We start from the raw sequence: 72089 nt of genomic DNA, 5'->3' as shown, positions 1-72089 counted from the left end.
AACATTTATTGCACATTCATAGTGTCCTCGAAAGGTTGAGGGAAGAGAAAATGTTGATTAATTTGAAGAAATGTAACTTTGTAAAAAAAGAGTTAGTCTACTTGGGGTTTGTTGTATCATCTCAAGGTCTCAAAATGGATCCAACGAAGGTAAAGGCCATCTTGGAATGGCCTACTCCAAGGTCTACTCCTGAGGTGAGATCATTTCATGGTCTGGTTAGTTTTTATGAGAAGTTCATTAAGAATTTCAGTGGCATATGTGCACCCCTAACTGAAACAATAAGGGGGGATAGGAAAGAGTTCAAGTGGACTATAGTAGCTGCAAGGAGTTTTGAAATTTTGAAGAAGAAGTTGATAGAACAACCTGTGTTGGCACTTTCTAATTTTAGTAAAGTGTTCCAAGTAGATTGTGATGCTAGTGGTAGTGTTATTGGGGCTGTATTGAGCCAAGAAGGTAAGCCTATTGCATATTTTAGTGAAAAATTGAATGATGCAAAGAAGAAGTATTATGTTTATGATCAGGTGTTCTATGCAATCATTCAGGCCTTAAAGAAATGGAGGCATTATTTATTGCCAAAATAATTTCTCTTGTAAACTAATCACCAGGCATTACAGTACCTAAATAGCTAAGGTAAATTGAACCAGAGACATATGAAGTGGGTAGAGTTCTTGCAGAGCTATACATTTGTGTTGAAACATAGAAGTGGAAGGTCTAATAGGGTTGCAGATGCATTGAGTAGGAGACAGTTGTTGCTTACAATAATGCAGGTTGAAATGGTTGGGTTTGATGAACTCAAGAGTCTGTACCCAAAGGATCTTGATTTTGTTGAAGTGTGGAAGGCTTGTAAAGAACCTGTTACTATAGATAGAACCAGGTGGCTAGATTATTTGATTCAGGATGGTATGTTGTTCAAGGGAAGTCAATTGTGCATTCCAAGGAGTTCCATGAGGGAAAACTTGATCAAAGAGAAACAAAGTGGGGGAATGGCAGGACACTTTGGTTGAGATAAGACCATTTCCATTCTTATAGAACATTATTTTTGGCCTCAAATGTCACAAGATGTGAAGAATTTTTTGCAGAGTTGACAAGTATGTCAAGCAGCCAAAGGATTTAGTCACAATATTGGACTTTATCAGCCATTGCCTATTCCATCAAAGCCTTGGGAGGACATAAGTATGGATTTTTTTCTTGGATTACCGAGGACACAAAGGGGTAATGACTTAGTGCCTATGGTGGTTGATAGGTTCTTCGAGATGGCATATTTCATCCCATGCCACAAGACTCATGACGTTGTACATAGTGTAAATTTGTTTTTTCAAAGAGGTGGTGAGACTACATGGTCTCCCAAAGAGTATTGTTTCTGATAGAGATACTAAATTTGTGGGGTATTTTTGGAGGACTTTATGGAAGAAGTTGAGGATAGAATTGAGGTTCATTTCTACACATCATCCATAGTCTAACAAATAGATCGAAGTGGTAAATAGAAGTCTAGGAAATTTGCTCAAGTGTTTAGTGAGAGATAAGCCCAAGGGATGGAATTTGATTCTGCCACAAGTAGAATTTGCTTACAATAATTCTGTAACTAGGAGTACTAGTAGATCACCATTCCAAATTGTGTATGGAAGTAATCCAAGGACTGCACTAGAATTGAGGAAGATGGAGCAAGGGGAGAGGACAAGTGTCAAGGTAGAAGAATTTGTTGAACATATCAAGAGCCTACATGAGGAGGTCCATGCACACATCACCAAGATGAATCAACAGTATAAAGCCAGGATAGATCAGAGGAGGAGACATAAGGAGTTTCGAGTAGGGGATCTGGTTATGGTACACTTACAAAAGGAACGGTTTCTAGTGGGTACTTACAATAAGCTGAAGATGAAGAAGTTTGGCCCCTGCAAAATTTTGGAGAAACATGACTCAGGAAATGCATATGAGGTGGAGTTACCAGATGGGATTAACATTTCTCCTATCTTTAGCATTGCAGACTTAACAGAATATCATGATGATAGTGCAAATGAGGGGTTGATGCTGGAGCCATGTCCAATTCCTACTTCTAAGGAGGAGATAGAAGAGATTATGGATAGTTGTGTGGTTAGGAGTACCAGAAATAGGCAGTATGAAGAGTACCTAGTGAAGTGGAAAGAATGACCAATAGAGGACTCAACTTGGATATCAGCACTGGAGGTTGTCCATTTGGGTTTTCCTCTACCATAAAGTGACAAAGTCACTTTTCAATCTACCCTGAGTGTATGATGCAGGAGCATCCAGTGGTGTAAGAGCAATCCTATATCACCCAAAAATATGCTTTGAGACAATTTTTGTTTAATGTGTTTTTATTTCTGGATACCCATTTGGGTCAAATAAAGGTTCCAACTCTCACAGTTCCACTATTAGTTTTTTGGGTTAGAGTTTTTAAGCACCTTGGGATATGTGTAAATGTAAAAAATGGGTTATTTTGTAATAGAGCCAAAATTATCATAAGTTAGAGGGTGTAATTTGGAGAGATGATTATACTTGTAATTTAAAGCACTCCAGAAAAAGAATCAGGTAAAAAGACTTTACGATTAGAAAGTTATTGCAGTTTTAAGTTTCCTGGAGACCTCTTGAGAGTGCTTCAAAATCAGATTTGGGGCACTAAACGGCATCATAAGAGGCCAAAAAATGGAGGACAAGAAAATTTGGTCCATAAGGTTGTAAAGCGCTTTGAGAGCTTTTTGAAAATGTTAACGGTTCGTCAATCGAAGTCCCGATTCAAAAGTTATGCCTCCTAGAAGTTGTACTACCTATTTTGGATTCTTCTAATTTTACACCGACTTCTAAAGTGACTTCTGGAACGTTTTGTTTTGGCACTAGATGCCAACTGGTGTATTCTAAAATGTAATCCTAACCCTAAATGAATTGGGGTCTATTTAAGAACATTTATGGCATTGTAAAGGCAATTCTTAGTGAAGTTAGAGAGAAGGTACTGTGTGGGGGATTTCTTTCTCCAAAATCATACTATTGTAAGCCCATAGGGCATCTTTCATTGATAATAATATTTCCCTTTTCCTATGTGTTCATTCTAGTCTTTGGTTGTGTCTCCATCACTGATATCCAATTTTAGGCTAAAATTTGTAAAATATTGATTCACCCCCCAACCCCCAACCCCCCCGCTCCCCCCCCCCAACTCCATCCTCTTAGAATTTCCTATTTCTAAAAGAACCACACTAAATCTTTGTGTCTTGTGTTCTCTTTTGTGTGATTTATTACTTTTTGAATATTGGATATATTTGCATGTAATTTTTATTTTTGTCTTGTTAATCCTAACAAACATAACAACTAATATGACTCTCTCACATACATTAACTACATTATCAGTTGGAGCTAACAATATATATAGATATATATTTTTATTTTTATATATTTATTTATTGAGCGATTGGTATTAAGTGACCTAATTTCTTTTGTTTCCCATGTCATTTTTCTAGATGCATGTTGGTATACTCAAGTAGGATATTTTTGAGGGGTCTTGGAGTATTATTCTCCATTGATTTTTTTCCATGATACAAGTGCAATTTGAATTTCAAGAATTTTGAAGGAATTTTAGGATCTGTGGTTGGTTATAATTTAGTTATTTAATATTCAAACATAATAGGCTCTAAAAGTTTAGCAAAATTAAGATGGAGATTATGTATCAAGTTTTACTTAAACTGGATTATGATTCGTGACCTTTTCAAGAATGGTACATTAAACTAGTAATATGAGGCACTTTAGGTTTTTATCAATTTCTTCATGTTTAATTCATACCCTTCAATAAAGTTATACATCTATTTACATGTGAGAGTAATCCTTGTTGCTCAAAAATCACTCTATTCCCTCAGCTCTTTCCATGAGATTTACTTACTTTGGGATGATGGTTTATTTTTAGAGTGTTATGAAGTTATTACTATGCTTTATGTATCAGTTGTCGTTATTGTTCTCTCTAATTATATTTATATGTAATGATGGATATATTTGTATATATTTATTCATATGTATCTATATATAAATAGGTATCTATTTTCTTTATATATTTTCATGTATATATGTTTTGGTATTTATATATAGAGATACTTATATTTACATTTAAAGATTATATATTTTATTTTTTTACAATTACTATTATTCCTATGTTTCCTATCGTTAATTTAGACTGGGTATACTAGCTAGTTTTATCTTTGTATCTAGATCTTCTCTACACCTTTCCTTTATTCAAGCTTATTACTGAGATTATCTCATACTTTGCTAGAGATTAGTAGCTGACATAACGATTATATAGTAGTATGAATTTATTTATGGTAACAAGATAACCTTGACCTTGGTCAAGTCTTCGTATGCAGGGTAGGAATCTCAAAAAAAAAAATGGTAATCAACTACAAATCCATTAAAAATGACTAGAACTCGCATTAGTCCTCAAACCCTCTTTCTCATAAGTACATATGGGTCCCCAAACTACAAATAACAAATTCAAGACTCGTCCTCAAACTATCACATAATGCACTCTCAAGGGGTACAAAATAAATGAGCTTAGAACATTGTTTGGGAAGGAATAATTGTGACTAAAACATCAGCATAAAGCACTTTAACATAATACATCACATAAACCACACTCCTCAAGCCTTTGTGTACAAACCCTATAACCAACATAAATCTCAGAAGAATCCAACATCTAAAATAATAATAAACATATATGCAATCACTAAAAATTTTGATGAATAAAAGTCTAATTAATTTTCTAAGATTTAGTTTGGCTATAAAATACTCATCTAAAATCTCATGCATATATATACTTTTAAATAAATAAGTATTTAAATATTAAAAATCATGCATTTCAAAATACTATGACTTAAATAAAATAACAGTTTTCTCAAATATAAATATAAATAAAACATTAATATTAAAACCTACACGCATTTAGAGATGCAAATGGGGACCTTATAGCACTGGGGGTTGAAAGTCTACATGATGGCACCAATAATGTTGCAGAAGCAGAGTCCACTTTGTTGGCAATTGAAGCCTCCAAGAAACTAGAGGTGTTGAAATTGCATGTATAAGAGGACTCACTAATTATTATTAAGATTGTAGTCAAAGGTTCTTTAGAAGCATGACACCTTCAAAACTACATCACCAACTTTATCTAGGAGTTGATGTCTTTGGATGATCTCAAAATTGTAGCATTAAAAGAATGGGTAATAGTGAAGCAAACCAAATGACCAATTAGGCTTTAAGCTTGAAAGTGGGGGAAATAGTAATTCATAATTTCCAAGATTTGATCCCACTGGAATTTGAGGAAACAAATATAGGGACTCAAATTGGGAAATAATGGATAGTTAAAAGGGTTGCAATTTACTCTCATGTTGTGATGTGTGTCACATGCAACATTAAATGATGGATGAGAAAGGTCATCATCAATATTGCTCAAGATTCCTTTTAATATAATTTTAGCTACTCCTTTAAATGAAACTCTTCTCACAATTGAACTTCATTTTGTGAAAGCTTTAAAGAATGGAGTCATCCTTTATCCATACCTATGATAGACAACAACACCCATTTCATGGCATAGTCAAGAAAGCGAGAATGGACCAGATGTTTGTGTATCAACATGAGCGACTCATAGAAGTAGTAGAACTTTTATTGGGTGAGATGTTATTAAGACAAAGAATAGGCATAGAACCAATGCAGACAATTTTGCAATGATAAAGGCATGGGCATTGCAGTTGGGTGAGAAGAAAGAAAGGGTTAGGTTCATCATAGAGAAGATTATGTTGGCCATGGAAGAAATACTACGAATATCAATCCCAAAATGGGGTTTTCTATTGGAGGAGAGAGAAACGTGAATAGGAAAAAATTGAAGGGACAAACATTACATCATTTGTGTGGTGTTTCATTTAGAACCAAAGGCATGCCAAATTTAAACAAGCTCGCTAGGGGTGGTATGCCCTCAAGTTGTTGGTAATGCAGCACATTTTGGATGAAGATATAAAAGCAATGAAGGAATTGGTGAAGTAGTGTCTGGAGGATGAAGTAGTTGTTAATATTATAGCTACAAAGGGATTGATTTCATCTTAACATACAATTTTGATATAATATATTATATATATAATAATATAATTGTACTATATATAATCTTATAAATATATATATATATATATATATATATATATATATATATATATATATATATATATATATATATATATATATATATATATATATATATATATATATATATATATATATATATATATATATATATATATATATATATATATATATATATATATATATATATAATACACATGTTATATTGTGACTTATATTGTTAATATATTAACTAATAATAATTAATCATAGAGACATGTCTCCTACTCATATTTATAAGAGATTGAGATCTGCATTTGGAACACATCTATAACAATGGTAGTGTAATTACATTTGCAGAATTCGATCCATCGTTATCAACATGGTATCAGAGCCAAACTACAAATGTAAGAAAAAGATTAAGGAGATGGAGAAAGGAAAAGGTATGGAAGGGAGATTCACATCTTTGCATACTCCTAACTGACATATGCTAAATCATGCCTCACAAACAAGATCTCTAACCAAATGCATATTGGAGGTGCAGAGAAAAGTCCATCGTCCACACTCATGTACTGACACACGATGGAATTATTTATTAATAGTAGAGGGATAATAATATCACAACACCATACTTATATTCATAGCCACAGAGAAATTAAATAGGGTTTCTTGGACAAATAATCACGGAAAGACTAACTCGTCGCAAGGGAAGAAGACATAGGAAGCAACACGATATCATTTATCATAGATAGAATAAGAAGTTGAAGGAACGGTAGGAAGGAATGAAGAAAACCTTGTAGACAAGGAGGAAGACAAGTATTATTAAGCACAATACATAGATAAAGATAAAAAGATCACCAAAATTATGAGATAGGAAAGAGAACTTACATGAAAGAGGACAATGTAATAGACACTTTTACTATTCAATGTGATATGACTAATTAGCTTTAGCAAGATGTTAATATCTGGAAGAGAATAATAGGAGTCAGAGGAAAAGACTCAAACATAGGATAGATCATTAACAAAAATAGACAATCAAATTTTAAAATAAAATAAAATAAAAAATGAATTGCACAATCGGTGAATGATCAAATAGCAAGTCTTGGCCTACACACACTCAACAATCCCATCGATGATGGTGTATGCAAGGAATAGATATTGGAATCTACAATCCATAAGGTATCATCCAATTCACCAAGAGTATGATACAGTTAGGAGTCATCTTAAGTCTTTTAGGGGGGTTTATTCTTCTTTACACATTTTCAATATTGGATCTTCTTTGTTGGAAATTAAACATCAACGCCTGCAGGTTGTCCTCGAGCCCCACGCCCATCTACCCTGTCAGGTCTCGGCAGGCATTCATGTTTGGTAGGTAAAAGATTGAAATTTGAACGTTGAGAGGGAAAGGAAGAATATGACAAAAGGAATGTTTTTACATTCATTCATTCATTCAGGCAGATCAAGCAGATCAGAGAGAAGTTGCAAAGCTGAGCAGAGAAGGAAGAAGGAAGGAAGTTTGTACCTGCAGTTGCACGTGGTTCTTCCTTGTTCACTCTGTAAGTTTTTCATTGTTAGATTCATCCTGTTGAAGCAGTGATTGCTCCAGGCACCATTGTATGCAGCCATTAGAGCTGCAAGTTTAAGGTTCAAAGTTTAAAGTTTATTGAAAGTTTTGAAGTTTTAACATTTTTAGGGTTTTCTGGTTGAAGCCGAATGCTCCTAGATTTTGTAATAGTTTAGTGAAAGATTGAATAGAAAGCAAGCAAGCATACTTGAATCTATTGATCTTCCCTTGTATGTTGCATTTGAGAAATTTGTTTGAAAGCTTAAAGCTTTGCCTCTCTAGTTTTAATGGTGAAAGCATTCACGTTGAAATATTTCCTAAGTTATAATTTTTAAGTTTAAACAGAACACTCGCCATCTTATTTCTCTGTTGGAGCCGAGTTCACTCGGCATCCATTGGTGCCAAGCATTTCCTCTGTGTGTGTGTGTGTCGAGCTCTTCTTGTGCTGAGCTTTTTTCTTCAAGTGTCGAGCTCCTCTTTGTGCCAAGCTCACTCAGCACCTGCTGCCTATTACTCAGCACCTATATTCTTCCTGTCACTCAGCATCTGTTGGTGCCGAGAAAATTGCCACTTGGCACATTCACGTACCGAGCAAAACTGGCACTTGGCAATTGTGAGTGCCGAGTAAAATTTTAGGTTTAGGGTTGAGTTGTGAGTATTAAATTGAATTTTATATTTCTCACATTCTTAAGAGAAAATCTCATCATGGCATACCAAGAGCATCTGCTTATTAGGTTGTTACCGATTGAAAGCACCCTTAATATTGATAGCAGCTAATTATTGTAGAACATCGATTTAAGAGTTGACAAGTTGGTGATAACGGGATATACAAAAAATTATGTTTTTGATTAGCTTTATGAATATTATCGGATGTGGAACAATGTATCAATGAACAGTAGGGAAATTACATGACCAACCATCCTTGAAATGGACAGAAATAATCCAATGGGCGTCCAAGCCATGGAATAATAATAAGGGGAAATTTATCACACAAGATTATGAGAACAATTACCTTAATGAATAATCATTACACTGATCAACTACTAGGGAAGAAAAAGTAAGGAGAAGATGTTATCAAACATAACATATGGAAGTAACTAATTGCTTGTGTAATTAGATTAATTTACTCATAAAAGATGTGGCGATACTAATTATCACTGGTCAAAGAAATCGATATTCTTATGAAAGAGTAATGTGAGTTAATTAATAAGAAACAATGTCAGTGGAATAACTAATAGAATATTAGTTCATTGATTAGATTATTCATCAAATGGAGTGAACTCCTCAAGACATAAGACCAATCTCATGTAAGAAAACACGTCACCCATGGAAGAAGATATATAATGATACCATATCCATGTCTGTAAACAAATTCTTTGATATGTAAAGAAACTTTTCTAAGTCAAAGCCTCAGTCAAACTTCAACAATTCACTAAATTAAGTGAAAACCAATTGCCACTGAGAGGATACATCTGATATATATATATATATATATATATATATATATATATATATATATATATATATATATATATATATATATATATATATATATATATATATATATATAGGGCCAATGAATGTTGAGGCCAACAAGTAGTTTTGGAGGAATATTGTACTTGTTGGAAACAATAGATAAAGAAAACTAAGCCTTCACTTGTGACAACATCAAACAACGAGAGATAATTTAATCAAAGACTAAGGGTGGCCAATAGAAGTATAAGTCCAGTGAAAGGAATATACACCAAATGATAACAATAATAGATGCACCAGTCACCAAGTCGGATAAACATCCATAATGGGTTACTCTGCAAATGATTCCAGTATTGATGACATCATTATCTAAGAACTAATTTATAGGAGATAATCACATCTTCTCAATGCAGAGGCTTGGAGGTTTCGACATCAAATTTTCTTCTATCAATTTTGTTGTTTGGTCATAGATCAATTTGGAGGAAAGTAAGAATAAACTTACTAGTCATAATTTGATATTCAACCTACAAGTTTTATTGTATGAGATTCATCACTAAGAAAGTTGAATTGAAATTACATTTATTGTATTCTCTATCTTATTTGTAATTCTACACATACTATAAGAGCTATTTTGCCTTGATCATTTCCTTTGTATTTGAAGTTGATCTTGCAGGAAACAAAGAATAGCACATTAGGCAGCTTATGACAATAGCTTAAAAGAAGTTGTGATAAAGCGGGATAAAGAGAAGCTCTTCAAGTAAATATCCTTGATGATTGAGATTATGATATCCTTCTACATTAAGAGGGAGTATGACACTTCTTCTAAAGCAAGGCATGAGCTTAGAAGATTGATACTCAAAGGGAGTATAGAAATACATGTGTGTGACTGCATGATTTTGGTGGGCCTACTTCTATGTATATCATGAGGAAGTAATGACATATCACTAGAAAGTTGGAAGATTGCTATCAGATTTAAAGAGAGTTCGAAAGGCATCCTTGGGCGAAGAGAGCTTATGAGGAAGTAACCAGAGGACTTGACTTCCCAAGATCAATGTTCAGAGGGAGAATTTTGAGGTGCAATCCTTTGAAAATGATATCTTCTATATGAGGAGAAATTTTTAAGTGAAATTCATTATAACGCAGTCTTCTCTATGAGAGAGAATTGAGATGAAAGCCCTTGTACCACCCTCTGACTTGGTTCATGGTGGTTACTATTTCGCATATTTTGTGTTATGAAAGGTGATGATCTTTCATGTGTGAGGTCACTATTGTAAGGTGATGACCTTATTAATAATTGATATATCTCCTAACACCAAATGTGTTGGAGCAAGCGTTATCATGGTTCTTTGGGCCGGATTTTGCCAAACACCTTGATAGCCAACTCATTATGGTTATTTGGGCCGAATTTTGCCAAACACCATAAAAATAAATTTGTTATGGTTCTTTGGGTCGAATCTTGTCAGACACCATGACATAAATCTATTATAGACCACACTTAAGGTGGTGTTTAATCTTGTATTATATTTGGTTAAATTCTCTCCTTGTTAAAGAGGGAGTGTTGAGAAATTTAGCCTCACATTGAATTGAAGGAAATTCCATATGTAATATATGTTAATGTGTGTGTGTGTGTGTGTGTGTGTGTTGATGGATGTGTGTTTCCATACTGAGATGATATCGCTTCATATACTTAAGAGTATAGTGTGTTCTATATCAATCCTCCCTAACTAAGAGGGAGTGTTAATATTATAGCTACAGTCGGATTGATTTAGTCTTAACATACAATGTTGATATAATATATTATATATTATATTATAATTATACTATATATATATATATATATATATATATATATATATATATATATATATATATATATATATATATATATATATATATATATATAGTGATTTATATTGTTATAGTATTAACTAATAATGATTATTCATAGAGACGTGTCTCTTATTCTTATATTTATAAGGGGTTGGGATTTGCATTTGGAACACCCATAACAATGGCAATGTAATTACATTTGCAAAAACCGATCCATGTTTATCAATAGTGGCAATGTTGTTCAAGTTACAGGCTTGTGCGCAAGACCCACAAACAAGTAGAGAGGATCAATCTTGGCCAAAGTAGAAACTAACTGTACTCCTAGATGAAAGGATTGGGGGTTTTGTTCCATCGGCCCTAAGGTAAACCACTAGCTGTTAAGTGGTTTTTGATTGTGTAGTGTTATCATTCTAGTTTTGTTCTGTTATTTTTTGGGGAAAGGAAATGAAAACAACTTTTGTTTCTAGGGTTGTTGGTGGTGGGGCGACGAGTTGTTTTTCATTTTTAGTGGGTAGTGTGGTTGACAAGGGAATTCAAGACCCAATTTTCATTAGCACTAGAGGATGATGGTTTTTGTGTAGTGGGGTAGGGATCACCGAAGAGGATGTATAAGCATGTAAATCTTAAAGTATGAATTCTATTTTTGGAAATATACCCACTGAGGCTAATTTTGATCAACAAGATTAATAACATAATCAAGGGTTGTTAAGTAGAGATAAGCTCCAATGCAGAGCTTGATGCTTTTGTGTTTGATGATGACAAGCCCAACCAAGAGATGGAAAGAATTTTCACAACAAACATTGAGCAAGCATACCATTAATGCAAAAGGGCTTTTAATGTAAGGATGGTATTATAATGTCTTTTGTTAGGTCCTAAATTGATTGTAAAAATATGTAACCACAAACCCTTGCGATGATCAATTTGAGATGGTAGCCATGTAATCTTTATCATTATTTACATTAATAAAATTAAATACTATTACTAAGAAAAAACTATTTAAATATATTTTTATTATTCTTTTAAACTAAATATTCTATAGAGAAATATACTCCCAACACAAGATCTAAGATTTAACAATTATTCACATAAATAAATATTTCTCCACACTATAATCCAAAATAATATATATCAAATTGAAACCCTCGAAAAATGAAAAATAAAAACTTCGAAAGTTTGGCAAACACAAATTAAACAATATTTTCCAAAGATAATTACAAAAAGATTTCAAGACCCTTCCTTAATCACCTTCCTTAATCAACCAAAATTTATTTGCAATCATGAACAACAATTTCAAAAGTTTTAAAATTTACAAAACTTTGAATAACTTCTTTTAAACTCTCAAAATTCAGATAAGCTAATATTTGTCATAATGAAAATAATAACCCAAAAACTCTCATATAGAAGAAGTCAGCCTTCAAAAAGAAAAAATTAATATTTGAATAATATAATTATTAAGTTATATACTTGACTTCTTCACTTGGAATTAATTTAATTATTATGCATTTAACAAGCATAATTATAATTTAATTTATAAATAATATTTTTAGTACAATATTATAGAAGAATTATAATTAATATTTTTAACCAAATAACTTTTAAAATCAATTAATATTATTTGTACAACTTCAATTTGAATTTTTTGATTTAATAATTGGTTAAATCTTTTAATTTTACAACTTTAAACTATTAAGTCTTTTAAATCAAATAATACTATTTAAATTAATTTATCACACTTGAATATTCTAAAATTTTATAAAAAGATTTATAAGAATTAATTATACATAAGTCATTATTAATATTACTAAATGCATTTCACCCAATAAATATATGATAAAACTTATATAATTGAACCAGAATGAAAACAACTTAGACGACTATTACACTCAAAGTTAGGTTCACGAATTCACATCACTTTTGACGAATTTGAATAGGTGGTCAGTTTGATACTTGTCCATATTTCAAGACAATGATGACTTACGATGAGATTAAGTCTGTATATTATCTTCCCCGTTACCATTGAGATACTACATTACAGCACACTCATCCTGATAATTCGGGGAACTCTACGTATAAGACAATGCATTTTCATACATGTATACAAATATAAACATACAATGACGGGGATCAGTACATTGTGTAGACCTCACAAACTACAACTATGTCCCTCAACTATATTAAACACATCAATCAAAAAATAATAAATATACGCCAACCATACACATGCAAGTATAGGGTGAGTAAAACCATAAAAATAAATAACCTCGTTACATATATATAATCATCATCATGAAAATACCCAATGCACATATGAGAAGGGTATTACAACTACTCACGCTCAAAAAAGTTGTTCATAGCTTACCATTGTAATTCATCGCCAAAAATATAGTCAAGCTAATAACACACCAAAATTAAAATGGTAAATTACACAAGTCATCCCCTTCCGTGTGAACATGTACATTACATAAATAATGTGGAAAGCTTGGGCTCACCACGTCGATTCCCATTGCAACCTGTGGAAAATTGACAAGTAAACCATGGCCCAAAATGATTAAATATCTAGCCATTTTTCATTGATTGTACATTATGTTCAGGAGGTACGCCAAGCAAGTTATATGGACACTGATACAGATATAGATAGATAGGATACAGCATCAGATACGGATAGTCTTATATTTACATATAAACTTCAATTATGTACTTCGATACAAAAATACCAAGTTCATGTTTGGGATTAGACTTGGTACCTCTTTTTGAATTCAATATCTTTGGCATCTGAATTGTATTTTACAGGCAAAGCCCAAGTAATCTCACTTAAAAACCCTTTAAAAGTAATCGCTTTACATGGACTAGTTAGGGTCTTTCAAAAATAAAACTTCAGAATCAAGCTTGAGTACAGAATTTTGGGAAGTCAATTCTGCTTTGTAACAAACCGACCTGTCAATATGACTTCAGAATTTGAGAAAGCTGGATGCACCTAATAAGAATGTAGTATGAATGCTACACTTCCAATTTGTTCCACTTCCAAAATACCACTTGATCGCTGCCAGAACAGAATACCACCACAAAATAGAAACAAGAATCCACTCAAGTTGCTGCAACCAAAAGCATCTTTTCATATGGATTATTAATGATCATAATGCAGTTTCCTTGTTTGCTAGCTCTCGGTGTAATCGCTTTAGATCTTCCCACCACTCCAAAAAATTGCCTTTTAATCTCTTTGCACTCTCATACTCAGGGGTACCTCTCCAACAAATCTTGAGCTTATTAGATGAAATTTCACAGCACTGTTACACAGCCAGATACAACAATTGTGAGGTTTGAGTTCCACATATTGATCAGCACTGTAAAGATTGATAGTCATCATATGTAATTCATGAAATCTAAGTATTAATAATAACGTATTCAAAAGAAATAACTGCTCAAATTTGAGAAAATACAGAATAAAAAGCATTATATCATTAACCACGTATTGTACCTTGTACAAATCTGCATGCTGTAAATCAACAATCCACTTGGATACAGAAACTGAGTGACTATTACCTACCAAGACAGATATCATCGAAGGCTTTCTTTGTAAATGATTTAAATTTTAAACTTTGAAATGGCTGCAGAACTGGACAAAAATTGGGGCGACAAAATAAGGGTTCGGCAATAAAATCAACTGAGAGTTGTGCAGCATACACAAGATATGGCTGGAAGTAAGCGTTCATGTATTTTGTGCAGCTGGATAGTCTACAAATGTCCCAAAAGGGATCAGACATATGTCATAAACACAAACATCAACATGAATTAATTCAAATATTGAAATATTGAAAAACAGGACCCAAATTGAAGAACATAAAAGACGGTCAAAATATAGGTAAAGGAAAGAACTTAAAAAACCTTATTAAAAATTGATCTCGTCTTTGGGGAAGAAATTTTTATAAAGGGACTGGTGCTTATTGATACTGATCTCATTCATTAGACAATCTCACACTTGAATATTGAAACAACTGATGTTTTAAAAGATAAAGGCTACTCTGGAACGGTTCACCTCACAGCAGAATGAACTAAATAAAGACTGGATTTTAATGCATGACGTTTGAGCAGAGCTAAAATGATAAAGATCCATACTCCAGTAGCAATGGATAGAAGCGGGTCCCATATCAGCAAAGCCTAAACAAGATTAGCGAAGAAGTGAAAGTTATTTCAAATAAATATCCATACTTCTGGTACTATACTTAAAATGTACTTGTGACTTATGCTTATCTCCATTGTCAGTAATTAAAAAGTTGTGGTTGACGCTGTGGACACTGATGAGATAAAGATTAAACTAGACCTGTCAGCATATGGATAAAACTATGCCCAAAAAGTATCACATATGAGGTAATTGAAAAGGGCACTTGTCATTCTTGAACGTGATACAGACTCCAGAGTTAAACTCTTAGGCTTAAAAGTATCCAGGCTTCAGCGGCATGTCCTAAATTACTGTGGATGAGCTGCTTTTAAAGAAAATTACAGAGAAACATCAACATTGAAATGGTCTTGTTTTGCTTTTATAATGTTCAACAACTGGCCACATGATGTGACTTCCAAAGTTGGAGCTTGAACAAAAAGTAGCGCTCATGTCTAAAATTATTATATCATGTCACGACAAATAGGCATTCTTTATGGACCAACCTTATTTTCTTTACATCTAGAACTCTTTTGTGAATGCCTTGAAATTTGGTTTGTCAAATCATTTGAGCACATACTAATATAATTTGTATAAAAATGATTGCACTCTGAGTAGGCATGCAAACCCCCTAAAAAGGATTCAAAACTACTTGCATCCTCGCCTAGCAGAATTACTCAGAACCATTATATTTGAGTATCTCAAGCTCGTCAGTCTCTCAATTTAAAAAATTAATTGTAATTTGTAGAACTGAATCAGTAAAAATAACCAAGATGATGAACACTTATCTGCTTCAAGCATCATGCATAAAACTCCATTTTGTCAGCTAACTGGCAAATACTATATTAACAGGGAATAAATGATATATATTATTTAGCATTGGTTTATATGTACTAATTGAACTTGAGACACCCCATATGCCTTGAGGGCTAAAACTCATGCAAGAGAACTAACCTTAGGCCCTGCAGAGAACCCTCCGAATGAACCTTCAGATAACCCATTCTCTGCATCAATGATCACCCATGGTCTACAAATGCAATAAAACATGGTAAGATTAAACATAACTGCTAAAATGATACCCATTTTTAACATGTACACATAAATATTAAAGAAATGATCCATGCCAGAAAAAAATCAATCAACATAGTTTCAGCTTTCTTTTCCCCAAGGTTAAATCATTTGGCTTTAAGCTATTTGCTATATACAAATACATAGATCTGCATTATTTATAATTGCAGGATGAAGTCATTGACAAATTCAAATATTTAGGCTGTGCACATTTGGAGGGAAGAGGGCAAAGTGAGGTCAAACATCCACTGAATTCAAATGCACTCCATCCATATGCAAGGCTTGAATAGCTGAAGCACATATAAGCCATAGTCCACATAGAACCATCTGTGAGAATATACTATTTCACAGCATGCCATATAACACAATCAATTCATTCAGTGTCAATAAATTTTATCATATTCCTTGTGTTTAACAGACTCATTCGGTTCACTTGTCCATCTGTTTCATAAGGTTCATTTGGTTCTTTAACATATAATTGAAGTTCACACTGCTTGGCCACCAGGCCCAAAATACCCATAGCTTGTACATTTAAGCTTTGGGTCCCATTCTGGACTTAATTCCATTCGGGATGTTGTTTTACCAATCATGATACTTCTTTCATTTTCAACTTTGGTTTTATTCATAGGTTCAAATTTCATTTTCAGATAGAATTTTAAAAAATAACAAGTTACTCTGGTCCAATTCCATCATCCTTCCTTGAGTTTATTATCCATCCTTCAATATTCCACATCTGGCCTCCTAGCCTAATCTTAAAGCTATTGTTCAGCTGATTTTTCACTATGACCAAACAATAGGTTAGAGATGACGGCTTCACCTAGCTACAGCAATCTCACCTACAGATCAGCTGCACGGTAAGCTCCATTGTCATTACAATCAACCAAATGGCAGAAAACCCTGTTAATGTTCCCCAACTGATTTTCTAACACTGATTTAGCTTCTTTGATTGTTGATTCAACTCTTATCATGACTTTAATATTCAACACAATTAGAGTTTCCATATGGTTCAATAATTTCATATAGTACCATTAAATAATAAATTCTTAGATCACATCTGGTTTGTTAAGTTCCTATTACTCAAGTAGTGTGACAGGTACACTTGGGTTCACTATGTTCAACTTGTTCACTCTGCTTCAAGGTTCAAACATCCAGCCACCAGGCTTGAGTGATCTATATATATGATATAACTAATGCATTTTTCCCTAGCAGCTACATGGTGGGTTGCCTTGTCAGCACCATCAACAATTTGGTATGTGAGGATGCTAAAATTCCAACAACAGCAAAGCCAGGTTTGCACTGCAATTGCAACTAACACAAACCACAGAGAATCCTTTCCACAGCACCTGCTGCCAGTGTGGTCCCTAGGATGCACCCCTGTCTAGTTGGGTCATAGGCTTTATAATATTTATTATTCAATGAACACCTAGGATAAGGCAAGCGAGTGTACATAGTAAGATCACATTCCTAGCATATGCCTTTTCTACTCCTTACCATTATCCCATGATGTAATGAGCTCAAGGGTCACGTGGACTATGCCAAGTGCTCCAGTGTCAGGTTTCTATCCCAGCAAACCAATGTCTTCCAACCATAAGGGTTGTTTGGCTCTTACAACAGGCAGACACTTCCCTAACCTTAGGATAGTTCAATCACAGATACATACTTTCATTCAGCTACAACATGTCTTACTAAACGCTATATGTTCAACTATCCATTTTGTCATTAACAATATGCTGATTACCTGCTTGAATTCCAATCTTCTAACCAAGACCGCAAGGGTCATTTGGATTCATTTTCTAAATAGCTTCTTTACCCTTACTGTTTTTTTAGGTCATTAGACAATTTTTTGGTCCAACTGAAATTTTCTGATACAGTGTTTGTCATGAACATGGAAGGCATTCCGGGAAGGCTCTTGTTGTTAAACGCATTCAGTCTCATGCCCAAGTTAACCTCAGTGATTCACATGGCTCCCTTCTCTATCTCCTAGGATACTTGTACCATGATTCTAGGGGCTAACTCAGGCAAATGGTTCTAACAAACTCATCATAAACTACCATGTCAGTCAAATGACAATCCAGTAGCTGCCCCACCATATTTCTGACCATGCCTAGCCAAGATCCTAAAAAGCACATTAGGATTCATGTTCTTTACATATGTTCATTGTTATCTCATCAGGTTTTTTAATTAGACAGCTTGTTGAGCTCAACATTCCATCCTAAGCAAGAGAAGGATTACTAGTTTACTAACTATCACAAGCTCAGATTTGATAGCATAATGCCAACAGACTGTAAAGCGTGACTTTTTGACAGAGAACAGAACCACAAAAACTGAGACAAAACTGTAAACAAGGTTGCATCATATTCTGTGCAGTATCATCTTTATGGTGTGGTCAATTGTAACGGACATGATAGTGTCCTAATGGGATAAGTAGTGTCCATCCTAGTGCAGTAGCATTCTATGAGCTAGGTTATACACAAATTCTGACAAATTATAAATCCCTCTAAATAAAATTATACTGGAATGATGGAATCTTGTAACCAAAAATAATACAATCGAGGAAAAGAAACTGATATTTCTTATGCAACGCACTGAAAATAAGACAAGCATCATAGACAGAGCTGTTCTTACCCTAGACTTGCCAACCATATAAATTTCCCAGAATTAAAATTACAAGAATGCCCCATTTCCAGATTTCTATGACCATTACTTAGGTTAGTTCCAACTGCAAACTTTTAAAACCATTGCTTAAACCAATTTATCTGCAAATGTTTACAAGCATAGTTAAAACTCTAAACTGAATTTTAGGTTTTACGGCATTAGCTTAAACTGTAAACTAATTTAATTTACACATTTTTACAACCATGGATTTAAATTATTCTAAAACATGACTAGCTCCAATAAAAAACATCATCTATCTATATCTTACTAACACAAAATAAGAAACAAACCAGTCACTCCTTTCAAAATGAAATCTCCAATAATAGTAGCCTTTTACTAAACAGATTGATTATTCTACGGATACTGAATTACAAAAAGAATTAAAATTACAAATAAAAGAAAAAAATATACAATACATACCAACAACCTGAAAGAGGCTCTACCAAGCCAAAGAGCCTGAAAGAAATAACCCAGGTTGAAAATAGAGCAGTATATCGAGCTGCAAATCAGTGAAAGCTAAAGGTTTTGTGCAGGAAACAATTACAATTAAGAGAAAACTTTACATTTTGCCAAAAGTACAAAGTACATGGTCATCTGTAATGGTATTGAACATTGCAAGAAGAGACCCATTATGGTCTCTAGCAATATCTCCAGCTGGGACTGCTCTATATATAGCCGTGAATGTAACTCTGTATTGTGGTCGCAATTACTCTTCAAAGCATTAGCAAGGGTAGCCAGATACAAGATAATATTAGAAAATAAACCATCCACAATCACTTTTGTTGGAGGAAAAGCACTTGCAAAGATGGCTTTACATCTGAGCAACCAAATATATAACAGGATACATTGCCAAAAAGACTCAAAAATTATATTAAGAGAATAGTGCAGGCTAAGAAGAGATGATTGCCAAAAAAAAAAATCGCTAAACATGGCTGGAATAAAAGTCATTGCTTGCCAATTTTAATGAGTATGCTTTTTAAGTCCAGATGGCATGTTCAATAGTTTCTATTTTGAGACAAAAGGGACATTTGGGAGAGAATTTTGGAAGAAAGGTGAGACATTTTCCTACGGCAAGTTTGTAATGAATAATCTTTCATGCTAAAACATTGAACTTTGGCCTCAGCTTTAGATTTCCACACAGCATTGCCCAAGCTGCACCCACTTTGATACTGACCAATTCAAACTCCATTTTAGATTTAGTCTTGAGTGAATTTGGCTTGAGGGCGGATTTTAAAATAAATCAGTTGAGAGGGGAATTTTTTATATTATAACGTGGACACCACCTCCAATGAGTAGAAAGTTTTAACTGAAGCTCCAAAGGAACAAAATTGTGAATCTTGTGAATTTCATTGATAAGAATTTGTGACACTTAGAAGTCATTCTTGAGTTTCCAGTCGTTTTCCCAAGTCAAGGAAGTAAACTCCCATATATCCCTGAATTCCACTATGCCTTTTTTGAAAAGGATTTTTCTATGTAATTGAGAAAGAGGTTGTTCTTGGAAATTAATAAATCTATTCCACCAAATGGAAGAAGTAGAGAAACTCCTGCCATGGTTGGCATCTTGACCTTTCTGTTCAAGAAGAGGAGAAACTAGTTGCAAAACTTTCCATATGCTTAAAAATTGTCTAGAGGCTTGGCGATTGAAATATTTAGCCATAAGAATTTTATATTTCCATCCAAACTCTTTCCAAGCATTATTACCTTTGGCAGTAGCAATTCTATGCCTTATAAGGGATTTCCTTGGCACTTCTTTGTGAAGAGATCTAGTAATCCAATTAGTAATTAGGCAGATCCCTTGTGAGTAAGGATCCGTCACTCCTTAACCTCCTTTGGTTTTTGGTTGAATACAATAGATCCATGAAGAAATTGGTTTTCCTTTCTTTTTGATCCATTTTCCTAAAAGGAAACCTCTAATTAATTGAGTAAGCTGATTATAAAAGCTTTTAGAAGAATGCCAACAAGATGAAATGTACATGACTTGCAACGAGGATTTTGTACACGATGTCGATGCATTCATCCATAGAAAGAAATTTGTTTGATCATCATTGCAACTTGTTTTTAATTTACTAATAAACTACTACCACATTTCAAATAGCGACACTCCAGTTCCAAAAGGGATACCAAGATATCTGGAAATTACGCCATGAGAATTGATTTTACTCTTTTAAAATAAAAAACCTCAATAACATTAAGCTACTCGTTACTTTTACTATATCGATTAACTTTTCTATCAATGCTAAACAAAATAGTTAACAAACAACAAAAAGAATCCCTGACATTATCCAAAAAAAATCCTCTGGCTTCTGCTTGATTCATTTTCCCAAAATCTAAAAACAAACCCTTTAGCCCTTCAAAAATAAAACCAACAGTAACATTAAGTAACCCATTCATTTCACTATATGGAGTAATTATTATGCTAATCTTAACTCTCCAAAAATGTTACAAACAACAAAAGGAATCCCCAATCACAACCAAGCAAATTTCTCTGGCCTCTGTCTTCTACTTTCTTCCTTTTCCCAATACCATGAATGATCAAATAAAATCCTCTCCAAATTTTAAAGCTGCCCTTTTCCTGTCTATGTTCTTTTATAATCCTTCTTGTTCCTGGAACTGCAAATTTCCTGAATCTGCTCTTTTAAAAACTATGCCTATCCCTTCTCCAAACAGAATAATTCCTTCATTCCAATTAAAATATACTAAACAAATTCAGTTGATCATTCAGGAATGTCCATTTCTTTACAATTCTAATTTTATCTCCTTTGCTTATCCACATAAATTTCTTTAATTCATTTGATTTATTTTTCAAAAACCAAATTATATTTAAGTCTTAAATTTAATTAAACCTCTTAACTCAATTTTATTGCTTATTTCATTTAATTGTCCTCTTGTAATAAATTTATTCATTCATTTCAATAATTAATTAAAATAAACATAATGGACCAGCACAAACAAACTCTGAGCATGACCACTAAGGTCGACAACTTTCACAACCACACTATGCATACAAACATAAAATCCAATATGAAACTTTGAATCTGTAGGCGAGGGTTATGATTTTTCTTAATTCACAATTGATGTCAACTTTACTACCTTTACCCCATATGCCTATCATCACACATCTAGACGTGACACTAGAGTTATTGATTATAATTTATAATCACATTATCCATATATAACAGTTAAAACAGCGGTCCATAAGATTTTCTTTCGACACATCATTATACAAAAAGTAATAATCAAAATTCAACTAATTTCTGACTAAAAGATTCCAAATAAGAATCATGATACCAAATAATTCCATCAATCCCCATGCCCAAATTACATCGAAACAGGATTTAAACTATTCTCAATGTTTTTAGGGGCTTAGTCTAGGATGTTAAATAAATAGATTATTTATGAAAGATGCCAAAAGGATCCTTTCACTGAACTTCTGTAAATTTTAATTAAAATAATAGATTTTTCTGTGCTTTCCTTGTGGTCTTAGAGAATTAGACAGAAGTTGCAGAAAAATTGTTTTTTTTCTTTTTTTTCGTATTTTCCAGATAAGTAAAACAATAATTAAAAACAGCAGCAAATAATATAATATTCAGTCAACCAGAATAGCTACAAATCATACCGGGCAAGATATGTAATCAGTATGCCAGCAAAGGTGTTTACAAATAAAGAAATGATGACACCATCTGCAAGAATGGACCAGCCACGCCCCAAAAGGGCAGAGATGGCTGACGTAATCCAACCAACAAACCATGTGCCAGCAGAAAGACAGTCATACGGCTGCTATAGTCATGCCAAGGCAGCAAGAAGATCCCAACGTGCCAAACAAGAACCCCAATGTGCAATACACAAGCACCCTCAATGTTGAACTTAAGAATCTTTGTCAACTACTGAAACAATACTGTAGAATGTTGCTGAAACCACCTATTGGGGTTTGTGTCCCAATACCCAAGCTCTAGGGTTTGCGTCCCAAACCTCTAGAATTGCTCCTCAGAACAAAATTGCAAATACCAAGAATGAAGATGTACAAGATAATTAAAGAATGAACCAACATCTCCTTTTATCTTCCTCAAAGCCAATCGAACCCTAAACGGAGAATATGCCTTTCCCTTTATTATAAAATGGCATCTTCTCAATGAAAAGGTCTTTATGTATAGGAAAAACACCCTTTCCTTAAATAATATAACTCTAGGTGCCCAAAGGTCTCCGAATGATGAAAATAAGTTATAATAATTCAAGACCTTTCCAACGAGCTATAACACATAGGTCTATTACAATAATAGATAGTCGTCTATTATTAGTTAATGCTTATCTATTGTAAATATCTAGTTAGCTTTAGTTTGCTTTCGTTTTTTAGCTTTCTCTGTTAGAATAAAATGTTTCTATTCTTTACGATCATTTACTAAGGAAACATCGTTTTATTCTTTTGTATAAATTGACCTTTCAATCTCTGTTAATAGCAAGCAAGTATTTTACCAATTACTTCCCGTAATATGGTATCAAAGAATATTTCTTAAATTTTTTTCGAAAATCATAATTTCTTTAAAATTATTAGACCCATTTTTGAAATTATTTTTCTGTGATCCTTGCTTCATCATATCAAAATCCTCTAATTTTCAAACAAGGGTTTTTGTCTGAGGGTTTGTTGAAAGATCTCTTGCAAAATCGCATTTTTTTCCTACCTCATTGCTGGAAAAATCGTGACTTCCGACTCAAATTTTTTTGTGTGCCTTCAAGTCTTTGCTACCACGATTTAATGCCCTATTTTTCATGTTTTTTCAAGGGCTCGTTCCGACAATAAATCACAGCACAAATCATGCCGTTTTTTCCCTCCAAATCGCACCCATCCGAAGCAGCTTGCGTCTATATCTTTTCAGGCTCATTTAACAGCAAAATCGCAATTTTAGGGTCAAGGATCAATTTGTTCCGTCTCCATTCTTCATCAGCTATGCTATCCCTGCAAAAAAATCCATTTTTCTGCCTACAAAACACCTTTTTTTGCAATTTTGACCATTAATGGCCACCAGCTAGAGTTTTCTTCGAAACCCAAATTTTTGGGCTTCAAAAAAAATTTTGATCACAGATTCTTGGTGGGTTTTTCAAGAGCTCAACTAGGCTGTCTGATTTTTGTGGGTGCCACATTTTTAGTGCCTCGATTTTTGAGCCAGCGGATCCAAAAAACGACAACATACTCCTAGGTTTTTCGAGCTCTCTTTTGAGTCGCTCTCCATTTTTTCCAGATCTTCCATTTTTGGCTTCGAAGAACGTGCCTCCACAGAGTTTCACAGTTTTTCATTGAAAAACATGCCATGGCGTCTCTGACAAACATTTTGCTCGAGCACAACTCCAAATTCAATGGTCAAAATTATGGCACTTGGAAGCAGCCGATCATTGCAATTTTTGAATATCGAAACACTAATCAGCTTGTTCTGGGTATTACAAAATGTCCAACTTCTAGTTCCGATCAGGATACATGGGATATGAATAATTGAGAGGCAATGATGCTTCTCAAATCATCCATGGCTAATGATTAGCTTTCTTAGATTCCATCCGGCAAAATAGCTATCGAGATCTAAATACATCTCAAAGGTCTTCATGAGACTTCTGACAAAAGCAGAGCCTTATTTCTTTAAAACACTCTGTTTTCTATTGTCATGGATGAGCGCACCTCGCTCTAAGCACACCTAAATCGGATTCAGGAAATCCGTGATCAGTTACTTGCCATCGATCGCAAGATAGAGGAAGAGGATGTTGTGGTTATCACTCTTCAGAGTTTACCAAAGTCCTATAAGCATTTTATTGAGTCTCTCAACATCACATCTTCTGGTGTTGATTTGAAGTTCACTAATCTCTGCACCCTGTTGCTTCAACAAGATCAGCGGAAACAACAGTTCGGTAGCAGCTCCAGTTCCACCTCCATAGAGCAAGCCTTTGTTGCGAAATCCTTTGAAAAGGATAAAGGCAAGTTTCAACAGCCATCTTAGTAGAAGTCTACTACTCCAGCACCAGATGGTTCCCAAAAGAAGAACATTCAATGCAACTACTACCACAAGTTTGGGCACACAGAGGTTGAATGTCGAAAACACTTAGTTGCACAGTCTAAGCAATCAGGTTCGCAGCCCAATGCAAATAGTGCGGAGCACACTAAGCAGGTAGAATCTACCTTTTACGCCTTCATGGCTAAAAGACCTGTAGATCATGTCAAGTCGTCTGCCTGGTACATTGATTCAGGTGCCTCTTGTCATTTCACTCACTGCAAAGACCAATTTACTAACTACCAACCTTATTTAGACTCTGTTATTTTTGGTGGCGAAGAAGAGTACACGGTTGTTGGCAAAGGTAACATTCAAATTCAGTCTACTGGGAGGAATCTCATATTCCTTGATGTGTACTACATTCCAGGGATGGAACTAAATCTAATCTCAGTCAATCAATTATAGCGACATTCTCCACACTTGGATGTCACCTTCAATTCACATCAATGCACCATCATTGATCAGGCGACTAAGTCTACTATTGCAGTGGATCTTAAGGATCATGGTCTTTTCAAACTTGCTGATTTTGGTGATTCTCGGGACTTAGCTATGGCTACTCGACGGTCTTCTATCAGCACACTTTGGGATCAACGATATGGCCACTTAAATGTGCATTATCTCTCACGCTTGCTCAAGATGAGCTTGTTCTTGGATTGCCAAAGATTCAGACTCAACAGCTTGGAGTTTGTGACGCATGCTAGGATGGAAAGCAACATCGCACACCTTTCACCAGTGTTGACTCATGGCGAGCTTCTCAAGTAGTCCAGCTTGTACATGTCAATATCTGCGTCCCTATGGGCCACTCCTATTCTTGGGTCCAGGTATTTTTTGTTGTTTGTTAATTATTTCCGTAGAAAAATGTGGGTTTATTTCCTTAAAAAGAAATCAGATGCATTTCCTATATTTCAAAAGTTTAAACCTTTAGTTGAAAATGAATCTGGGAAATCTATTATCACTCTTAGATCAAACAATGGGGGGGAATTTTGTTCTAATGTTTTCTCCAACTTCTTGGATACACATGGCATCCAACGCCAATTAACCACATCCCACACGCCACAACAAAACAGTGTAGTTGAAGGTCAAAACTAGACAATCACTAAGATGGCTCGCTCCATGCTCGAACATAGACATGTTCTGAAGAAGTTTTGGGCAAACCCAGTTAACACTGTCGTTTATCTGTTGAATCGATCACCCACAATGGTGGTCAAAGGTAAAACTCTGGAAGAGGCTTGGTCAAGTCACAAGCCTAGAATCAGTCACCTGAAGGTTTTTGGCTCCCTTTCTTTTGTTTGGATCCCTAATGCGTAATGCACCAAGTTGGATACCAAGAGTCAGAAACTCATGCTTGTTGGATACAGCAGTCTTCACAAAGCCTACGACCTGATTGATGTTGAGACATCTTGTCTCATCTACAGTCAAGATGTAGTCTTTGACGAGCAGCGAGGACCATTCATGCCTGTTTTTCCTGTTCCTCATCCAACAAACCAACCTATGATGGCTCGTGATTTGGGAGTTTGGCTTCCATTAGGTCCACCTGATGGGAGGCCTCCAGCAACTCCTGCAGCTCCAGTTATACCAGTGAGGAGGTCTCCTGCAGCTCCAGCTATACCAGTGATACCTGTACAGACACCTCCGACTTCTCCTGCAGGGTCACCTCATTTTGTAGACGTTTCACCTGAGTTTGATCCAAATTCTTCTGATGAGGAACCTACTGATCAAACATCTCCTGATACTCATGTTGGCCGTTCCCCTATCTGGCCTAAGTGGTGGGCTAAGACGCTTCCTCATCTTCGTGATGATGGGCTCATTGATGGGAGAACTGCTTGGAAAAAGAGCAAAACTACAAATTTTGTTAACTTTGCTCTCATCGCCAACATTCAGTGTGTTTGAACCTCAAACATATTTTGAGGCTAAAGGAATTCCAAAGTGGGAATAGGCCATGACATCTGAAAGCCAAAGCCTGCTGAAGAACTGATGGGGAACGCTCTGATACCACTGATGACGGTACGCTCTGATACCACTGATGAAGTACTGCTCTAATACCACTGATGAAGGTACGCACTGATACCACTGACGAAGGGCCACACCACCCTTACCAACTCACAACCAAGAATGCAACAATATGAAGACAACGAGATAAAATGCTTCCCAAGTAACCTCCTTGTTTCTAAATCGCAGCCACTAGCTCTTCTCCAACCTTATCCAAGATCCAAGTGTAAACTGCCTCACATTCGGCGCTCTGTCTACACACTCACAAGTCCATCACAATCCTGCTGTAAACTGCCTCACATTCGGCGCTCTGTCCACAGACTCAAGAAAACTCACTCTTCACTTCCTCCTCTTTCACACCTTCCAGCTTCACACCTTGAAGCCTTCACACCTTCCAACTTTCACACATTCAAGTTTTTCCTTCCAAAGCTTTCACCTTTCCAAGCTTCACCTTCCACAGCTTCTACTTCCCAAGCTACTCCTTCTCGAGCTTCTCCTTCTCGAGCTTCTACTCCTCGAGCTTGATTAAAAATGCTCATATGCCTTGCTTAAATAGGCACTTACCACCCAATGCATGACTTATCCACAACCTTCTAGAATTCCTCCTACACAATATCCACAACCTTCTACAACTTCCATAACCTTCTACAATATCCACAACTTTCTACAATATTCATAACTTTCTAGAATTCTACCCACACACCTCGATAAATGGAATGACAACCATTTTTATTTTATTTTTCTATTATGCCACCTATTCACCTCAAAAATAGAAATCCCCCTTTCCTTTCTTTTCTCCTTTTTTAATTTATTTATTTATTTCTTCTAATTTTCGTCACTTTCTCTCTCCATAATTTATTTTATTTTTATTTTTTTTTAGATTTTAAAATTTTACATTTAACATGCCTCCCCTTTATTTTGGATGCAAGATGCTCCTGCATCAGACTCCCCAGGTCCGAAAAGATGTTCTAATAACTGGAAGAACATCTTTTAAGATTTAGCACATAAATCCCAAACTAGTTCTTCACATATATGTCCTCCAAATCTTCAACTTGCACACTCTTTCCCTTGTTTTTCTTCTTCTCCTTCACATCCACCACAGGTGTTCCATAGGTCTGCTTCCCATGCTGATTTTCAATCCTCTCAAAATCTGCCAACTCAACTCGACTGCCAACACTCAAGTTTCTCCTACCGAGCGCTTCATTTTGCAAAGGAATCAAGGAAAACTTCCTACCACCTTTCTCAATAGTAAACAAATTCCTAACACGATCATGCATAGCCCTGCAATCATACTGCCAAGGTCTACCAAGTAACACATGACAATTGTTCATATCCACAATATCACACAATACTTGATCCTTATACTGCCTAATCTGAAAATCAACAAGGCATTGCTCCCTCACTTCCAAAGCATGCTCACCTTGCTCACCTTGCAACCAGCCAATCCTATAAGGACAAGGATGTCTCAATCTCTTCAAACCAAGTTTTTGAACCATCTCCTCAGCAACAAGGTTATCAGTACTACCACCATCTATAATCAACTTGTAAACTTTCCCACCAGACTTACAACAAGTTTTGAACAAACTAGTCCTCTGACAAGAATCCAATGTCTTCTTACCCATTAGTACTCGCCGAGCCAACAAACTTTCTCCTTCCTCAGGCTGATTTTCTTGGACTTCAACCTCATTCACAATAGTAGCTGTCCTACCAATAGAACATTCAAAAGATCTATGTCCTTGACCACACTTGAAACAATTACCTCTGAATACACCTCCACCTGTCCTTCTCCTTTGTTCAATAGGTTTTGGTTCACCTTCTGCTTTTGGTTTAGCTTGTACCAAACTATCCTACTTCTCCTTCCCTCGGGAACTACCTTGATTCTTCCTCTTTAGCTTCTCCTCTTCTCTCAAAGCATACTGATAAGCATCCTCAACTGTGGAAATATTCAGCATACCAACCTCATCCTGAATATTGAATCTCAAACCATTAATGTACCGTGCTACCTTCTCCTTTAACAATTCTCTATGCCCAGACCGAATAGTCAACTTGTAGAACTCCTCGGTGTATTCCTTCACAGTCATATCCTTCTGTTTCAGATTCTGTAACCTCTTAAACAATTCAAGTTCATAATCAGCAAGAATGAACTTTGCCTTTAACTTAATCACCATCAATTTCCCTCTAGTGATCTTCATTTCACCTTCCTCTTCTCTGTCTCTTTGCAGTTCCTTCCACCAAAGAGCAGCATGTCCCTTCAACTTAGTTTGTGCTAACCTTACTCTCAATTGATCTTCAATACCTTCAAGCTCAAAGTAGTCCTCTAATTCACCAATCCAATCAATCAAGTCTTCAGGATTCAAAGTACCTGAAAAATTAGAAACCTCCATCTTATGCTTCAGCTTCAACTGAGATCCAAGTCGAGCAAACTGACCAGCCCTAATTCCAATAGGTCTCTCCTCATGATCACTTCTATCCTCACTAGCAGCTTCAAAGTCTTCGGCAACTTCGTCATATCTATCTTCAGTACCCACGTGCCTAGGTATACCACCCAAAGCACTCACAATTTCAGCAATTATGTCACTCTTCATCAATGCAATCTCTGATTTGAGCTCTGCTCTTATCTTTTCTAAGATTCTTTCTTCGATAGCTTCACTAAGGTCATCGTTTTCCTTAGGGTCCAACCTTCTTGGAGGCATCTTCTAAAAATTTAGCAAACCCTAAACAACAAATCCACCAATCTAAAAGATCAATCAGCCACAAGATCAACCTTCTTTGCAAATCCTAGTGTAAACTGCCTCACGTTCGGCGATCTGTCCACACACTTAGGAACTCCCACTCTGATAAACTTTACCCAGCCAAGGTCCTGGTACAAACTGCCTCACACTACGGCGATCTGCTTGTACACTCAGGAACTCCTGCTCTAATAAACTTCACCCAACCAAGGTCCTGGTACAAATTGCCTCACACTTCGGCGATCTGCTTGTACACTCAGGAACTCTTGCTTTGATACCACTGATGGGGAACGCTTTGATACCACTGATGACGGTACACTCTGATACCACTGATGAAGTACTGCTCTAATACCACTGATGAAGGTACGCACTGATACCATTGACGAAGGGCCACACCACCCTTACCAACTCACAACCAAGAATGCAACAATATGAAGACAACGAGATAAAATGCTTCCCAAGTAACCTCCTTGTTTCTAAATCGCAACCACTAGCTCTTCTCCAACCTTATCCAAGATCCAAGTGTAAACTGCCTCACATTCGACGCTCTGTCTACACACTCACAAGTCCATCACAATCCTGTTGTAAACTGCCTCACATTCAGCGCTCTATCCACAGACTCAAGAAAACTCACTCTTCACTTCCTCCTTCTCTTTCACACCTTCCAGCTTCACACCTTGAAGCCTTCACACTTTCCAACTTTCACACATTCAAGCTTTTCCTTCCAAAGCTTTCACCTTTCCAAGCTTCACCTTCCACAGCTTCTACTTCCCAAGCTACTCCTTCTCGAGCTTCTACTCCTCGAGCTTGATTAGAAATGCTCATATGCCTTGCTTAAATAGGCACTTACCACCCAATGCATGACTTATCCACAACCTTCTAGAATTCCTCCTACACAATATCCACAACCTTCTACAACTTCCATAACCTTCTACAATATCCACAACTTTCTACAATATTCATAACTTTCTAGAATTCTACCCACACACCTCAATAAATGGAATGACAACCATTTTTATTTTATTTTTCTATTATGCCACCTATTCACCTCAAAAATAGAAATCCCCCTTTCCTTTCTTTTCTCCTTTTTTATTTATTTATTTATTTCTTCTAATTTTCGTCACTTTCTCTCTCCTTCATAATTTTTTTTTTTTTTTTTAGATTTTAAAATTTTACATTCAACATGCCTCCCAATTATTTTGGATGCAAGATGCTCCTGCATCAAGAACACCTAGGTCCTATCAGTGAACGGGTCCTATCACCTGCCTGTAACTGATGCCGAAAAATGTGGGCCAAATGGCAATCCCACTCCTAAAAACTAGGGATGCTCCTAGAAACTAGGGAATATACCCTATCACCCTAAAACTGAAACCGTACACTGGTCCCGAGGAGCCTCAAATCTAACACTGCCACAACCTCCTAAATTTTAGGAAAATCCCTAAAATTAAGGAACTGCCCCAACTGGCTCTCAAACTGAGTGTAGAACCAACCCTGGTCACTGAGTATCCAACATGAGTCTCCATCCACCATTGCTAGCCTACAAGACTCCAATAATAGGCCAACTCTCATGACTCTACTAGTCAAACTAGAGAGGGGACATGACAATTTCTTTTTGCATGCCTCAAAAAAAGTTTCAGAAGTCACAAACTGCAAGAAAGAAAACACCAGCACTGAAGCATACATAAGTATGACAAAAATTGACTAGAAAAATACTCCAAATCAACATTTGTGCAAGATAGCGCTGATGCAAAATATGGTAGCTTTAAGCACAAATGGAGGGTAAATTTCAATCAAGAATATATTGCCTCTCCAAAATGGCAATTGAATTTGGATATATATTTTTGCCCAAATAACTATTGATAGTATCATATAATACTTCACCATTGATCAAGATTCAAGATATTTGATATGTCAATATAAAACATATATGTGGATATGAGGGCGGTGCTGAGCACATTTGATATGCAGCGAATGTATAATGAAAACATTTTATCAGTGAGAAGAACCGTATATCTTTTCCAGCAATTGTAAAACAATTGGCTTCTGGTAATTTTTCATGGGGAAGTCTCTGCCTAGGTCACCTATAGGCTAATAATCTTTGTTTCCTCCCTGATATCTTCCTTACAATACCAGTTTATAGATTGTAGATGCCTTCTATAGGGAATATAGTGTTTCATATCAATTTTAGATTAAGATTAAATTTTGAGTTATTTTATATTTTAAGATTAGATATTGACACTTCATATTCAAAATTAGGATTATGTTGGGAACCATTCCATTTATTGCATATGGTACTACCTTCTATATCTACAGTGTAGTCATTACTAGAGTTGCTAACTTGAATATTTAAAAAAGATTCCCCGAATTACCTTAGATAATCTCTTCATCTATCAAATTTGGTATTAGTATTATTATAGTAGGCCTAACTAGATATTTTGTTTATAAATCCATATCTGATAATATCAAGCTGTAATATTAAGATGTCAACCTAGACCCTAAGGACATTTTAATTTTGATACATGAAAGGAACCTCTTGGTGCAGAAAACAATCATATGCCTATTGAAAAAAGCAGCCAATCCTAGCAGCTTTACACACAAAACCCGGACTACAAGTATAAAAAGGCAACAACACAAGAACTTCAAATAATGAATCAGAATTTCAAAAAGCACTTGCGTTTCTTCCAATCTCTCTGCCTGTCCCAATTCCCCAAGGCCAGCAGATAAAATATTCCCTGCTTCTTCGCCATACAATCCCTACCACTGTACCTACCTTATTCTTCTCATATTTCCTGTGTTCTTCATATGCATATAAATTGTCAGAATTTCAAAAATGTGCCGAGGTGCCCTGTGGGTGCGGACGGAAACAAGCATTCATCCACATCCGGATGCCTGTGGGTGGCATCCGGGTGGCACCCACAGGGCACCCGTCCACCTCCAAGTATCCGTGCACATCCCCTTCGGCATCCACTGCTGAGGCACAAGTATCAGTATTTGAGGATAATATAATTAGAAGTCTACAGCAATGCATAAATGCAAAGTATTTGTGAGGATGCCCCATAAAAGAGGAGAATAAGGCATTTAAACATGAAACAGGGATACACAAAGCATGTAATCGGATAAATCATGGTCAGCTGACCTAGCAATTATTTAAGGTTATCGTGTGCATTTGGCAAACAAATTCAAGTCATTAAAAACCTATCCCTTATAAGAACATATTTAATACATAATCCATAGAAGTGCCTCACTAGTAGCATAATAGCATAGAATTAGACCTGTTTCATTGCAAAATGTCACCTCGAGTGCAGCCGCTGTGACTTACTAACATGAAGAAGCTTCTGGAACATTTCAACTTCAAGAAAGGTGCTACACCCTTATCAACACTTATTCTCCAGTATATTTTACTATTATCAGATGAGTTTTTGTTAAGAACAAATATGATTTATTAAGGAAGATCGACTGTGCTATACTAGAAATAGGGAAGATCTAAAAAAACCACATTGATAGACTGTGACTCTCACGAATTATTTAAAAAACATGGAATACAAGTTTATAAGTTATCAAGAAACATCAATAAACACTTCCCAACTCAAGAAACAGTGCACAATTCTGAATCAATTCACAATTGAGGCCATTTTAAATAAACAGTTTCCAAAGAAAGGGGCCAAATTGCATTTGGGTACTTGCAGTCTATTTTCAGTACAGACTGTAGCTATGATGCACACACTTGTACCCTTGTGATGTCTGTTATCGACATTGTATAGCTGATTATTTATCATGAGATGCATTGGTTGTGCTGGTGTATGTTGCTAAGTGATTATCAGTGTTTCAGCTTCACAAATATAGAAATTCACCAAGGTATTCAAAGCAAAGATGCAGAATTTAAATAGATGTTCAAAATAATAATAATAACATGCCATCAAATACCATTTCATATTAAGAAGTAGATCAATAAAGGGAAGACGGGCATGTGGTTACCTTCCCTTTGAAGATGTAACTATAATGTTTTCATTTTGCAAGTATGCAGACACCCTTTGGAAGCTTTCCTGATCTTTAAAGCAAACCAAACCTCTCGTAAAATTTTGGAAACTTTGTGGTGGTGAGACATACACCTTTGCAAAATCCACACCTGCTTCGAGAATTATGCTTAATACATCTGATGGGTTCACGTCTTTATCCAAATTCTCTAGCAAGATAACGTGTGAGGAAGAAAATAACTCCTCTCCTCTTCTAGTTTGACAAACATTCATAGAAATATGTCTCATATGTCTATCACATTTTACACAGTACTCATGGCTTAAATGAAAGTGAGTACAGCATGGGCAACAACTCCTACAAAAATAATAACTGTGTTCACAACCATCATGTGAAAGATCTGTACAGAAAGCATGTAATCCTGTAGGAGAATGATGTACACATTTATGTTGCAGAAGTGGTAAATCCTTTGTAGCTGTATATTTTGATGTAAGATTTTGTGGTAAATCCTCTCTACGCCCACAGCAAGACTCCGGAGTTGATTCCAACATTTCTTTTTCTGCTTTGACAAGAGTGTCACTGTTCTTACCCATGTCTCCTTGCTCCATGTTTGTGAATTTGGCCCCCTCATTCTTGGCGACATCAAAAGACTTCTGCACTTTCGTGTTTGGCGGAGACATGATAACAAAATCAGTTTGCATGTCCCCATTCTCATCTTCAATTATCACAAGAGATGGACTTCTATTGAAATCGTCTTCTTTATTTCTATTCACAAGAATTTCATTTACAGTCCTCGAGAAATAGGAGCAGTCATTATCACTATTGCCTCCTAAATTGCCATCATAATTCTTCCCCATCCTGGGAGAGTCATCATCAATCCAGCCGCCAGAACCATCCTTGACATCTCCTATAACAATTGAATCACTTTCAGAGGCATTGCCTTCTGATTTACATGCTGCAGCTAAAGTATCTCTGTTTTCCTGTTTTAGAGAACACAAGTTACTATCTTTGTCTCCTCCATTCGAACCACAGTTCCCTGGTATGCCATATATTTTCTGAACAAAGTATCCACGTTTATCATCACTGGAAAATTGTTTCTGAAAAATAGTGCTTCCAATACTCGGTTTATAGTTGAAATCTTCCTCTAGACCTTCCATTTCCTTCAAATCTGTTGGTGTCAACTCCATTTCTCCTGATTCTTCTTCAATGTCAATCACCTGTCGAGCTCCAAATGGCCAACAGCTATTCATATTTCCAGTTGGTTTTATTACTTGAGAGCTCTTAGACCTACTGATGGTGTCCCCTATTTTTTCTATGTTTGTTTGTGAAGAATTTTCGACAGCAACTTGTGACTTATAATCCCTTCTTTTTTCTAAATATCTCACAACATCCTTGATAACAGGGTGATTTTGAATTTTCTTAGACTGTAATAAGTAGATGTTCTCACAGTATATGGATGTCCTTTCCCTTTCATATGGGCCAGCAAGCCACAAAACTTCATAGATACAGTTACACTGATCCTCTCCATCTACAGAGATATGTTTGAATTTTGACCCGGTGACCTGCAAACAGCTACATTTTGTTAAACATGAATAATTGATACTCAATTCTTACAGCTCCCATTCTGGCACAGAAAAATAAAAAGATGTGTTACTGCATGCCTTTGTGAACCATAATTCTCTATGAAACACACTATATTTAAAATTTTGATTTTAATTTAGCAAGATAGTGGTGAATCTTTAATCAATGCAATGTGAGAATTTGACATGGTTCAAATGTTTGTCACATGAGAGTTTCAGCATTCGGAAGGCAAAAAATAAGCAGCACAATGTTACTTCATAAAAGTTATTCTGCTTAGAGCTAAGAGCTCATGATAGAAGAAATATATAACAGCTATTTTTCTCCCAAGTATGAGGAAAAAGTATTATTAGAAATAGCTGGGTTCCAACCTATCTTGGACAGATTTTTTTTAAATAATTTAAAGTAAGAGCAAAAGAAATCCCTTCAATGCATAAACAGACATAAATCAAGGAACTCCCGAAATCAACCAAACGACTGCATCCAGCTGATAACAGAGAAGCTATCGGTTTTATTATTATATTGTATCTACACTCTTCGTAGGTTTGAACAAAACATTGTAATGCCTTTGTCCAATGATATCATTGACAACAAGCAACAAACTCATTCAGCATTATATATTTAGAGTTAATTTTCTCAAATCCCAACCCTCTTAACATCTAATTGCTTGGAATTTAAAGTTACTTTTGTCATGTTCTAAAGTCAAAAGGCAAATGTCTATCATATAGCTTGACAAATAATACTTCTTGGAAATTTTTCATTATTTAATACATTTTGCACATTCTAAATACTGCAAACATAAATATATTAAGGGTAATCAATATGCTTTTTTTCACTATTTCTATTAAGGAATTTTTCCATTACTTAATACATTTTGCACATTCTATATACTGCAAAGATAAATATGTTAAGGGTAATCAATAGGCTTTTTTCGCTATTTCTATTAAAGAAACAATAGTCTCTTTAAACAATTATAGCAAAAATCCTTCTCAAAATACATCAGCAAACCAAAAGACACGGTCTGTCAATTTATCGACCCAAAACTAAGATTACAATTAAGCACTTCTGAAAGATTAATGTGGAAATCAAGAAAACTGAAAATTAGAAAAAATCTCAGTTTATGGGAGAAAATTACAAATTCTGGAAAGTCATGATAAGTAGCAAGATTTCCCCCAAAAATATCAATTGATGAGATGGTCAAACCCTAGAATCTAGATAATAAAAATTTCATTTAAAAAAATTGTCATAGATGCCGATAGCTGATAAATCATGATTATTTGCCAAATTTGGTTACCATGGGATTGATATTATATATACCACACAGCAATAAATGCATCTACTAAATTGTACACAGAAAATATAAAGTACGTAGTTTGCAGATTTGGACTCAGCAGATCAAAGACTTTCAACTTGGCAGCTTAAGGAAAATGAAAAAAAGAAAATCATGCAACCAAGGACACAAAACTTAAGCACTTGAGGGATAACTCATATGACCAAGCACTCAATTAGACAGAGCAGATTACGAAAAGTAATTAAAAAAGATCCAAGTTACCGATTCTTGTCACTGGGCTCCAGATGCGGTTTCTGATCTGGATGGAAGTCGGATGTGTCCGGAAGCCTATGGCTGCCTTCTGGGAAGCCTCCGCAAGGCTTCCGGAGGCACTTGCAGACACAGCGGCCATATACTATTAAAAAAATCAAAAAATCACTTAAGTTTCCCAATATGCATCTGCAGTAATTTGTCGTTTTTTGCAATGAAACCCTAAAACAAACCTAAAGGTGTTGAAGCATTCACAACTCATTTTGGAACTTTGTTTGCACCTACAGCCACTTTCTCATTTGGTCTCCAATTTGCATTGCCATTGTGAAGCCAACTTCGGCATTTTCAAAGAGGATCTATCGAAGGACGAGAGATAGCTTTCTCAAAAGAGTTTAAAGCATTTAAGGTAAGTGATTAATCCCATTCTTGAGTATTTTGATTTTTAATTTTTTTGCGTTTTTGATGAACTTTTTCAAGTTCTTGAAGAAATTTTTCAAATTTTTTTCAATTTTTTTTAAAGATATAAAAATGCAAGTTTGGGTATCTATTTTAGTTTTTTTTTTTCACTTTTTTGCACGTGTATGCATGATGTTAATAGTTATTAGGACCTAATTAAATTTTATTTATTTTCTTATAGATTAGGTTGCCAAAAAAATAGGCACGAATGGATGCCAGCGATAATGCTAGTCAAAGTTCAATGGGGGGCCAAGGAGGGCAAGGGACTGGTAATTTCAAAACTGATATAGGTTCTCCTTTTGTGGAGACATACAACACAGATATCATAGGTTGCAGGAGGTTGCTCATACTATTGGAAGTGCAATTATTGTTAAACTAACAAAGAAAAACCTTTCAATCGCTCATATCCCAAGTGAAGCTTCATTTTATGGACCTTGTTGGCAAAGGATTTGGAATGTGCGAAGGCAAAAATGGTACTGGGATGACTAGTGCAGAAACAGTTTCATTTGTAAGAGAACAAGAAGTTGCTAATGCATTGGTCAATAGATTAGAAAAAAGCTACTATCAAGATCCACCCTCAAAGAGCAAGATGCATGCACCCACTAAACCAATTGTATCCTCCCAATGCCCATTCTTGCAAGTACCTGTGCCAAGAGAGGATGAGGAAGAAGTGGGAATTTCAACCTACAACAAAGGCCCATTGCACACTGCATTTAAAATGGAGTCAAGAGACTATGCTAATGAAGTCATCGCATGTTGCCTCTATGCAAATGGGCTTCCTTTCAACTTGGTGACATCACCGTATTGGAAGTAAATGGTGGCAGCAATCAAAGAATCGCCAACTAATTACACAAGCCTAGGGTATGAAAAGGCGCATACAACTCTATTGCAACAAGAGAAGACACATATAGAGAAAGACCTTCAACCAATCAAAAATCTTGGAAAACTTTGGGTCTAACTATTGTGTCAAATGGTTGGAAGGACACAAGAAACTGGCCACTGATTAACGTGATTGCAGTGGCCCCCAAAAAGGCAATGTTTTTGAAGGTTGTTGATTGTGAGGAGCAAATGAAGGATTGCGAATTCATTTCTAGAACTCTCATTGAGACCATCGAAATGGTGGGTAGTGAGAATGTCATACAAGTGGTCATAAAGAATGCCAAAAGTGATTGAAAGTGGGTATGACCATATTTTTTGCACCCCATGCACCATACACTCCCTTGCTTGGTTATGCAAAAGATTGGCACTCAAATAGATTGGGTGAAGAAAATATACCAAGAGGGGGAGGACATATAAATGTTTGTGACAAACCACCACCTATCACAATCTATGTTTAGAACATACTCCAAATTGGAGATGCTCAAGGTAAATTAATTTTTTAAGATTACTAAGTTTCATGGATTTGTAATTTAGTTAAAAATTAAAATTTATAAATTTATTGTCAAGTGACATATTGTTAACTTGCTTGGGTTTGCTAAGACCCATTTTGCATCTCATACAATTATTATGAGACGGCTCCTCAAGGTAAAAGATGCATTGAGCCAAATGGTCATCGATAATCAATGGGGCACATGGAAGGCCTCAAATTTAGAAAGACCACAAAGGGTCAGGAATTTGGTCTTGAATGAGAGTCAGTGGGCTCATGTGGCATATGTATTGGATTTCACCGAGCCCATCATGACTATGCTTCGCTTCCCTAATACAGAGACACCTTACTTGGGGGATGTGTATGATGGCATGGACACCATGGTTAAGAAGGTAAAACATTCTATACAAGCACATGAGAGTGACCCTACACAAAGCGAAGCCTTACGCAATCAAGTGGAAGCAATCATCCACCAGCACTGGAATAAGATGACTACCCCATTGCACCTCCTTGCATATGCCTTATCTCCTAGGTACTATAGTGAGGAGGTACTTGGTATGTCAGGTAGAGTTGCACCATTGGCAAATGAGGAGGTTGTTGAGGGGTACTACAAAGCTCTTACAAGACTCTTCCTACTAAAAGAAATGCATGAAAAAGTGACGCTAGAATTTGGGTTGTTTGCTTCGAGATTAAAGCATTCTCCATTTGCACTAAAAGACCAAAATAGAATGGGAGCTATCACATGGTGGTACATGTATGGTCAACCTTTCAAGCATCTTCAACCTCTTGCAATCAAGGTCCTATCACAAGTAAGTTTTTAATTTGTTTTGTTTTATGTTTACCATTTACATTCTAGAATTTAGTGCTTCACACATTCTTAGGAATTGGAGTAGATACTCCTTTATCCATTAAGTGAAGCGCAACCGGTTGGGCTCCAAGAAAGTTAAGGACTTGGTCTTTGTCCACACCAACTTGCAACTTTTGTCACGTAAGAATGATCATTACAAGGAAAAGACAACAAAGCTTTGAGATGTAGGCCCTGAGTGTGCAGATTTGGATGCAATACTTCATGATCTTACTACAGTCGGAGAGGGTGATGATGATAGTGTGGCACGTGGTGCATCTAGCTTAAGTGGAAACCATGTTTGGTTCAAATGATCTTTCAGCAATTGGAGATGATGATGAGAATGTGAATTTTCTTGTGAATTCTTAAGATTCAAAGTCTGATGCATATTAGTTGATTGAATCTTCAATCATAAACTAAGTTTTTATTTTGTTGGAATTTTGAACATGACCTATTGGAACTTATCGTCTAACACTAAACTCTAATGTTTGACAAGCACATATTGATATATCATATGAATTTTGAAATATCACATGGTGGTACATGTATGGTCAACCTTTCAAGCATCTTCAATCTCTTGCAATCAAGATCCTATCACAAGTAAGCTTTTAATTTTGTTTTGTTTTATGTTTACCACTTGCATTCTAAAATTTAGTGTTTCACACATTCTTAGGAATTTGAGTACATACTCCTTTATCCATTAAGTGAAGCGCAACTAGTTAGGCTCCAAGAAAGCTGAGGACTTGGTCTTTGTTCACACCAACTTGCAACTTTTGTCACGTAAGAATGATCATTACAAGGAAGGGACAACAAAGCTTTGGGATGTAGCCCCCGAGTGTGCGGATTTGGATGCAACACTTCATGATCTTACTACAGTCGGAGAGGGTGATGATGATAGTATGGCACGTAGTGCATCTAGCATAAGTGGAACCATGTTTGGTTCAAATGATCTTTCAAAAGTTGGAGATGATGATGAGAATGTGGATTTTCTTGTGAATTCTTATGATTCATAGTCTAATCATAATGCATATTAGTTGATTGAATCTTCAATCATGAACTACGTTTTTATTTTGTTGGAATCTTGAACATTACCTATTACTTATTGTCTAAGACTAAACTCTAATGTTTGACAAACACATTGAAATATAATATGAATTTTGAAATATCTTGAGTTTTCATAAAGAGTGAAGTATCACAGTCATACTGTCAAATGATTTGTTTTTGTATATTTCTTGCATTTCTTTGCATATATTATATATATATTTCCTCCCACATCCAAAAAAAGAAAATTCCCCGCATCCTATATTCGCTTCCGGATTCCACATCCAAATTGGTAACTTAGATTATAATTAATTTTTTTTGGAATGTTTCATATGTTTTAAAGCATGTATTTTAGACTTTGAAAGCACATTTTTCAATTCGCATACAACTTTGTGTCCAAGTTCAAGCACCACCTACTAGGAAAGTGTTTAAAAAAATTGCATGTTCCTTGACCTTAGAGGCCATCACTTCCTGCAAACAAGCCTCTCCATCCACCCACAATATCAGAGCCCCTACATATGCCATACCTAGGTTCCCATTGTGTAAAACTAATGCTTCATCTAGCATGCTCAACTAAAACTCCAGTTACTGGTGATTTTTCTGCATAAATCCCACATGATTTCATGCTCTGGTGTTCAGTCCATGTATGTCAAGTTTCAGCATTGGACTCTCAGAGTACTTGCACAATTCTGAACTTGCACTGAAATTCACCAAAATTCTGCTGGGATGAGCCATGAATTTGGCTCACAAAAACATGGCCAGAAAAAAGGTTGATAGTAATCTGAGTTTGCAGTATATGGGGCAGTGCATCTTCTCTTATGTACATTTTCATGTATTTCTAAAGATATATGAAGGTGTATATTGAATAAGATGCAATTTCCATAATGGAGGAGGCCAATTGGTAATTTGCATCAGTGGTTAGACAAATCTTTCATCTGTGTGATTCTTTGCACTTTTTGTCCATTTGCAATATTCCCAGAGAATGGAATGGAGTTGCTGACTGTTTGGCAAAGTGGGCCTCTGAAAATGGTGAAGACTGGGATATTGATGCAAGTGATGATCTACCTCCTGATTTTTGGAAAGTTTAGATAGACTCTTTCTTAAGAACAGAAATATGTAATGAGCTGTGTTTTTTAGTTTGGAATAAATTTTTACCCCTTTTTTTCAAAATTTAAAAAAAAAAGATGCAATTTCCATAGAACATATGGAGCAATAAATATGCTATTATACTGTAAACTTTGTTACAGTCCAATGCTATGCAATTTTTGAATCATTTTGACTCTTTCTGTCTCTGATAATTTGCTATATGACTTGGAATACATGTTGATTATCTTTTGAGATATCCTAAGTTACTATTGTTAAAAATGTAATCAGATTTAAAAGAATGAAAGGACTTGTTTTCTATTTTAATAATTTAGTTGATTTAATATTTCTTCTGTAAATTTAACAGATCTTTATTGGTGGAGACTAACTAAACTGTGTTTCAGACTTCTATACTAAACAGAACAGTATTTTATCTCTGTATTGTAAGTTCTGATTTGAGTTAACTTTATGTCTTTTATATTCTCAGTATTGATAAGTAATGATTCAGACATGCACAGTACTTCCTTCTAACTCAAGGAGACCTGCGTGTGAAAGATGAGGAGTCTTATGCAATCTATTTATGTGATTGCTTGGTACATTGTAAATTAAGAAAGTGAAAGCCTTGTAAACACTTTTATTATCAATAAAGGAGATATTTTGCTGGTGTGGCTGGGTTTTTCCCTTCAAGTGGAAGGGTTTTCATAGGATAAATTTTGAGTCTTTTGTATATAGTTGTTACACTTCTATGTTTCTGTTTATCTAATTTTTGGCCAAAAATATTAACATGGTATCAAAGCCAAGTTAGATAACAGCCTAAGAGTTTGATAGAGAATTGGACGGAAGCTTGGTTCTGCTGGGAGTGAATTTGTGACTGGAATTCACATTTGTGCAAATTGGTGAAGTGATTCAGATAAGTTTCATTTATAATATTAGTCGTGTTTGCCTGAAAGTTAATTTTATGAGTTTTCTATCTTCTCATGATATAATTAGCTTTTAGCATTATATTCAGTTCCTATAAGGCTTTTTGTTAATATGTTCAAGTGAGAATTTTTTTTAAATATTTCTATCTTTGTTGTAATCAAGCTTGTGGGTTCACCATTCCTCTGCAATATTTATTGCCAATAGGATCGAATAACCTTTATTTGCAGGGTCTTATAATATTTTCAGCTACTTTTAAGGTCATCTCCCCTCAGAGTTTTGTCTGCTACCCAAAGCCAAGTCTCCCTCGGCATGAACCAATTTTCAAAGCATCTACACTCTTAACGGACTGTCATCAATGAAAGTGTAGAACTTAAATCGCTCTTCCATTTATCTGCGTCAGCAACTATCATTGTCAAGCAAGAGGAGAATCAAAATAATGATGATGTTGTTGGAGTCACAACACATATAACTCAGCTATTCGCTTTGGATTGAAACTCTAGAGAACTTGCTGGATATCGATATTGTTCTCACTGCAAGCATATTGATATTTGCAAGCTCATTTGAGACAGAAAACTCAATCATAAGCTTTGATCGGTAATTTTGCTGCACATGATGGCACAAGGCACTTCCGAGCTAGAGGGAAGAGTGATTGGTGGTAGTCAGAATGGGCAGACTTTAAAGAAATATCTTCAGGCATCATCTATTGTTTACTTCTCATGCATTTGAAAGATTGATATGTTTTTGGGCAACATTATATTCTTTCTCTCGTGCGAAAGACTCAAGTGTTCAAGCAACGTTATTTTCTCCCTTTATGTTCGAAAATCGGAAGTACAAGCATTTTTATTCTTTTTGTTCTAGCAGCTGATATTGTTTTCAAGAGTTATTGATTCTTGGCAATAAGTTTGAATTCTCTGGTGAGATTGCCGGTGGTTTTTGGAAGGTGTTCGATCAATCAAATATATAAACATGCTCGCATCTTATATTTGTATGATTTTTCTTTCTCCAACGACGTTCTCATTATCAAATTTTTGGAATTCTGATGGAATTCGTTTTGCTATATTTTCCGGCATTGAACGTCTCTTCTAAAGTGCAGTTCTCAACATGGTAACGAGCTCATGAAGCAAAACCTACATAATTATTTACTTTCAATTATTCAGATCTCCTGCAAATGTCGTCTTCTCATCTTGGAATCCATCCTCTTCATTCTTGCCCAAGCATGAGGAGCACCTCTTCTTAGTTGATAACAATGATTGTTAGATCAAGATGTACCTTTATGAAACCAAAGACAATCTCATATAATTAAGTCCCCACATCAAGATGGTGATCTGACTCTAGTCATCCCGATGAGAATATTCTTCACAATAATGATTTGAAAATTCGCAATGTTTGGTGAATTGTACTTTTTGGGTAACGCCATCTTAAATCTTGTTGGCATCGTAATTCTTCCTTCTTCTTCATTTCAATCCATGCTTTGTGCGTTTCTTTTCCTTTGTTGTTTCTTCTTCTTTTTACCAGGTGGTTGCCTCATTTATTAGGCATTTGATAAGTTTTGAGATTCAATGCTTTTGCACAAGGAGGAGGTTTGTTGGTAAACGGTATCTTGTTACAATCCAACTCTTATGGTGCTACGATTATTACTGTTGAGATATAGGTTTTGGAGCATAACTCGTATGCAATTTTTCTAAGGCGGCAATTCCATTCAAGTGTTATTGAAGTTTTTCCTTTGGTAGAGCTGAAGCAAGCGAAAATATTTCAAGAGCTCAAAATTATTTCAAATGGATCTTTGAAGACATGAAGGCAGATTGGACTTGCTCCAGAGAGAAACTCTGTGTTTGAAGGTTATCTATCAATTTATAAATTCAAATCTTCGGTTCTGCCAGATACTTTGGCTCTATCCTAATTCTCATGATCATTGGATCAACATATCATGTTGCAATTGTAATAGCAAACTGTGAACCCAATCTGTTAAAAGGAGTTGAAGCCATATAATCTTTTATGGTGTTAGTTCTCCTCCATTTATTTTTGGGGATGTTATTGTGAAGTTACTTTGTGGTGTGCCCTCAGTTTGGAAGCCAGTATCCAACGAAGAAAGTGGGGAGACAATTCCATTGGTGCCTGGTCAAAGTTTTCAACAAATTCAAGACTTCAATTCTGCATGAAATGTAGCTAGTTTAAGCCTCCTCAATGTCATAATTGTTGGGTTTGTAAAAATGGATCACCATTGTGTTTGGATGGTAAATTGTGTTGGTGAACGAATTATTTTTCTCTATTTTTTTAGATTTACCACAGGCATTGGAGGCCTTTGATGTTTCCTGCAGAAGCTATTCGAACGTGCTCTAATTCTCAATTGCATGTATCCTATATGGCTTGAGAGCCCTGCTCTGCATCTCAGCCAAGAGAGTTTGTGTGGTTCTTTCATAGTGAAGCCAGGACATTGAAGTAGGTGCATAGCCCTTTCACATCATATGAGTTGAGTGACTATGAGTTGTGATATTGAAGGAGATAGGAAGGAGTTGATGAGTTGGAAATCTGGAAGGGCATGAGCACCACTTGTGAAGGACCTTGTTTGGATGGCCTCTCGTCAAGTCTGACTCATCTAAATGTGGGCTATTCCATCACTCCTCTGCCGCTCACTAGAGGGGTGCATCTTCAAAATAAAACTGATGTAAGAAAAGGTGCAATGGGATGGTGAGAGATTATGCAACGTTGTTTGCAGTCTTGATACTAAACTAGTGCCACTTTATTAAAAGGGGAAGATCATATTTAGAGAGAGAGACTATTCAGCTTCAGAGGGAGATTACGTGACAAAGGGAGATGTCCAACCCTTTGCAAGCTTATGCAATAGTCAGCCATCTTATTGTGGTGATTAAAGTTGTCCCTATCAAAAGGGGGTCTCTGTTAAGAGAAAATCTCAATGATATCTTTGCTACCTTGCACTTTCTCATCCTGATGATGGATCATATAGTGTGATCCGAAACATTGGTGATAAAAAGCACACAAAATCGAATCCAAAAAATAATTTATTTTATTGTGGAAATCTAATAATGTTAAAAAATTGTCCCTGCTAATAGGGTGTCTCTGTTAAGAGAAAATCTTAGTTATCAAAGTTGTCCCTACTGAGAGGGAGTCTCTTTTAAGAGAAAAAAATCTTAATTAGTAATGTGTTCTTCTTTGGGAGAAGTTTGAAATGAAAGCCCTTGTTTCACCCTTTGTGAGTAGGTACATGTTGTGAGGTTTCCATACCATCGCCCCAAAATTTCTAAGGACCCCCTTTTTCCAGACAAGCCTTGGCAATTTTCGCGGGTGTTGGGAATTTTTCAGTTGCCTTAGCAAAAAATGGAGTTGTTCAGTGGTTTTTGAATTGGCGATTTTACACGTTGGACGCCTACTCGGTGCAAAATTTGATTTTTTGGAACATGTAATTTCGTCCTTAGGCCTGGCAGGTTTCAACAACAACATTTTTCGATGGTTAAAATAATATATGGCAAGACAAATTTTTTAAAATTTGATATAATTGTATAAGCTTGAACATTTTCAAAATAAATTTTAGATTTAGTCGTTTTGGAAAATCTTGAATTTTTTCGATCAAAAGAAATTTTGATAGTGAAATTGAATTTAGAATTTGAATTTCGATTGCTAGGAAAAGGATTTATTTTGTTAAAAAATTGAAATTGTATTGAAAAATTGAAATTGGATTAAATTGCAAAATCCTATTAATTTGGTTGAAATTTTGCCTAGAGGATTTTAAGAATGTTAAAGGAAATTGGTAATTTGGAATTGAAAATCGATTTTGGCTTGCTAGATTCGATTTTAATGATATTTTAATTGTCAAAATGTTGTTAAATGAAAATTTTGACATCTACCTTGTTTCTATTTTGCAATTCTTGATCAAACTGGCAATTAGAAGGGTCAATTTTGCTATTGGGCTTAATTATTTTCATGTTTTATTTAAAATTGGGCCATCTTTGGGGGCTTAACTTAATTTTTGTTTCCCTCCAGACAAGTCAGCCCACTCTGGAGGTCAACAAGAGGATATAAGAAGGCGTTTCCCCCCTCTTATTTCTTTATTCTTTCCACTTCCTTTGCTAGAGGTTGAGTGATTTTCTTCCAAAGGGGCAAATTTGTCCTTGGCAGTGATTTTTGGATGTCTAATTTCTTCTCCTTGGCAGCAATTTCTTCCTCCTTGAATGGGTGATTTCTGCCCTAGGGCAAATTTGTGAGGAGAGGATCTGATTTTTGCAAGATTGGCAGTGATTTTGGGTCTGATTTTTTCTCCAAGTGCAATGATTTTTTTTCCTCCAGCTACGACGATTTTGTTTCATGAAGAGGCAAGGCAATTTGGGATTTGATTTTTTGCAATTGTGGGCGAATTTAGGTGGTCGAAATTCTGATTTGGAGCAAACTTTTCTACCCTAGGACAGCGATTTTCCTTCAAATTGGGCAATTTTGGCAAGGAGGTCAAAATTTGATGAAAGGAGCAGATTTTTGCAAGTAATTCATTTGCTAGGGCATCACATTTTGGAGGACTAAAATTTCTTGGATCAGATCTAAACTTGAAGAGCTCCAATTGTTGGTAGAGGGAAGATTTAAGGTAAGATTCTTATTCGTTTTTTGGGGTGAAGATTGGTTTTAAAGGCAGATTTTATTGTTTGTTCTTGCTTGGTTTGTTTCTCTTATGTTCTTCTTGCAGTTTTCATCCACGACTTCATCATTTCCATTGATAGGCTGGAGTTGAGAGATATAGGTGTAGATTTCATGATAGGACACTTGGAGAGGCAAAAATAAACTAGACCACCCTAGGATTGAAGTTGGGAGATGTAAGTGTAGTCCATCCTAAGGTAACAAAGAGGCAAAAATAAGTGGTAGTCTCACCCCTAGTATTGAAATTTGGAAATTGATAAGTATAGAGATAAGATTTGGAGAAGCAGAAATAAGTTAGATTTCATCGATAGAAAGAAGTTTGGAGATTGATAAATGTAGTCCATATCATTTAGAACGAAGAGGAAGAAATAAGTGTTTAGGATTTAGGATGGTGGATGTTAGTGCAAGTAAGAACCCAAAAGGAACGAATACCAAAAAAGACAAGGATGACATGATGCCTAAGACCACCTTCTTCTCGAAAGTGAGGCGAATAAGTGATACCAATATTGGCACGATGAACATGGTACAATTGAAAGATAGGTTGAAGGAAGGACAATCCCTCGTGACGAAGAAGATCTACAAGAGCGGAATTGTACACTTTCCCTCCTACCTTGCCTTGTCCGGAATTAATAATGGAGTGTGCATCCCAGTTTGATATTGTGACCAAGTCCATCATTTTTGATGAAGGGAAGAGAGTGTTGGCTAGCATCAGTGGACAACTGATCGAAGAAGTATTCAATATTCCCCAGCATAATGGCATGACAGTGGTAATGATGGATCAAATAACCCAGTTCTTTCAAGATAATCAAGAGGCCTACTTCATTCATCTAAAGCAGAATTGGTTACACAAAGGCAAGAAGGGAGTTACCAAGTCATCAAGGCTCACCAAGTCGGATTTCAAATCAAAGTATGGTGACCTTATTGTGCTTCTCTGCCGAATCATAGGCATGGCTCAAGGTATGAAATTTGAGAATTGGATGTATTATTATATTGATGAAATTGAAAATGGAAAGAGAAAATTTGATTGGGCTAGAATTATAAGTGAAAATTTAAAGTTGCAAATAAGGACAATACAAATTCAAAAGCAATTCTACATGGGGTCCTATATTTTCTATCTAATTGCGAGACTATATGAACATCCTGGACTTAAGGCCTTAGGAGTGATTGGCAATGGGTCGGAGCAGTGTTTGGTGCATGAGTGTTATCCACAACTTCATTTGCACAACACCAAAGATTATAAGATGTTTTATGATGCCTTTGCCATGAAGACAGTAAGGATACTACAAGGGACAGCTACTAGGAGGCTCTCATCAGAAGCAGAAGCAAAAGTTAAGTATGGGAGTTGGTTCATCCAATTTTCGCAACTCATATATATTAAAGTAGCAAGAAGTATAGCTTGTCCCAAGAGACTCCAAGGTACTCACCCGATAAGATAGCTTTGATGGAGTTGGCTAGGCAATTTGAGCATTATGACAAAATGATGAAACTTAAAGGTGAGACAGGGATTACCTTCTCATTTGAAATAGGCAATGATACTTGCCCCAATCCTATCACCTTTGCAGCTACGGAGAAGGAGTTAGAATGGTATCATCTAGGATGGTATAGAGCAAGAGAAAGATTCGATCATAATGGTCTTATCAAGGCATCTCACGAAAACACATCAAACATATTCCTACTATAGAAGATTTTTGGGCCAATGCACAGGATGACTTTCATGTGAGGAAGTTAGCTTTCTCAAGATTGTTGGTGGGCATGATGAGGGCAACCAGATGGAGAGACTTTGATATTTCCGATCAACTGGGAGATGATGAAAATGTGGTAAGGGAAGATTATGATACAGTGGATGGAACGGAATTGAATCCAATGGATTGGGATGATCATCAAGAACCTTCCTTAGAGGTAGTTACAAGGACAGTCGATCTATACATCGAGCGTGATACAATGAGAAGTTAAGACAATTACAAAGTCAAAAGGTGCGCCTTACTTATGAGAAGATGGAACCAGAGGAAGAAGGTCCAGCAGAGTCAGTCGAACAGAAAGTTGGGGGCATTAGCTAGCAACAAAGAGCAGTTAAGGGCAAGAAGAGAAATTTGGAGGTTGAGAAAAGTAAAGAACATCACGAGCCTCCAACAAAGAGACAGAATGCAGCACCATCAAGGGAAAGCATAATTGAGGCTAGAAGCCAAGAGGTTAATACAAGTGGGCAAAGGGTCTCGGTAGAGGTGAGCTCTGATTCAGAATCAAGTGGTTATAGTGACAGTACCGAATACTCTACTCTCTTGGAGAACCAACATGGAGATGATATGACAGTCACTAATGAAGAAGAGGATAGGTCAATTGATATTAAAGAAGCCAGGCACTTGAGGTTGTTGGTGATGCTTTGCTAGTCAAACCAAATCCAGGTTTGCAGAGATGCACTGCACCACTATGGTTAAGGCAAATGCTTATGCCAAGAGGCAAGGTGGTGACTGTTCGAACAATTGAAGACATTCAAGGGTTAGTGGAAAAGGAAGATAGTGAGAAACAAAAACAAATTGCAAAAACAATGGCAAAGGTAATCAAGAGCAATGATGATGGTCACCAAAAAGTTCAGATTGCTATACCAAAAGTTAGCAAGGCAATGGATGAGATTGTAGCCTAGAAGTATGAGATAGTAGAGCGTAACTTGGGAAGAATCATGGATGACATTGAGTGTGAGGAGATCCAGGAAGGCATGGTTTCAATAAGAGAAAGGTTGAGGAAGGCAAACGAGAGGATTGTAAAGTTGGCGGCCAAAAACAAGTATTGGAGAGATTGCCAACCTATCCAACAATTGCATCAAGCAACCCTTCCGCAAGACAGCGGGAGCAACATCGAAGAGATATCAACTCAGCTGGACGAAATCAAAGATTGGATTAGTGCTATAATTCAAGATGGGCGAAATTTCTTGTCTTCCTTTATCTCGACATTCAAGTCATTGGTGGCTATTAGAGACAAATTTAGAACATTTGAAGGGGAATGGAAGGATTTCCTTCTAGTCAAGGACTTAGCCATTCCCAGGCTATAGGCAGTTATTGGGCTATTGAAGATATATTTGGAAAGAACCAAGTTTGTGGATGAAGGAGGAATGAGTATGGTAGAGTCTTGGTATGTTTCCTTGACCATCAAATTGAGGATACTTGAAGAGATACGGAATGAGATTGCACAACACAACCCAGGCATTGACACTTCCATTTCAACCATGATGAGCGATGTCCCCACTACACTTGATTTTGAAGTTATCAAAAAGGAGAACGTCAATGAGATAGAGTTTGCATCAAAATTGGATGAGTTGGGGAAGGTTGCCATCATGAAGAAGCATTTGGGCACCTTTGCCTCCCTCAATGCCTTATCGAATATGCGAAAGAATATGAGAAGGATCATGAGAAGAAACTGCATGAACCAAGCAACATGATGAATTCAACTGAGCTCAAGATGAAGCACACGCCTTGCCCTCCCATGAAGGAAGTCAACGACAGGCTAGCCAAGTTCATTGCCTTGGCTAAAAAGATGAAAGAAAAGGGTAGAATTATATTATAGGATCATTTGATGTAAGCCCAAGTGGCAAATTCTCCTTTCTTCTTGGGTAGGATAGGTCTGATTCTGATTGGCTACCATTTTGGTGCCTTCTAATTGGTTGCCACTTTTCCTTTTTTCATTGGTCCATTGATGAGCTGGCATCTTCTCATTGGTTGATGGGGTGGCAACCCTAATTAAGGTTTCTGGGCTTTGATCCGAATTGTTGATTTTGCCTCTTAATCTCTGCCGTTGGTTGTAATTTTGGCCCCTATATAAGGCCATTTGCTCTCATTTGTAAAGGGTTGAAAATAATTGTTGCTTAAAATAATACCAAAATTGCTTCTCTTATCATTGTTGTGTCTTGCATGGTGATTGAGAACACTTGGTGTTATTGCATGGTTTCTACTTCCAATTGTAGTTAAATTCCATTGAAGTTGTTAAAGTAGATTTCATTTCAAGAAAGTTGTTAAGCAAGAGTAGAATAGATGGACAGTTGCATGGTGCTATTAGTGGATGTTTGATAGAGATCCATAAACTAGGCCACTGGCATCCTAGCGGCTTGTTAGGAAGACTTGCGTGGTCCTCTAGTCTTTTTTTCCTTGACTCATTGCATCTATGGAGGTAGTGCCGCTGGTAAGCTTTCATCAAATTTGATCCCCGTCCATTTGCTAATCTTTCCATTCATAGGAGTAGAAGTAAAGCAGCAAGTAGTGTAATAGTTAGAGTTCATTCAAGAAGAAAGTTTGAAAATTAGAAGCATTGTTGGTGGACATAACCTCCATCATTGCCATCAACATTATTTGGCGCTCATACATTACAAAGCTAGATTTCATTATCATCACAACAAAAGTCCGACATCCTTAAAAGAACAACGTAAGCCTGCCTACGTGATTAACCAGCAAATCACATTAATATAACTAAGTTAGCATCCACAGGTGTAAGGAACCTTGGAGTTTTTCTCATATTCTTCATGAGTATTTATTTTTCAAGAGAGGGTTGAGTGTTTGATATCCCATATCAAGTATTCAATTGCTATATGTTATGTAGTGGTACAAAATTGACATCAACAATACAGCGGACCACCCTCTGCGAGTAGGTATTGTAGAGATGTATTCTTCTCTGGAAGAAGTCTGAGGTGAAAGTTCTTGTTCTACACTGCGAGTAGGTATTTGGACCACCCTCTGCTTGTAGGCATGGTGGAAATATATCCTTTTTGGGAAGAAGTTTTGAGATAAAAGTCTTTGTTCTACCCTCAACGAGCAGGCATGGTGAAAGTCATGTGTGTGACTCCATTCTATGTGCTTATGAAGTAACTATGGTGAATTATGTTATGCTGAGATAACATATGTTATGTGAATTTATCATCTTTGGTTGCAGCTATGTGTGCATGCCTGACTAAAGATCTCTCTTGCTAAGAGGGAGTGTTAAAGTTTGTAGCTGCAATGGAGATATTTATCTCTGATTTATGAGATTGATTTATGTTTGTTATGACTGTTATGGTCATCTTCAGCTGAAAGAGATATTTTTTATTATATTTAAGTTGATATTATGTAAAAAGGCATGTGTCATACATCATGCAAAGAGGCGTGCATATGGAAATATGAAGTGTTGAACATGTGGAAATTTGAAGGGTTTTATTTTTGGGACTCAAAGAGACCTTCGTGTGAAAGATGAAAAGTTTTCTGCAATCTATTCATGTGATTGCTTGGTATATTGTAAATTAAGAAAGTGAAATCCTTGTAAACACTTTTATTATCAATATTATAAAACAGATATTTTGCTGGTGTGGTTGGGTTTTCCCCTTCAAGTGGAAGGGTTTTCGCAAGATAAATTTTGAGTCTTTTGTATATAGTTTTTACTCTTCTTTGTTGCCATTTATTTAATTTCTGGGCAAAAACAGTAACAATTTTCTCATTTGACCATTGATTGGTGTTTTGTCTATAAGTTTCCACCTAACACATTTTCTTATTGGCCCTTTGAAACAGTGTAAATTTCTTATTGGCCAACAAGGTGGTCCCTTCCTGTAATTGGTAAGCATTAAATGCTTATTAGCAGTAGTTAGGGCAGACTCTAATTAGGGTTGTGTTAGCGTAATTTTGGCCCTTGATCTTGAATCAATTAGGGCCATGGATTGCAAACTGTATCGAAGAAATGGCTTCAGTCATTGCGCTAGGAATCATGGAGCATATTCTAGAAATGATCGTGCATGGAGTATGAAACCTAAGTCAAGGTTTGATGAGTAGAAATTTAATGAATTATTTGTTTCAATATCATGTGCTATAAGTGCAATAATTTTGGTTATACTGCAAGAGTTTATAAAAGCAATTTTGCAAATCCCCTTAGTCGAAGTGAGGAGAAAGAGGAAAAGGCTTGGAGAAAGAAGACAGCAAAAGAAAAAGAAAAAGAAAACTTATGAATGTTCAAACAGCCTTGCTTACATAGAATGAAGATGCTACATGGTGTATTGACAATGGCTGCTCAAGAAATATAACATATGACAAAAGTTTCTTCCTTTGAAGAAAATAAATTGTGGTCCAATAAGATTTGGTGATAATGCTTCGGCCAAAATTTCAAAAGAAGGCACTCTTTAACTTGATGATAGAAGAACAAAAAAGTAAAACATATTATTTGTTAAAGGTTTGAAACACAATATTTTGAGTGTGAGTTAGATGTGTGACCAAGAACACACTCTTTCTTTCCATTTTGAAGGGTGTGCTATAAAAAAAGAACACAGATCTATTTCTGAGGCTAGTCAAGCAAGCAGTAATCTTTATTTTTTTTATAACACCAAAAGTGAAAAATGTTGCATGTCACAAGAAGATGAAAGTTAGTTGTAGCATAAGAGGTTGGGGGCACTTAAATTTTGACAATCTTGTCAAAATCAGTCAGAAAGTAGTAAGAGGTATTTCAAAGCTCTGAAAACCTTCAAAACACAATATGTAAAGAATGTTAATTGAGAAAGCAAACTAGAGAAAACTTCAAATCTAAGCAGTATTCTACTACAAAGCCTCTAGCGCTGATTCATACAGATCTATGTGGGCCAACAAGGACAAGGAGCAAGCAAGGTGAAAGATATTTTATGCTTTTAATTGATGATTTTACAAAATGACCTGGGTTGCTTTTTTAACGGAAAAATCAAAAGCACTTGACAAATTGACATTTAAAGCCTTAGTGGAGAAAGAGTCTGGAAAGAAGATTAAACATTTTCAATCAAATAGGGGAGGAAACTTCACTTCAAGTAAATTCCAAGATTTTGAGACAAGCAACAAATAAAAAGACAATTTTGGATTTTCAGCTACAAAAATACCATAACAAAATGGTGCTGCAAAAAGGAAAAATAGGACGGTTCAAGGGATGGCTTAGAGCATGCTATATGAGTCCCAAGTTCCTGATTCTTTCTAGAAAGAAGCAGTTTGCACTGTTTGTATTCATAATCATGGATTAATCTGCATCAACAGCAACAAACCTCCTTATAGCTATGGATAAGTAGGCCAGCAACTGTAAAGTACTTCGAAGTGTTTGGCAGTCCATGTTCTATTAGTAAAGATAATCAAGGTTAATTTGACTCAATATTAGATGAGGGAAGTTTTCTTAGATATTCTTCCAAATGTAAAGCATACAAATACTACAATAAATGCTTGCAGAAAATTGTTGATAGAGATAGAAGTTTTCCAAAACAAATACAAGAAGTAGATGATCTAGATTCAGAAGAGTTAAAGGATGAAATCATCCAGAAGATCAAATAATAAGTGGTGAAAGGCCAAGAGCAACAAGAAGATTGATAGGTTATTCAAAAAATGAAGATACAACTTTGCTGTCCAAACAGAAGAGCTCAAACAAATTGAGAAGAATAGAACTTGGGAACTTGTTCCAAGACCCAGAGATAAGAATGTCAATGGAACTAAATGGGTCTTCAGAAATAAACTAAAAGAAGCTGGCCAAATCGTGAGAAATAAGGCAAGACACTTGAGGGCGTTGACTTTGAGATGCTCAGTTAGAAGCAATAAGAGTGTTTCTAGATTTTGCCAGGTTCAAGAATTTCAAAGTCATAAAGCAGCCTTTCTAAAAGAAAATTTGGAGGAAGAAGTTTACATGGAACAGGATGTATTTCTCATTTCAGAATATCAGGACTGCATATTAAAGTTAAGGAAGGCCATGGATTGAAACAAGCACCCTGCGTTGGTATTCTAGACTAGACAAATACTTGCAGCAGCAAGGTTACAAAAAAGGTTTTTTGGACAGCGACCCCTATGTCAGATTTGAAGGTAATAAAACAAGTTAATTGTTGTTTCTATAGATGATATCATCTTTGGAGGCAACAATGAGAAATATGTGCAAAGAATTTTCTACTGCCATGCAAAATGAAGTTGAAATGTCAATGCTTGGTCAGCTGTCTTATTTTCTTGATTTGCAAATATTACAGTCAGCTAATGGAATATTTCTTTCTCAAAACAAGTATATTAAGGAAATGCTGAAGAAGTTCAAGATAGAAGACTGCAATCCTGTGAGCGATGTAAGTTGAGAGAGGACAATGAATCTCCCTAAGCTAATCAAACTTTGTATAGGTCAATGATTGGGAGTTTAAAGTGTGTCACAGCTACAAGCACAAATATTATGCAAGTTCTTGGCTATGTGGCTCGATTTCAGGCTGCATCAAAGGAGACTCATGTAAATGCAGTAAAAAGGACATTCAAATATCTGAAAAGTACTATGAATTTCAGTTTATGGCATCCAAGAGGTAAAAATTTCACCCTCACAGCATACAGAGATACAAATTAGCCAACATTGCTGATGATAGAAAAAGCAAAAGTGGAGGTGCAATCATTCTAGGAAATTATCTTGTTTCATGGTTGACTAAGAAACAAGATTCAATTTCTTTGTCTACAGGTGAAGCTGAATACATTGCAGCAATTTCTTGTTGCACACAGCTTCCACAGATAAAGCAGATGTTGAAGGACGTCAAGGTAGAGTTTGATCATCCCATCTCTATTTTATGTGACAATACCAGTGCAATTGATGTATCCAAGAATGTAGTTATGCACTCCACGACAAAACAGATTCCAATTTAGAATCATTTTTTAAGAGAGCAAGTTGCTAACAATCAAGTGAGGTTAGAATATGTTGCCACCAAAGAACAGGTTGCAGATGTCTTCACCAGGCATCTTTCAAAGGAAACTTTTGAGTACCTCATGAAGAAGTTGGAAGTGACTTCACACATTTTGTCAGTAAGAGAGAGTATTGATTAAGGGGAGCTTAAAATTGCCATATCCTTTAGCTCCACAATAAGAAATTGCAGAGTCATTATCTCCTTGCCATTGAAGTCAGAGGGGAAGAATTAGAAACAGAGGATGCAGGAGCAGGAGCAGATTGCAAGTTGCATTTTCAATTTTATAAGCTTGAAGTTGTCATTAATGACAAAGAGGGAGCTTGTTAAATAATTGTCAATGATGTCAAAGCTTGATACATGCAAAAAGATATTAGAAGAATACACCGCTATGTTAGAAGGAACTCATCTAATGTTTGATATTACTAGAAGAAAGTAAGCATTTGCCAAGAAAAGAAAAGAAAGCAAATCAAATAATGTCGGTGATCACTTGCAGAAGTAAACAGGAAAAGAAAGCTTGAGGATATGATAGGATAAACAAAATCTGATTTATGTCATAAAAAGAAAGATTTAATGTGACATAGAAAGAAAGATTATATGCAGATTTGATAAGGTTTCCTGATTAGGTTTGGGTACCCCAGTTTTTAAAAATCTTCTATTTTGGGAATCTAAACAGCAGCACCATTTTAAGTAGTTTTTATTCTTGAAGAGTTTATGAATGCTAGTGAAACAAAAAAGGAAAGTGCAGGTTAAGAAGATTATTTTATAGTGATTAAGGAGACCACAGTTTAAGAAGATGGTTTTTTAGTGATTTAATCATTTAAGGAAAGTGCAGTTTAAGAAGATGATATTTTAGTGATTTATAATCAGGATTAAAGGGTGATGAAAAATGAACAGATCTATGAAGATTGAGCACAGAGAAGTTTTCTTCAAGAAGAGTTTATTGCGGGGTGGTGCCTTATACTGAGTCAGTACTTAGAGGGAGTTTGTGCTTTTAGTGACATAGAGCTCAGATTTTTAAGATCAATGTCTTATATGTTAGTTGCCCACATTAATAAAAGCAATATCTTCTTCTGTTGTTTTCCCTTGAAGGTTTTCCAGGTAATTTATGTATTCTTGCATGTGTTGTTTTCTTGATGTTTTTGAAGTTATATTTGCAGATTTGAAATAAGACCTGACATTAGTCCTGATGCTTGCTAAACCAATTTTGCATTGACCGTAGGACAACATTCGCTGCGAAGAGAAACCTTAAAAATATAAGTTGTAAAGAATGTATGGAGCAAAAATTCAAAGAAAAACCTCAAAAGCACCACAGAAATGTACATGTTAGTACCACGATTTCCCACTAATCTCAAAAAAAAACATCTCAGACAACCCTCAAAATTATGTTGCACAGAAGAATTGTGCAGTAAAACTTCAAATAAACTCCTCCCAAATTTATATGTTAATGGCATGACACGAAATTAGATAATATCCAAAACCGAGTCACCAAATCCTGAAAATGTCATCTTAGAAGGAATACATATACAGGAAAATCTAGGACTATCAAATGCCAACAACTTAACCAGAAAAATTTTCACAAACACCTAATGAACCGCATTAACTGTGGCAGAACATCGAAAGAAAACCCTGAAATCAGGCTACCATTATTAGAATATGCAGAAAACAAAAAAAAAACTATCTTTTTTATTTGGGCTTGATTGTGTAACATTTATTTGCCATCAACGTTTCGGATCACACTGCATGATGATGATGATGATGGATCATACACTACATCATGATGATGGAGGATCATATAGTGTGATCCGAAACATTGATGGTAAATAAATGTTACACAATCAAACCCAGAAAAAAGAATAGATTGATATGGATTGTAGTAATCTGATTTCGCTAAAAAATAACCTTCCAAATGATGTCAAACAGAAAGCTTTTCGATCATGAAATTTAATGAAATATATCACTTCCTCCATCAAATTGACCTCACAAATTTTCAACTTAAGCTTAAAAAATACTTAAATTAACCTAAGGAAAACACTGCAACCTAAAAAGAAGCTTCAAAATTGAAGTTCCCCTAGTAACAAAAGTTTTCTACAGTCGGAACGACAAATGTAACTTAAAAAAGAGCAAAAAGCTCCTGCCTCTCAAGAAGTTTAATACCGAAGATTAAAGAACTTTCAGGCGAATATTTCATGAAAAAATCAAAGTTCTGTTGTCTACTAAGTCCCCAGACTAACTATAATATAGTATTAAACACTTTTAATCCAAACTTCAATAAGAAGCAAAGAATTCTCGTCTCCCGAGACTGTGAAATCAATTCTGAAACATAATATTTTCGAAAGAGGATGAAAGACAAACAGAAAAATCTTGCCTCTTCAACCCTGGCATCGAAAGTTCTCCTATCCATGCCAGTATGAGACGCGCACACGACCATTCCGGGCGTCACTTTGTCACATTCCTGGTCAATTAGCTGCCTCGAAGGCAGCCGAAATGCCGCTTCCAGATCTTGCAGATCTTTAATATTTTCCAAAGAAAATTCTTCGTGGGGAGCTTGAGCAAAATCTCCTTCAAAGTTAATTATGAGCTTATCACTTTCCAATTTCAATGAAACTTCATACCACGCACCATCGGTAGACTTGTACTCTAAACATGGAACGCTATCTCTTTGCGGCATTTTATGAATTTGCCTACAATGCAAGCGTAAATAGCACAATTTTTCAGCTTAAAACCAGAGTACTTGTAGAATTTTTCATTGGGGTATTTTTATGAATTTGCCTACAATGCCAGCGTGAATAGCACAATTGTTCAGCTTAAAAACAGAGCGCTTGTAGAATTTTTCATCTAAACCTAGATCGGCTATTCTCCCGCGTCTGAAACGAATCCGAAAAGTGAGAAATGTCCGAAATGGACAAATTTAATGACGTGTACGGCATTAAATAGTCCACGGTCTGGAAAACATTCTTTATCTATCTCCACACTACTTTCATATTTCATGGCGGATATCTTTTTCAATTGATTTTGGAGGAAGGTCATCATCTGTCTCATTAACTCTCGAACTTCAAATAACTACATGAAAAATCTTCCAAACATATTAGTCTCACAATTTTATCATATTAATTGAAAAGGATGTTAGTTGTTCTACGTAGATGAAACTTTATTTTATTGTGTTTAGTTCCTGTCATATGGCAGCAATGCTATTGCATTCACCAGATGCAATTAAAAACTATAACTAATAAGATTCAAGTATTTTTTAAAGTTCAAAAAAAATTTATATAGTTTAAATATTTTTATTATTTTTTGAAATAGAAAAAAGTCATTTAAGTGGCTCTCACTAATAGTAAGAGAGAAAATTAATTTTCCAACTCAAAAAATCAAGCTCCAACTTTTAGCAAAAATTTAAAGCTCTAATTTTTAGCATTAAATGTGCAATTAATATGATTGAAAATATCATAGACACTACATTTACTTTATCATTTCATTTACTTTGTTGTGTTGTTATCCTTGCCATCAAGGTTCAAATCTCATGGGGATGAGGTCCCCCGTTTGTGGCCTCACTGGTTCATAGCTCCAGGTCAAAACGTTTACCCCTCTTTTAAAAAAAAGAATTTCACAATTTAAATTCTTTATAAAGTTTGAACATTTTTATTTTATTTTATTTTAAACAATATTTAATTGAAATCTTATTGAGTCATAAATAGTAATGGAGAAAATTAATTTTTAAAACTAAAAATTCACGAAAATTTAAAATTCTAACTTTTTGTATTAATTGTGCAATTAATATAATTATTATAAAAGATATGTTACGCCACACTTCACTTAAGCATTAGTCAAATTAATAATAATAGAATGTACTAACTCATTAAATTTTGATTTATTTTATCCTTAAAATATTATCTTTTAAAATAATTAAAAGAAATAAAAACTAAATAATGTAACAAAGAATTTTAAAAACTAGAAACTAAATAATATTACAAATAATTTTAAAATGGTAGTTATTGTACGTATAATTATATTTATTGTTTATGTATTTAAAATTTAAAATATCTTATATCATTTTAAGTGTCAAGTTATTGATTAAATATTTTTTTAATAAATAAAAATAGTGTACAAAGATGACAATTAATTGTAGTTTTTTTTTAATAAAGAATTATTTGATGTTAAATATTTGTAAAAAAAAAAAAAATTGTTTCGTAATTTTCAATTTTTCTAGTTTTTTAATCATATAATTCGTTCTTTTAAGATAAACAATTGGTTTATAATTTCTTACATTGCAAACATAGTATAAATAAAATAAAATTTATTGTGTTGTAGACTCCAAGACACAAAGAATAAGCAATTTAAATTGTGGATATCTTTTTTATGTGTAGAATTTAGTTATAACATGCTTATGCTTTTGTTAGGGTTTTGATTGGTATTGTTTGACCTTGCACAAGCTCTCAATGATCTATTTGTTCACAACACATTACAAGACATTTATAACAACTTTATAATTGCATTCAAACTAATATTGTAGAAATTTTATTTATTATCTCAAGACTTATCATGGAAAAACCAATAATGTAAAAAATGTGTTGCCTTGTAATGTATACATGATTTTTTTAGTGAAATTGAACAACATTTCTTGTGGGCTTTCCAAACTCAAAACTTTTGAAGTTAAAGAATTTCATTTTGTTCTAAAATTCTTATGCACTTTTGAGTTTTCTATGATAGAGTTTAGATTTACTCAATTTTTTTAATTAAATCGTATCATTAGACATTTATAATGTTCTAAATTTCTTCTCTCTATATATGTATAGAGTATAGTAGCTTATTTTAAGAAACCACAATTGATTGTGATAAATTTCAAAGTAGACCAAAAGTATGACCCATTATTCTTGTTCTATAATAAAAAATCAATATTTTTGTTATTTAGTTATTCTACAAAAGCATTCCTAACACCAAATTCATTCCAATATGAAAAGTAAACCTTGTATTATGTTGAGCATGCCATACAATATCATTTATTATCTAGTCCTCTTAACCAATTTTAGAGCTTGTTGTAACTTTTTTGTATAGGCATTGATGTTAAAATTCTAATGACACAAAGAAGTAATTTTGCACTTGGTAAAAGCTATAACTTATCTACTCACATTCAACTACAAACATTAATGCAAAATGTAATTGTCTATGTTTCCTCACTGTCTTTAGTTCTTAAGTTCTATGTACGATTACAAATAATTTTAATACGATTTAAAGATAGTTCAACCTCTAAAACATCAAAGGATATAAAGAATGTTGTTCTAATACATTTTGCATTCTCTCAAATAAAAAAGTTTATTCCTCCATCTCAACCCTTTATTGCCACACTCTACAATACTATAATCATGACACATATGGTAGGAACTATGACACTTTGTGTCTCTTGTTTTAAGTGGTTTCAATTTTATGATGACATTATATGAAAAAGATGTAGGCTGCACACTTTAAGAAATACTTAATAAGTGTAATATTCAAGATGGACTCATTTTAAGGAAAAAGTGTAATCATATTTAATTTTTGTTATAAAGTTTATGTTTTTAATATAGGTCTTTATAGTTTTTGTTTGAATGTTTTTTTTTCTATAATTCTATTGTATTTCTATTTTAATGTTCAAATGAGGATGCATAGTGTTTAAGTTATAATTAAGTTATATTCAAATTGTTGCATATTGTTAAAGCAAATTTTAAATGTCAAATTAAATGAGCAAGTTGTCAACATAATATTAATTGCAATCCAACAATAGCAACTCAAGCTGCAAACTATGCAATATTTATTAGTATCTTCTAATAAACAAAATTAAATGACAATCATATATTAATGCAGGAGCATCTTGGGTGTAAGGGATATCTTGCATCACCCAAAAATATTTGTACTTCTAGCTTTGTGTTTCCAATAAGGGTTATTCTTGTGGAGAGTTGTTATTTGTGGGAGCTTGCTAATTTTAGTAAGTTGGTATTATGTGCTCAAATTGTTCTAATCTCATATGTGGGGGTTAATCTTGGAAATATCAGTTTGTCAGATGAGTTGTATTGTCATATCATATGTATTAGTGCAGTTACTGCATATTTTCGATGTGAATTTTAGCTATCCAAACTTCGGGTCCGATAATGAAGGCCTAAATGGCTTTGAAACAAGGTAAAACCTTAGCTAATGGACGCTTGTGCAATTAATCATTGTAGATATTTAATCAATGATTTTGAAATGGGGTTATAATAGCCCATTGAGTCAATGGTTTGTTAGTTATGGTCTCTAGAAGTTGACCCATCTGAAAATGTAGTTTGTAGTTGTTGGTGTAAATACATATTTACTATTTACACTTTACTTAAGTTTACTTAGGTTAATGCATTATTTTATTATTTATTTGGTAAGACACTTAGGAGTTTGCGTACTTTTATCAGTTGTCATGTTGACAACACAGAAGTAAGCAACTCTAATTCAACACATGGTGTTTACAACACTAAAGTTTGTATAATTAACTTTGTTGTCATGTAGACAACATAGTTATTCGCACTCCTATTTTAGCACATGGTGTCTATAACATTATTTTGCATGCTACACCTTTGTAGGCTTATCCTCTCATCATTGCACTTACTCTTGTGCTTAATGGAGGATAACCCACACCTAGTCGACATGTGTCTGGTTGTATGACTTATCATGTTGTTGATTCATATGCATTCTAGAAGCATTCTAGAGGCCTTTATATACAGGCACTCGTAGTGTACTTTCACATTGAATTGAATAGTAATAAATCAATTGTGGATATTGTTATTCTAATCATACCTTATTGGTCTATTGTTGTGCTTGTGCTTGAATTCCTTGATCTTGGGTATATTTTGCCCTAAGACAAATTCTTACATGGTATTAGAGCTCTTGGAGAATCTCTCATCACATAGTTGTTTGAGACCATCGTCTGGCCTCATCATTTCGGCCAGAATTCGAAGTATCACAAAAATTGGGAGCATCTAGATCCAGATCTAACCTCGCCATTGCGTCCTGAACATTGATTCTGTCAAAATTGGCTATAAATTTGCCTACCCTAGGCCAAAGTCGATCATGAGGCAAAAAAAATTGCAAACCAGAACCCAAAGGCCCAATTTGCAACTTGGGTATGGTCATTTTTCATATCTATTTAATTATTTTTTGGATCTGAATTTTTTCTCTACATTTTTTCAAAAAAAATTGGCCAGGCAGCCCTGCAGAGAAATTTTTTTTGCATAGGTAACAGGCAGTCACACCTCGGCCCTACGTGGAATATTTCATCGGCAAGAAAAATATTCAACAGGAATATTCCATCTAAATTCAACGGGCACATTATTCTTTTTTTTACAAAGCATACTAAACAACCGACCAAGATCCCATCCATGACCAGCAACCGGCCAAGCATGCCTAAACTACCCAGCGGCTTGTTATTTCCCTACCGTGGGAATAGGTTTTTAAAACCCTTTGGAATAGTGTTTCCCATGCATGTGGGACTATTTGTGAAAACCTCGGTGGCATTGAATGGCAGCATCATAGCCACTAGCATTAACTTTTCGGCCCCGTCTAAGTCTTGTCGACCGCACAATCCCCACTGTAGAACAAGATCTAGTATGCAAAGAACATTAACAATAAGAGAAACATTCACAAACTAAAATTAAATTCACATATATGCTTAGACAAAGAAAGCAAACAAGAAATGCAAACCTCAAAAAAGAAAACACTCCATGCTTCCTTGATTTTGTAGATGTGTCCTTTGATGTGGATGTATGCTCAATTGCTTGCCCAATTGCTTCAATGGTGGAGATGGGTAATGGCAAATTGGTAGCTTTGTGAGCTCTCAATTTGGCATTATAAGGGTAAGATTGATGACTTTGGTTCTCAAAATAGCATGGTAACTTTAGCTCAAAGATTGTTGTTGAAATGGCTTGGGATGGGATTCAATTTATAGGCCAAGGGGTAGAGGGATGGAGGGCTTAGATGCAAGGATGGGGAGATGGTTAAGGAGGGCTAAGATGCACTCAAAGAGGAGCACATGGATTGTGCTTGTTTAGCACCAATAGAAAGGTGACACTTGTCACAAGGAGGATGAGTGTGAGAGGATAGGGTAAGGGGTTGGTTAAAGGCATGATGAGTGGGGTTGAGTATATAAGAAGGATGTAAGAGGAATGAGTGTGGAAGAGGGAAGAGTGCGGAAGATGGATGTAAGAGTCATGAGTGGGCTTGTAAGAGTCTTTTATGGCATGTAAGAGCACTCATGACTTAGTGGTTGGGATTTTTGAGGGGAGACTTTGATTTGGTTTAGGAAAGTCTTAAACTTGTTTAGGGAATGTGACAACATTAGGGGGTGGATTAGGCTTGGGTTTAAGATTAGATTATGAATGTTAGAGATGTGTAAGTGGATGGCATTAATGAGGGTGGGTGAGTTAGTGGCTAAGCTTGGTTAGTATGGATGGATGGGGTGGATTAGGCTAAATGGAGGATTAGGGATAGGTTAGGGGTTTTTAGATTTGAGAATTTTATTTATCAAATAGATTTATTTAATAAATGGGGATTTTTGGAATTAGATAGAAGAATAGGATTTAATTGATAAATAATAGGTTATTTGATTTATCAATTAGGACTATAGATGATTAATTAAATTAATCAACTAGGGATGGCAAAGGATTAATAAAATAAAAATTTAATTAATGATGCCTTTAGAGATGGCTAAATTAGATTACCAAAGTGGTGTAATCAAATTTAGGTGTCTACATTTTGCCCCTCTTTGACATAGTGTTGAGACAACACTATTTCAAAGAAGTTCGAATGAAGACGAAACGAGGAAGATGTTTTAACAACAAGGTTGCCCCAGTCTCGAATAAGAAGAGAAGATACTAGACTTAGATGATGCCCTCTCAAGAAGGCGGCGGGGAGAGAAGTGAGGCTCGACGACTTCTTGAAAAGCACAAGAAATTGAGATGAGCTGAGACACAGTTTGGCAAAGAGAAGGGGTTGAATTAGCTCAAACTCTCACTACGAGAGAATGATAAAGGAGAATTAGAGGCACAAGAGTAAAGCAAGCTTAAGACTTTCCAGGATTGGGGGGAGGGATGGAGGAGCGGAGTGCTATAAAAGGAATCCATGGTAGGAAGATGGATGATGGAATGATAAAGCTGATGCAACAAGATTTCAAAGAGTCAGATTGGTGGAAGATGGGTTTTGGAGATCCCTAGGACTAGGATTGTGGATCTCGAAAGATGAGGCTTGGTGGATTGATTTGATTGGTGGATCCCTAAAACTAGGATTGTGGATCCCTAAAGCTAAGCACGAGGAGTGATCCAAAGAGATACTGATGCATAGGCTAGGATAGGTGCTAGATATGGATGGGGGATAATGGAGATGAAGGGAATCCATTGAAGCTTTTTGAGCGGGGGATACTTCAAAGAGAAGTACCACCATGTAGTTGAGCACTAGATTTGCTATAGGACTGTTGGTTAATTGCCAAGGTTACCAAGAACATCAAGGCCTTTTCACCAACCGTCCAGAGGACTGACGAACTGACTCAAAACAAACACACAGGGATTGCCCCAGTATCACACATGAATCCCAGAGGAAGCAGCATGAAAACAACACTAGGTAACCCACAAGCAGAAAAAGAAAACAAACAAAAGACATGATCAAGACCTTACACTCTGATTGCCCCATTCGCAGCATACCATGATATGGAAGATCGTGGCAACCTTGAGGAGGGAACAAGGAGATTGCTTGGAAAAGATATTTCAAGACCCAAAAGGGAAGATTCCAAATCAAAAGAAAGTGAAAATCCAAAAGAGAATCGTTTGCCAATGAGATTGGTAGGACGAGGTACTAACGGACCAAGATCAGACATGAGGAAAGCTATATCCTGCAAGGACCTATTGGAGAGCACCTAAGCTGGTGGATTTGGATGAGGGATGCATCTGGCAAGATGAACTAAGAAGGATAACACTTTGGTGAAAGGAAATCTAGCTAAAGGATGCATTGGAATAGCTAACCAAGATGTGCGATGTGTGCAAGATGTTGATCCACAGCTGGATAGATACAATGGTACTAAGCTAAAGAGGATGTTCAAGCTGACGGGCCAAGATATGTTACAAATGTACAAGTTTGTGTTCATGTTTTGGTTTTCTGAGATGGAAATGTTTGTGAAGGGTGGGATATCTGTAATAGTTGATAGGTGGATAGTTAGATGGTTTGCGAAAAGCTTAAGTGAAAATGGGGATTTTTGTGTGCATGTGATAGGATACAAGCTAGGATACAAGATTATTTACAAGCCAAAATATGGTACAAGCTTTGGACAAGATTTGGATATACAAGCTATGATACAAGGGATTTACAAGGTATAATACAAGCTTTGGTACAAGATTTTACAAGCTGTACAAGGGGTATTTACAAGCTTCATCAGATTTTGGATATTTGGTTGGAACACCAAGGGAACAAGCAGGTGTGTTATGGGATGGTGAATGGATGGATGAGGGATAGGATAGTGATAGATAATGGATTAGTCTTAGTACACAAGGTGCCTGAATTACCAGGTTTTCACCAAGGTACCTATCCAAGGCGCTTGAATTGCCAAGTTTTCACCATTGGACGCTTATTTCTCTTTACTATTTTTTATTTTTATTTTTCAAAAGTTGGGTATACCAAGGATCTTCAAGCATAGAACTTCTTGAGATGAATGATGTTAGTAGGATCATTCAAGAGTTCTCCTTCAGGTGTAGATAGTTGATAGGCTCCGGAGCCAAAGGAAGCAGTGACAACATAAGGACCAAGCCATGTAGGTTCAAACTTGTCTTTCTTTTCTCGATCTGCTTGGACTTTCATATTTTCTTTGAGGAACATGTCACCTGGCTGAAAGTGTCGTGCAAGCACCTTCTTATTGAAATTCCTTTTGAGACGAGTTTGATAGACTGTGAGATGATCATAGGCTTGTTGTCGCTTCTCGTCTAAGAGATCTAGCTGGGTGAGTCGAGCTACTCTGTATTCTTCATCTGATATTTGCCCTCGCAAAGATATGCGTAGTGAGGGAAGTTCAACTTCTATAGGTAATACCGCTTCGGCACCATAGACTAAGGAGTATGGAGTTGTGCCTGTGGATGTACGGAAGGAAGTTCAATAGGCCCATAGGGCTGGATTTATTTGTAGGTGCCAATCATGGCCGGAATCATTGACAACTTTCTTTAGGATTTTGAGGAGGGTTTTGTTAGTTGCCTCTGTCTAGCCGTTACCTTGTGGGAAACATGGGCTAGAAAAGCGGTGATGGATGCAGAGGGAAGTGCATAATTCTTCCATGTTGAGATTTTCAAAGTTACCTCTGTGGTCAGTGAAGATGGTGGATGGGATGCCGAAGCGGCAAACAATGTGGTACAAGATGAACTTGGAGACCTAAACTCCTATAGCTGAGACTAGGGGGACTGCTTCCACCCATTTAGTGAAATAGTCTGTAGCTGTTATTATCCATTTATGTCCATCAGATGAGAGAGGGGTGATAGTTCCAACTAGATCAAGGCCCCAACAAGCGAAAGGCCAAGGTGGTGCAATAGGTTGTAGATCTTGTGCTAGAGCGTGCACAAGATTTGCATGCTGCTAACATGGGAGACACTTTCTGACAAAGTCACAGGAGTCTTCTTCAATGGTAGGCCAATAGTAGCCTGCTCTAAAGATTTGTCGTGCTAGGACAATACCACTCGTGTGGGCACCGCAAAGTCCGGAGTGTACTTCTCTTAACGCCATTGCGGCCTCGTTTTCATCTAAACATCGAGAGAGAGTATCGTGATAACCTCGACAATATAGGGTATTGGCTATGATAACATAGCGGGATGATTTTTGAATGAGGTTCTGGCGTTGGGTACCTGTGAGGTGAGGGGATATGATACCATCGTTAAGGCAAGCATGAATTTCATGGTACCAAGGGGATTTGGGGACCAACCAAGATACAAACACGGTTTGAATCCTCATTCGCATAGGCGGGTGTGAGGAGCTGCTTGACTAAAAACTCATACTGCGTAGCTTCTTGGAGAACTTCCAAGAGCGAGCCGATAGTGGCCATGGCGTCTGCTACCTTGTTTTGCATTCGTGGCACTTGTGTAAACTGAAGCTTTGTAAAATGTTGGGTCAACTGATCAACTAGCTCTTTGTAGGGTAATAGCTTTTCATCTTTGGTTTGATATTCATTTAAGACTTGTTTGATGATGAGCTGCGAGTCGCCAAAGATTTCTAACTCAGTGATATTCCATTCTGCAGCTATCTTTAATCCTACTACAAGAGCTTCATATTCTGCTATATTGTTGGTGCTAGGGAATTGTAGCTTGAAGGCTTTTGGAATATAATCTCCCTGAGGTGTAACTAATAATATTCCTGCCCCTGATCCATGAGATGTGTATGAGCCATCAAAATAAAGCTTCTATGGGGGTTGTTCTTCAATTAGGCAGATATGCTCGTCTGGGAATTCGGTGAGCAAAGGATATGCATCTACTAGAGGTGCATCAGCTAGGTGATCTGCTATAGCTTGCCCTTTGATTGCCTTTCTGTCCACATACTGGATGTCAAACTCACTTAGTAGCATAACCCACTTTGCTAGCCAACTTGTGAGTGCTGTTCTAGAGAGCATATACTTGAGAGGATCAATCTTGGAGACTAGTTGGATGGTATGACTTAGCATGTAGTGGCGAAGCTTTTGAGTTGAGAAAACAACTGCCAAACAAGCTTTTTCCATAGGAGTATAATTGAGTTCATAACCAACTAGGGTTCTACTGATATAGTAGATGGCTCTTTCTCTGCTATAATCATCATGTTGTGCTAGAAGCGCCCCTAGAGCAGTAGGTGTTGCTGATATGTACAAGATGAAGGGACGACCAGGAACTTGTGGGACCAAGATAGTGGGATTGGCTAGATATTGCTTGAGCTGATCGAAGTTGCGCTGACATAAAGGATCCCACTTGAAGTTCTCAACCTTCTTTAGTAAATGTGAAAATGGTGTACACTTATTTGCAAGCTAGGAGATGAAGCGCTGGACAGATTGGAGCTTTCTTTGAAGAGAGCGAAGCTGTCGCAGTGTCTGGGGAGGAGGCATGTCTAACATAGCCTTGACCTTCTTGGGGTCGATCTCTATACCTCATTTAGAAACTATGAAGCCTAGAAGCTTGCCAGATGTGACCCCAAAGACACACTTCTTAGGATTTAGCATGAGATGATATTGGGCTAACCTATCAAAGACTTTCTCTAGGTCAGCGAGATGATCCATGAAGGTGTGAGATTTGACTAGGATATCGTCCACATAATCTTCCAAAATGCTATGGATAAGATCATGGAAAATGGTTGTCATAGCTCTTTGATAGGTAGCCCTAGCATTCTTTAGGCCAAAAGGCATCATGGTGTAGCAAAAGGTTCCCCAGGGGGTAGTGAATGTTGTCTTATGTTGATCCTCTTCTGCAATCTTGATCTGATTATACCCGAAAAATCCATCCATAAGGGACAAAATTTCATGTCCAGCTGTAAGATCTACAATCATATCTATGTTGGGTAAGGGAAAATCATCCTTTGGACAAGCTTTGTTTAGATCTCTAAAATCAATGCAGATTCTGATATCACCAGAAGGCTTAGTGACAGGGACCATGTTGGAGATCCACTTTGAGTAGTTGATAGGTCAGATAACCTTAGCAGCTAACATTCTTTCTAATTCAGCTTTGACTAGTAATCCCACCTTGGGGTGCATTTTTCTAAGCTTTTGTCTGACGAGCTTGATCTTTGGATCGATTGCAAGATGGTGAACTACAAGCTTTGGATCCAACCCTGGCATGTCCTGATATGACCATGCAAATCGGCCAATGTTCTCTCTTAAGACCTCAAAGAGGAGATCATCTTGGTCTTGTGATAGGGATGCAACAATGTGAACAAGTCTGGGGATCTCTAAAGAACCGATGTTGACTTCTCTAGTATCCTCTATTAGAATAGATGACACCTCTGGACGATTATCTTTAGGAGGCAATACTAAATCCTCATGTTCTGCTTGTGGCTCTAGATTTTCTTGCTGAGGGGCTTTCTTCGTTGCATTAGCTAGTCCTGGTTTCACCTTAGTTCCAGTTTTGGGTGCATCGGAACTAGGTTGGGGATTTTCTCCAAAATACCCCTTGGGATCTAGCTTATAGATATAGGCAGAATCTGGCTTTGTCTGCTTGTGAGGTGTTTCAGCTCCCATGAATCTTAGAAGCGCTTCCTATGATGCGAATTCATCAATGTGTATGATGCTTGGTTGGTCCCAATCTATGAGTTGTGGATGAGCGAGTGGTAGGTCAATGAGATGGATGAATAGTTCTCGGAGAACAGAGTCTCCTAGGAAGATTTGGTCTGGGATATCATCGTAGGCTCTCTTTTCAACTTCCTCAAGAATGTCTTCGATTTCGACAAGGTCGCAGTGGATGTTCGAAAAAGCGTGACCGTTCTTGTTGGTGCCCCCAGTTGTGGGTATGCCAAAGCCAAGACTTGACTTCGTTTCCCACTTATGTGCTTCGATGGGACATTGCATGCCCCTTTCTTCTGGTCCTAGTCCACCACCTTGATAGTTCCATTTTTCAGTGATGAGCTTATGTTCTTGGGGATACTTCTAGCTGAAGTGATCAAGGCGTGCTTGATTTCTTGGAGGTGCATCCTTATGTAACCAATTGTTGATATCTGGAGTGAGCTCCTCATGAAGAGGGGTTTTTGAGGATACAAAGGTTGTTGGACCAAACTGTTTGTATCGAGGAGGTGGAATCTCCTTAGCTTTGTGATATGTCGGTCGTCCATGGGTATGTGGATCAAGTGGGATTGCTCCGACAACAAATGCATCTGACAGACTATATTCTCCACAACCTTTGTTGTTGATCTTTACGGTAGATAGGGTGGAGGTGAGGATGGTTTCTACATCATTACAAGTGTGGGATGAGTTGGCGATGGCTGTGCCGATGTCTTTTCCAGGGCAATGGTTTGTATATGAAGCTTCAACTACATTGCAGTAAGCAAAGGGTTATGGATTAGCATGGATGGTTACCTCAGTTCCTTGATGCGAAAATTTGATGCACTGATGGTAGGTGGATGGAACGACCTTCATAGCATGAATCCATGGGCGACCGAGGAGGATGTTAAATGGTAGGTTTAGATCAACAACATGGCAAACTGTCTCTTGGATGACCGGCCCGACCTTGATTGGTAGCAAAATAGTCCCTTCTATGGTTCTGTCCAAGTTGTCATAAGCTTTGATGGTGTTAACCTCACTGATCATATCTGCCTCAGTATACCCAGCTTGTTTTATGAATTTTAGGGTGCAAATATTCAAGGCTGATCCATTATCTATCATTACTCTTTTCACAGCAAAATTGGATACCATGATGGCTATGCGAAGCGGAAGGGTGTGATCTGGCTCGATTGCGGGTATGTCGGTGGGTTTGAATGATAGGGCACATGAGGAGGATAGGTGTCCAACAAGATTACAAAAATTAGTAGCATTGATATCAAAACGGACACGGGATTCTATGAGAGCACTATCAAGGATGTCTTTGTACACAGGACTAGTGCGGAGAAGGTCTAAAATGGAGATTTGAGTTGGCATGTTCCCAAGGTGTTCCAAGATATTGTACCAGCTTTTTGATGGAGCTGATGGTGCTGATGAAACTGGTGGGCCTGCGATGTTAAATTGCGCTTTTCGAGTGGTAACTACACACTCATTGTATGGTCCTCGGATATTGATAACATTGACAGAAGGCTCTTTCTCGGATATACAACCTATAAGGCTACCATAGTCTATATAGGATGAAGTGTGGTCATTGTTCTTCCTATGTTGTTGGTTTGGTTGGCGGTTGTTGGTGTTGTTTTGGATAGGTGCTTTTCCAGGATTTTGGTTGTTGTGTGGAGGAAAAGCATTTTGATAAATCTGTAAGCCTGCATTGGGAAAGGTTTGGGCACCAATGGTGATTTCTTTCCGATCAATGAGGTCCTACACATAATCTTTCAGTTTCATGCATCTGAGGGTGGTGTGACCATTTACCCTATGGAACTTGTAATACTCATTGTCCTTGTACCATGCAGCTTTGGATTGGCTTGAATCAATTTGCTGGGTAGGAGAAAATTTGATGAGGTTTTCCTTAGCCAATTTCTCAAAAATGACATCCAATGGCTCACCAAGGGGTGTATAGTTTCTAGGTGCGGGTTGGAATCTGGGTTTTTGCCCTGCAACTACATTGATGGCATTAGCTTGATTGTTAGACCCGTGAAAGTTATGTCTTGTATTGTGGTTTTGATAGCTTTGGTTATTCCGTTGTTGGTAATTGATAGCTTGTTGGTTGTTTGTTTGATATGGTGGGTTAGACTGGTTTTGAGAAGGACCAACAATATTCACATGTCTGGTGTCAGTAACCCCATCTGTTGCAAC

The 72089-nt window shown here is 36.1% G+C and overlaps 1 protein-coding gene across 1 annotated transcript; it reads right to left on the bottom strand.

Annotated features, from left to right (window-relative positions):
- Positions 1 to 13511: 13511 nt before the first annotated feature.
- On the bottom strand, positions 13512 to 58683 carry LOC149570078 (uncharacterized). The gene is made up of 4 exons (XM_089822739.1): positions 58041 to 58683; positions 33565 to 35123; positions 16074 to 16146; positions 13512 to 14250 (listed from the first exon to the last, which is right to left on the bottom strand). The coding sequence occupies exons 1-4, from the start codon at positions 58341 to 58343 to the stop codon at positions 14098 to 14100; spliced, it is 2088 nt and encodes a 695-aa protein (XP_089678865.1). The 5' UTR covers positions 58344 to 58683; the 3' UTR covers positions 13512 to 14097.
- Positions 58684 to 72089: the final 13406 nt, after the last annotated feature.

The sequence above is a fragment of the Cupressus sempervirens genome, chromosome 3 (genome assembly GCF_028749045.1).
Source record: "Cupressus sempervirens isolate cs-2001-9-10 chromosome 3, ASM2874904v1, whole genome shotgun sequence".
Taxonomy (NCBI): domain Eukaryota; kingdom Viridiplantae; phylum Streptophyta; class Pinopsida; order Cupressales; family Cupressaceae; genus Cupressus; species Cupressus sempervirens.
This window is presented reverse-complemented; position numbering and strand designations above follow the sequence as displayed.

Coding starts and splice junctions, on each gene's coding strand:
- LOC149570078 (XM_089822739.1), bottom strand. CDS start 58,343: ATGCCGCAAAGAGATAGCGTTCCATGTTTAGAGTACAAGTCTACCGAT. Junction 16,147..33,564: donor GTTACATCTTCAAAGGGAAG/GTAACCACATGC, acceptor TTGCATTTGTAG/ACCATGGGTGATCATTGATG. Junction 14,251..16,073: donor GGTTCTCTGCAGGGCCTAAG/GTTAGTTCTCTT, acceptor GCTGTGTAACAG/TGCTGTGAAATTTCATCTAA.